Here is a 72089-nt window from a genome sequence, read left to right on the forward strand (position 1 = left end):
GTCTATCGAAGTTTCGTCAGTTTCCGTTTCATCGTCGATATTTTATGAATAACTGTTGATAAGAGAACCAGTTCTAATTTCACAAAAGAAAAAAAAATCAAATTAGATTTTTCATTGAGTTGATGTGATTTTGTTAGCCCTCCGTCGATTTTGTCATTTAATAGGAGGGCAAACACTACGCTTTTGTAGATAACAGAACAACGCATACATAAGTCTACAAAGTATCGTCATACTGCAACTGTCTACATTTTGTAAAACCACAGGGCGATAACTATGTTGTACCCTTAAAAGCGTCCATTCTTTCAGCAAGAATAATAAAAGAAAGAAAGCTTTGCTGAGCCTATTATCATTAACTACATTTTTGGTCTCTTTAATTGGACTTCGGCAGGAGACTTATCAGTTATAAAGTGTCCCCAAAAAATTTGTATGTATGAAATAAACAAAGTATTGAAAAAAAAATCTATTAGATGATTAACAACGACTGTGAATTGTTAAACTTGGCTTTTTATACCCTCCACGGTAGGATGGAGGTATACTAATTTCGTCATTCTGTTTGTAACTCCTCGAAATATTCGTCTAAGACCCCATAAAGTATATATTGGGTTGCCCAAAAAGTAATTGCGGATTTTTCATATAGTCGGCGTTGACAAATTTTTTCACAGCTTGTGACTCTGTAATTGCATTCTTTCTTCTGTCAGTTATCAGCTGTTACTTTTAGCTTGCTTTAGAAAAAAAGTGTAAAAAAAAGTATATTTGATTAAAGTTCATTCTAAGTTTTATTAAAAATGCATTTACTTTTTTTTTAAAAAATCCGCAATTACTTTTTGGGCAACCCAATATGTTGTACCCTTAAAAGCGTCCATTCTTTCAGCAAGAATAATAAAAGAAATAAAGCTTTGCTGAGCCTATTATCATTAATTACATTTTTGGTCTCTTTAATTGGACTTCGGCAGGAGACTTATCAGTTATAAAGTGCCCCCAAAAAATTTTTATGTATGAAATAAACAAAGTATTGAAAAAAAATCTATTAGATGATTAACAACGACTGTGAATTGTTAAACTTGGCTTTTTATACCCTCCGCCGTAGGATGGAGGTATACTAATTTCGTCATTCTGTTTATAACTCCTCGAAATATTCGTCTAAGACCCCATAAAGTATATATTGGGTTGCCCAAAAAGTAATTGCGGATTTTTCATATAGTCGGCGTTGACAATTTTTTTACAGCTTGTGACTCTGTAATTGCATTCTTTCTTCTGTCAGTTATCAGCTGTTACTTTTAGCTTGCTTTAGAAAAAAAGTGTAAAAAAAGTATATTTGATTAAAGTTTATTCTAAGTTTTATTAAAAATGCATTTACTTTCTTTTAAAAAATCCGCAATTACTTTTTGGGCAACCCAATATATTCTTGATGATTGATTTCATGACATTTTAAGTCGAACTAGCCATGTCCGTTCGTCTGTCCGTCCGCCCGTCTGTCTGTCAAAAGCACGCTAACTATCGAAGGAGTAAAGCTAGCCGCTTGAAAGTTTGCACCAATACTTCTTATTAGTGTAGGTCGCTTGGGATTGTAAATGGGCTATATCGGTCCACTGATATAGCTGTCATATAAACCGATCTGGGATCTTGACTTCTTGAGCCGCTAGAGGGCACAATTCTTATCTGATATGGCTGAAATTTTGCATGAAGTGTTTTATAATGACTTCCAACAACTGTGCTGAGTATCGATGAACTCAGTCTATGACCTGATATAGCTGTCATATAAACCTATCTGGGGTCTTGACTTCTTGAGCGTCTAGAGTGCACAATTCCTATCCGATTTGGCTGAAATTTTGCACGACGTGTTTTGTTATGTCTTCGTCTTCCAACAACTGTGTCCAATCGGTCCATAACCTGATATAGCTGACATATAAAACGATCTGGGGTCTTGACTTCTTGAGCTACTAGAGGACGCAATTATTATCCAATTTGGCTGAAATTTTGAATGAGGTGTTTTGTTATGACTTCCAAGAATGGTGTGTTAAGAATGGTTCAAATCGGTCCATAACCTGATATAGCTCCCATATAAAACGATCTGGGGTCTTGACTTCTTGAGCCACTAGAGGACGCAATTATTATCCGATTTGGCTGAAATTTTGCATAAGATGTTTTGTTATGAGATTCTACAGCTGTGCTAAGAATAGTGAAAATCGATCAATAACCTGATATAGCTGCCATATAAACCGATCTGGGGTCTTGACTTCATGAGCCTCTACAGGAAGTAATTCCTATCCGATTTGTCTGAAACTTAGCATTAAGTGTTTTATTATGACTTCCAACAACTGTGCTGAGTATCGTTGAAATCGGTCTATAACCTGATATAGCTGTCATTTAAACCTTTCTGGGGTCTTGACTTATTGAGCCACTAGAGGACGCAATTATTATCCGATTTAGCTGAAATTTTGCATGAGATGTTTTGTTATGACATTCTACAACTGTTCTAAGAATAGTTAACTTACTAGATTTGGCTGAAATTTTACAAAATGACTTCTACTATGGTCTCCAATATTCAATATTCTTTTATCCTTTGTTTGCCTAAAAAGGGATACCGTGGAAAGGGCTCGACAAATGCGATCCATGGTGGAGGGTATATAAGATTCGGCCCGGCCGAACTTAGCATGCTTTTACTTGTTAAAAAAAGTAAGGGGTGAGTTTTTAGGCATATTTATACCTTGCACCATAGAATAGAGGAGGGTATACTAACTCAGATCAACGTATAAATTTTAACAGATTTGACTGAAATTGCATCAAATGACTTCCAACGTTTCTGAACAACCCCATGGCAGCCGGTTGTACGTACCGGATCGACCCGATGAAGTCCTTCGTCGGCAAGGGCTACCGCCTCAGTATACAACATACTGCTACAACAACAACAACGTTTCTGAAAACTTTGTTGAAGCCTGAATTTTGTCAAAATATGATTTTTATCGAAAATATGGTTCAAATTTGCATATTTTTCTAACTTATTGTTAACGAAACTTCCATTTATTTTTTTTTTAATTTGTACATCTGTTGCATTTTAAAAGTGAAGTGTTTCCGCCTCCAAAGTGTACTTTGCTGGTTTCATGTTCTCGTATTAAGGAGTTTAATTTCGTTGGGATAAAAGTCCACCACTCTCTGCTGCACTCTTATGACTCATATAGCAGACATTGTGTTTTGAAATCAATTCTGACTCAATTTACGATTCAAATTAAGTCAAATTGAATAGGGTCAATAACATATTCCATCTTTCGACGATAAGATTGTTTAAACAAAATACGCAGGGTCTCAATCTATGGCAGTAACTAAATCAAAAACATAGAGAAAATATGGAATTTGGGATCTGCAAGTATGATTTTTTTTCACGCATGCTGAGAATCTTAAAATAACTGAAAATAGTTAGTGATAGCCGTTCAGTAGTTTTGAGTGAGAAAATGGAGTTCATGGTCAATCCATATGAGTATTAAGATGTGTTCCGCCACACGATAGTACCCAATTTAATTATCAATTTTGTGCTATACTCATAGGGGGTACATATCAGTTTGGGGCTGGACTTTCACCCAGGTTACTTGACCCCAAAAATTTGTTTCAGTTTGAGAATTTTGAGGTGCTATGTTATGTTAGATTAAAAAGTACCTACCAAGGTTGCTAGCCGAAGGAAGTATTTAGGCTCCAATGTGTTGGCGCTAAGAGAAGAAGACAAAGAATACCGATAGACTTGCACCAATGTACGGTGCACATCAATAGAAAGAAAGAAGAGGAAAGCATCATCAGTGGTATTGAGTTAAGAGTCTTACTGAGAGACCGGGCGGTACCGGCTAATACTGAGCCGATATGACAAGCTAATTTAGTAGCTTCTTAAAATAACCAATTAGAGCCACACAGGCTGGAACAACAACAACGTGGGAGCTTGACAAAGATCGCTATCTGCAGATGGAAATTACATAGTGCAAATAAAAAACTATGTGATGTAGTTATGTGGCTTCTACAGAAGAATGCTGAAAGTTTGGGGTAAAATAAGGGCGATATTCGTATAAAGGCATAACAACGTGTATTAACTAGCTTTCTCGGGGGCACTTCTCAGCTTTGCCGCGGTACCCTGTACCTTTTCTGTTATCGTCTTACCTCTTTTGTAGAAATGTATGCTTTCCCAAAGGCATAACAACGTGCATGACATTCAGTGGCTCTCTCGGGGGCACTTCTCAGCTTTGCCGTCTTATCGTCTTACCTCTTTTGGCAAGTTTATACTTCCCCATTGTTAGTTGTTGTTGTTGTTGTAGCAGTGTGTTGTACACTGAGGCAATCCGGTACGTACAACCGGCTGCCATGGGATTGACTGCCCATTGTTAGTCGTGCCCGCTAGCATGGCATTCCACGATTAGTCGTATCCTGCCATCGTTCTCGTATTCTAGCCTTTGCACTTCCTCCTACGTGTTCATGGTCTCCATTCTCACCATCGTCAGATCACTAAATTAAGTAACCACTCTAATACACCATTTAACAGCTATTAATTTGTTTGTTATCTACTACCAATGGGGAAGTTGGGCAACAGAGTTGTCGGACTTCAAAAATAAAATGGGATTTTCCAGTAAACATTTTAAGCAATAACAACAATTAGCTAAAATAATAACAAATATATCCTATATTCTACTATTGATTTCTTCCTAAAATGTTTTAGCTATTTTAGCCGGCTTTTTGACATTTTCATTATCTGCATTAAGTAAATGATTACCAATTGTCAGGTCAAATGGCCGCATTGTCATCCTCAAATCGATTGGTTTCGATTAAAATATGAATGAACTAAAGTTATTCAACTTATAACAAGTGATTTCGGCTGCACCCTCTTTGTAAAGCTTATTTCACCATTGCTTATTTACACCCCCTAACCATAGTACAATAGTTCTTTTCAACCTGTGTTTACACGACACACTTTGCAAAACCAAAAATGACGTAGTCGCTTAAGTTGGCAACCAACTTTGACAAACGTCATCGCACATAGGGCTGGCAACCCCGAACATGTGCAGGCAAACAGCTTTTATCTCATGTGTGTAACAACACACCAAGCGAAAAAAATAAATACAAAATGAAATGAATTAATAAAACTCATTGTGAACTGGTCGCAGCCGGAGTAGAAGAGAATTTTTAGATTATTGTGAAATCATTTAAGTTTGCCCTCTTCGTTAAGCTGGTTGGCTTGTTTGCCGTGTAGTGTGTGCCAGAGTTTAGTTCTGAAAACGCGTCGTGTTTTGTTTGTAGAGACAGACATCGTCGGTCTGTCCGCCGTCCGTGTGGTGTGGTGATACACGTTACTCCATCGTTCCTTGCTACTCTCAATGGAAAGAAAAAACAAAATAAACAATTTTCGTTTTCTTAGATTTGTTGTGCACCGCGCTAGAGAAGTGTTTGTTGTCATAAACAAAGAGGAGGTGCAGGAGGAGCGAAGTAAATAGCGCCTTGTGGTCAGAAGGGTAGAATTTCTTTTTTTCGTGGAAAAATGCACAACTCATATAATTCGTTAAAACAAATGTCCTCCTCCGATGGTGATGATGGTAGTGGTGTTAACAACAAAAATAAAGCGGCAGCGCCTCCTCCGGCCAAACGACAAATAAGTATGACGACGAATCCCTTTTGTTTAAGTATAGTTCACAAAATAAATGCTAAAGTACCTGCACGAGTTGTTCTGTATATGCTGTCATGGACGGGATTCCTGGTGTCGTTTATGATGCGCAACGATATGCACCTGGCCATAGTGGCCATGACAACTCCAACAAATACAACAACGATAAAAGTATCCCCCAATGGGGTTGGTGCTCACAATGACACATTGCAAAATATTCTCAATGGGGTGGTCAGCAGCACTTCCGTAAACAGCACGACATCAACAACAATGACACCACCGCTAGCTAATGCTGGTGGTGGTGGTAGCGAAATGCCAGTCAATGTCGCTGGACATGTAGTAGAACAGGAACTAGACTACTATGACTGGTCCTCCTCGGTGCAGTCGATTATTACAAGCTCATTCTTTTGGTGTTATGTGCTATCGCAAGTTTTCGGCGGCATAGCCACACAGCACTTTGGAACTAAGAAGGTATTTGGCTGGTCACAGTTTGCTACGGCCCTTTGCAGTCTGCTGATGCCGGTATGTGCTGATATACATTATGGCCTACTCATAGCCCTGCGATCGATACAGGGTTGTGCCTCGGGCCTCACCTGGCCGGCCATGTATGCCGTTGTGGGCTTTTGGATACCTTTGATTGAACGCTCACGTTTCATGTCCAGCTTTCAGGGTTTCAGCATTGGCACCGGCCTCACCTATGTTCTGGGTGGCTTTATTACCAAACGTTTTGGTTGGCAATATGTGTTCTATACAACCGGCTCGCTGGGTATGTTGTGGTGCGCGTTCTGGTTTCTGCTGGCTTACAATACGCCTCAGGAGCATCCTCGCATAACGCGCGAAGAATTGGAGTATATTGAAATCAACATCAGTAGCGAAACGAAAAAGTCTCTGGGAAAGAAAGTGCCTTGGAAAGATATAATTACCTCGAAACCCGCCTTGGCCATAGGCATAACAACATTTGGCCGCATTTGGATACACTATGTGTTCATTATAAATGGACCCAATTTTATGAAGAACATTCTTCACTTCGATATAGAAGCCAACGGAGTACTCTCCGGCATGCCGCACATCTCCTCCTATATATCGTCCGTGATCTTTTGCTATATTGCGGATTTGCTATTACATCGAAACATAATGACATTGACAAATATACGAAAACTCTTTACGGCTCTCTCTCAAATTGTACCTGGTGTTTTGATCCTATCCATTGGCTACTTAGATGATATTGTGCTGTTATTGGTCATATGGTTCATCACGGTGTCCTTTATTACAGCCTCCTATGCTGGAGCCATGGCGAACATAGTGGATATTGCGCCAAATTTTGCCGGACCGGTATTGGCTTTTTGCCAAACCATACATATGTCGGCCTCATTCCTTTCGCCCTTGGCTTCGGGCATGATCCTTCGGACAGACACCGATATCGATCAATGGCGTACGGTGTTCATTGTGGCCGCTATTGTTACCATAAGTACATACAGTTCCTATCAAATTTACGGCACTGCCGAAATACAAAAATGGGACAATGTTGATGATTCATCGGTCAATGGTGATGTGTCCTGTGAATCAGGAACGGCGGTGCCTGGCGTTACAACCATAATACCTAATGACGACGATGATGATGATGATGATGACGATGTCGGCGAGTTTGAGTCGCAGGACACGGAGCATAATAGAATGTTAAAAACTGGTAAAATCGATGGTAGTGTAGCCAATGCTTAGTATATAATTAACACTAACACAAATTTACTTAATTTATATTTGCCGTTATATACATATATATATTATTCTCAAAAAATGCAATATATTATTACCTACTTACTTAGATACATACCTATAGCGTACTTAGAAAGGGGCCATTGTTTAGCGATTCAATGTAATTGCAATTAATTGATGTTACTATATTCAAAAACGAAAAAACCAACGTTCTTGTTATTAGAAAAAACCCCACTCGCTGTAATTAGTGGACAGTTTAGTTTGTATAAAGAATTTTTTTCCAAACACTTCTGTCACCCGTTTTAAATGACCCCATCTCACCACACTTCAACCTTAGCACAGGTTATTAATAACCGCATAATTACAAATTGCACAATTATAAGTTGCATTATAAGTTGCTCGTAACAACCGACAAATTGCGTTGAGCCGTTTGGCCGCTATCACCCCATGTGTGGGTGGGGGTGTGTATAATGGATATATAAGGAAATAGTACTTACTGCCTCTATTTCAGATAGTGATATAAATCAATCAATCAATAGGAATTTCTAAAAAAAAGGATTAGTTTTTCAAATCCTTTTGTAAGTTGCCGTTTTTTTAGGTATCAAGAAAGCCGAAATGTTAAGTTTTGATATTGGTTTGTTTGTCCTTGTCAAATACAATGATTTGTTTAAATTATTTTTTAATTTTTTTTTAATTGTTATTTAAAATCTTGCTATGTTAACATTATGCTGTGTCACTTTTTCACTTATTGAGACTTTAGTTTGTAAGCTTAGAAAGGATTCGTCACCATATTGAAAAAAACCAAGAACGCCTGAGTTTTAAGCGCAGCGAGAAAATCAGCTATCCCCTTACTAACGCAGGGGAAATTTTGTGAGGTATTCAGTAATGTAAAACTCTAAAAAGTTGTGCCATGCCGTTCGGATTTGGTTTCAAAAAGGAGGTCCCTTATGATTGAGCTTAAACTTGAACCAGGCGGCATACCGTTCGGACACGGCTATAGAAAGGAGGTTGCTTATAATTAAACTAAAACACAAATCGGTGTCCTCTGTTAATTAATGAAATGTACGTAGTTATAATTTCAATTATAGGGGGTATTATTTAAAATACTTTTCTTCATACTTCTCTTGCTCCTTAAATTTGATATTTCATTGGTACCCAAGTACTAATTACACTCTTGCCATAACAAGTGTTAATTTTCATGTGTCTTATATGAAAAAAAAACTCTCTTTATCATTAAATATTTTATTCCGCCTATGAATTAATGGTTCAACAATTCCCCACAAATAACAAAGTTATTTGCTGTTAATGGGTCAGATATGCTTTTGCTCTATGATAAGGGCATTTGAAACGTGACACATGTAATCTACACTTACGTAAATATAAGTTTCATAATACCATATGGATGTCTGGGGACTTATCTCCTTGTTTTTATTTTGTTTTCACGGAGTTTTCACGTTTTAAAGATAAATCTTTTTCTACCTGAAACATTTCAGTCATTGGTTTTGAATAGTAATTTGAGTTTTCCGGGGTCAGGATTTTCAAAAAATTAAAAACTACTTTTTATGATGGAGAAAACAAACAAATGCTGACTTCCATTCCATTGCCTTAGATATTGTTGCATTGTCCAATATGAAATTGTTTAGATAAAAGGTGGGATAATATGGCGTGATCGTTATTAGTTCGAAAATAAAACAGAAATCTGGGCTGTAACATCTCTTTTTGTGGTTTATTATACACATTTCCGCCATGATATTTGCTATTGCAAAAAGCTATTAGAGTTAAACAGAAAGCTTTTATTGGGCAATAATAGCCGATAAAATCATAGTTTTATAAAAATATGTAATACAAATAGAATTGAGATATGTGTTTTATTGTTATTTTATATATTTCCATTGTGTGTGAATTTATTGGGTAGGAGCCCATCTCTGTCCATGGTTGAATGTGTCAAACTCTCAAAAAAAAAAGAACTGCCCACCATGCAGTTAGACTAATAACACCGCTCGTTCATGACTTAATCAAAATTGGATCCAAAATATGCTTTTTGTGCCGTAAAAATCAAATAACGTGGCGAAACTTTGAAGTTCGTTCTATGCACCATACCTATAGATTAGAAGGGGATTCTTATAACTCGCCTCACAAATTCAAACAAAATGGCATAACATTTAGCCTACCATTTAATGATAAGAGCCACAAAACTAGTACATAGTTTTTACAGTAAGGGCAGTGTGCTCTATCTCGCACAGCATCGTGTTCACATATACCAGATTTTTTTGCCATTTTGCCGATTCTTAGCTAGCAAATTTCCATCTTTCCGATTATTACTCTAAAAATGCCGAAAATTTTTAAAAATTTTGAAAATGCCCACAACCGAAAGTTGTTTTTTATTTCGTTTTCAATCCATCGTGTTCATCGTCAACACCAGAAACACAGCTGAGAGCTACCGGGCGCGTCCACAGGTTGTGGATAATGAAATGCTTTCTATGGAGTAGCTGCATCTCTAGTCGCATACAATTAGCGGTATCTAGAGGAGAGTATCGGCTCTTGCTTAAATACTGGGTGTCTATGATGCTCGATATAACAAGGCGAGTTATTGGCGCCCTTTTAACAACCTATAACAATCTGTTTCCGGGGCGATCGGTCCTATGGACCGGTGAGCAAGCTTCACCATAAGAACTTGACAATGATGGTGAACACAATAACAACAACACTCTATTTCCGATCCTTAAAGGTATAAAGTTCTTAATCGTTGCAAATTCCTAAGACAACCACCTTGATTTCTTCAGCTTTTAGGGGCACAATTCTTATCCGATTTGGCTGTTATTTTGCACATGATATTTCGATGTCATTTCCAACAGCTGTGCTAAGTATGATTCAAATTCAGTCATAACCTGGTATAACTGCTATATGAATCGATTCTAGAGCTTGACTTCTTGAGCCGCTGGAGGGCGCAATTCTCATCCTATTTGGCTGAAATATTGCATGAGGTGTTTTGTTATGACTTAATTTTGCTAAGTATGGTGCAAATCGGTACATGGTTTGATATAGCTGACATATAAACCGATCTGGGATCTTGACTTCTTGAGCCTCTAAAGAGCGCAATTCTAATCCGATTTGGCAGAAATTTTGTACAACGGCTTCTCCCATGACCTTCAACTTACGTGTACAATATGATCTGAATCAACCTGTAGCTTCATACAGCTCCCATATAAACCGATCTCCCGATTTTGCTTCTTGAGCCTCTACAAGACGCAATTCTTATCACAATGAACTGAAATATTACACAATGACTTCTTCAATGTTAATGATGATCCGAATCGGACTTTAACTTGATGTAGCTCCAATAGCATAACAGGTCTTATTCATTATTCTTTGTTTGACTAAAAAGAGATATCGCGCAAAGAACTCGACAAATGCGATCCATGGTGGAAGGTATATAAGATTCGGCCCGGCCGAACTTGGCACGCTCTTACTTGTTTTTATATTTTCGCCAGGATTCGAACCCAGGCGTTCAGCGTCATTTTAGTATGTCTTAGCCATCAAAAAACTAAACAATTTTTTGAAATGTATCAATTGAGCAATTTACTACAACCACCGAATTATAAAATCAGCCCCCAAGATTGCGAGTATAGTTTAATGGCCACTTAAGATCATTCGTTAATTTCCTTTTATATGCCATTTCAATTCAATAACAATGCCAATTTTGTTTAGTAACAAAAGTCTATAGGCCCATTAATATTTGCATTACAAAAGAGTTTCACCTCAATGATTTTAAATGCATAGGCAAACTCACACATGTAATTTTGCTAACTATTCTATTCTTTCCCATGAAAGCAAACAGGTGGCAATCATAAAACGTAATAGATTTACAGCTTAATGTTAACAATGTGGAATGAAAAAAAAGAGAGAAACAAACGGAAAAATAAACCTCATTTGTTGTTGGAAGTAGTAGTTATAAATTAATGCGAGTGAAATGACATGGAACTAAGACTTGTCATGGAACAGGTGCTATTGCAAAAAAAAAAGAAAACAAAAACAAAAACAAATGAGAAATAACAGTTCGTTCATCTATGTAAATATTATTGTTAAGTCTTGTTTGGAAAGTGAACAAGTATTGTAAATGTATATTTTTGTTTTTATTCATTTCGGCTTTCTCAATAAGTTACTTAATTTCTTTACATAGGTATATACATACATACATATAAGTTAATTTGTTATATTATTATTACAACTATATTATAAATGTGATCAAAAACATTCACTCGCTCTCTCTCCCTCTCTTACACTCTCTCTCTATCTTTCTATCTCTCTGGGTAGCAATCACTATGTTAGTGACACTGTATAGCCACTTTTGGTTTTTCGTTTCTTTTTTTACGTTCAAAACAAACAAATATAAAAAAATACGTGCTGTGTGATAAGAATAATTAAGTATAATTACAAATTAATTCTAACAGTATTTGTAATTTTATTTTTTTTTAATTACAAACTATAAACTCACTAAAACCAAAAACAAAAATCAAAGTACCATAAACTTTTTAAATCATTTTCCGTTAGTTTTCGAAAATCTAGAAAGTAAGTTTGCAAAAGAACATTGTAATGGTCTTAGTACAAGGGTTGGTCTCTAAAGTAATTTATTTTTTTTTATCATTTTAATTTTCTTTTCAAAATCATATACCTATTGCTTTTTTCCCTCAATTAATAAAGACATTTATTTTTAATTTTTTACAAACATAATAGAACATTTACATGCAACATACTTATATACATAATACTACTATACCTATACAGTTTTAATGCTAAGTTGAATGAAAAAAATCGAAAAAGGCAACAAAGGCGATAATGAAAGAAAAAAAGAATCAAATAAAAAACAACATTGAACTATATATTAACTAAAGCATTTGGGCACTCGTTGTTTTCATCCATCATAAAAATACAGTAAAAGAAATAAGTAAGTAATAGAATTTAATTTTAAACATATTTAAATCGCTTAGAACATAACGGTGCTGTACTTGAAAAGTGACATCTCATATAAACCGATCTCCCGATTTGACCTCTTCAGACCTTGGAAGCCACAATTTTTTACCGATTTGGCTAAAATTTTGCAGAGGGTGTTCTGTTATGACTTAAAACAACTGAACCAAGGACGGTCCTAATCGATCTATAACCTGATAGGTCGACCTATAACCATTTACGGTCCAAGTCGGTCTATAACCAGACATAGCTCCCATATAAGTCGATCTCCCGATTTGACTTCTTAAGCTTCTGAAAGCCGCAATGTTTATCCGATTAAGCAAAAATATTGCACAAAGTGTTTAGTTGACTTAAAACAACAAGGACGGTCCTATTCGATCTATAACCTGATATAGCTCCCATATAAACCGATCTTCCGATTTGACCTCTTGAGCTCCTTGAGCACACAATTTTTGTCCGATTTGGCTAAAATTTTGCACATAGTGTTCTGTTATGAGTTCCAACAACCCAGAACGGTTCAAATCGGTCTATACCCTAATATACCTGCTATATAAACCAATCTGCCGATTTGACTTTTTGAACTCTTACAAGCCGCATTTTTTGTACGATTTGGCTGAAATTTTGCATGTAGTGTTCTTTTATGACTTTCAACAACTGTACAAGTTAAAGTCAAAACCAGTTCATAACCTCATATTACTCCCATATAAACCGGGCTCTCGATTACCTTTGTTCGGTTCCTAGAAACTTTACTTTTTGTTGGTTTGACAGAAATTTGGTATATAGAATAAAATTGTGCCCTTCAAACAAATTTAGTTTGTATACATACGTTAGCAGAATCCATGGTGGCCGAACATAGCACGCTTTTACTTGTTTTACTTGTTTTACCCAACGATAAGGGACCTCCTTTTTATAGCCGAGTCCGAAGGGCGTGCCGTAGTGCAACACCTCTTTGGAGAGAAGTTTTAGTACCTCACAAATGTAGCCAGCATTAGGAGGGGAAAACCACCGTTGAACATTTTTCTGATGGTCTCGCCAGGATTCGAACCCAGGCGTTCAGCGTCATAGGCGGACATGCTAACCTCTGCGCTACGGTGGTCTCCTTAAATAGAGTAGTGCGTTACATTTTTTCTTGCAGATTATTCGATCATATTTCCCCGTTTGTTAGTAGCTTTCTTGGTTGTTCCTTCAATTATTTTGTTATATGTAGAAATCTGATTATGTTCTACAAAATCTATAAAGTCCGTAATCCACTATTCCTAGTGAAAATAATTTCATTTTCTCACTCCATTGGAGTTAATCAAAAACCCCGTTTACACTGCTGTTTAAATCCGGATTTAATGGCTCAATCATCTGTTTTCCATTTATAAAATTAGCTGACGAGAGCCTTAAATACGGATTTAATGAGCTGTGAAAATGGTGTTAAATACTCATACCAAGAGTTTTACCCCATATGGATGGGATGCACGTCAATTTAATTTACTTTATGGACCGATTTGAACCATACTCAACAGAGTTGTTGGAAATCATAACAAAACACCACGTGCAAAATTTCAGCCAAATCGATAAGAATTGCGCACTTTAGAAGCTCAAGAAGTCAAGGCCCAAGATCGGTTTATATGGCAGCTATATCAAAACATAGACGCATTTGGCCCATTTACAATCCAAACCGACCTACACTAATAAGAAGTATTTGTACAAAATTTAAAGCGCCTATTTTTACTCCTTCATCCTACGGTGGAGGGTATGAAAAAAACTACAAACAAGTTGTTTTCCCGGCATCTTAACAAAAAAAGGTTTCAAGAAAAGATTTGCTCTGCTATTAGAGCGATATCAAGTTATGGTTTATGGGAGCTGTATCAGGCTATACACCTATTCATACCATAATAAACACGTATGTTGATGGTCATGAGGGGATCCGTCGTACAAAATTTCAGCCATATCGGATAAGAATTGCGCGTTCTAATGGCTCAAAAAGTCGAGATTCCAGATCGGTTTATATGGCAGCTATATCATGTTATGGACCGATTAGAACCATACTTAGCGCAGTTATTGAAAGTCATAGCGAAACACGTCGTAAAAAATCTCAGCCAAATCGGATAGGAATTGCGCCCTCTAGAATCTCAAAAAGTCAAGACCCCAAATCGGTTTATATGGCAGCTATATCAAAATATGGACCGATGTAGCCCATTCACAATCCCAACCGACCTACACTAATAAGAAGTATTTGTGCAAATTTCAAGCGGCTAGCTTTACCCCTTCAAAAGTTAGCGTGCTTTCGACGGATAGAAGGACAGACATGGCTAGATCGACCTAAAATGTCATGACGATCAAGAATATATATACTTTATGGGGTCTCAGAGGAATGTTTCGAGTAGTAACAAACAGAATGACGAAAGTAGTATACCCCCATCTTATGGTGGAGGGTATAATAAAATACAGCTACTGCGTTGGTTGCATTATCACTGCACATATGCAGGTGGCCTTTGCAAAGGTCATATTACATTTCCTTGCTTTCGAGTGGTGTTAAATTAAACTGGGTGTTCTCTCCAAAAGTTTGTTTACAAAAAAAAAATGCAAAAAACAAACATAATAAATAATTTATTGTAATATTTACCATAGGTTCCGATTATCGAAAACTACAAAAATCTAAAATTACTAGCTATTTTCCTATATGATTTATATGGCCATGGTAATTAGTTGTGGGAAAATAAGTGCGGTAATTAAACTACCGATTAAAATATGTCAATGATTAGATAGATGTTTGCTAACCATAACCACCGTCATCAAAATGTTTGCCGTCAATTAAAATCTGATAACACATAACTTAAATGAAACGGGTTCTCTTTTTTGTTGTTGTTTTCCGAAAATATATGTCTACGACACAACAGGGAATAGAACACTTAATAAGAACGAGCTTTAATTAGTAACATGGGCATCCCCTTAAGTAAATGTCTATCCATAATTAATGAAATACTAGCAAATGAGACTCGTTTGTTAAACACCATCAGCGCCTCTGGATATCCATCTTGAATAACAACACAGGCAAAAAAAAAATCTGCAAATGTTCAAGTATCTCTGCCTCATAATCGACAAGTAGCAAACATATAATGCTTATGAGATGAATTAGCTAATATATTTTTGTTATTTATGGAACATGATATGCATATCTAACTGATTTCTTTATAAAAACAAGAATCATTGTATACTGAGAAAAAAATCTTTTGGGTTTATTAGTTTGTTCATTATTAACTCAAACCAAAAACGAATAGATTTTCTTGATAGATTTCAAGGATTTCTTGATAGGTTGCAAGGCGGATTTAAAAAGGTGGTCTCACGCGAACAGCTGTTAACCGCCGGCCAGGTTTAACGGTATTAAGATTTTTTATTGCATTAGGTCTGTTCGCGTACTTTTTCAGTAAAAATTTGCAGGATTTGCAAGCAAAAGTACGTTAACGGCTTACAGTGAAAATTGCAGACCAACAGATGATTTTTGTTTTGGTTGATTTTTTTATTTGCTTGCTTAGATAAACAATTGTTTTAAAATGAAAAATGCTGGCGATACTTGTGAGGTATTTACCTTAGATAAACGTCAATTTATTAACCCGAGAGTGACAAGGCTGTGATCTCCGTGCCGCTGGACAGTCATCAGAATTAACCGTGCACGAAGTTACGAATGTCATTCGCCAAGCCACGCAAGGCGCTGCTACCAGGCGGAATCTCTACACTGATACTGAAGAATCTGGATCTGCCTGGAGCTGAGAATCTTACTACTGTCCTCAGCCTGTCTGAACACTATTATAGTACCCGATGTTTTGAAGGTGGGCAGTGTGATTTTGCTACTGAAACCCGGCTTCTTTAACTCGCTGTCTTTTTCTTAAAATTTTGTGGCTGGGGAGCCAAAGGCTATAGTTAACTTTATATTTTTTTTTATATTAGATTTAACTAGAACTTTAGAATTACTCAGATTGTGTTATCAATGTTATATTTCTATAGAACTTATATGCTTCTTATTAAAAAGAATGGTTAATAAAAAAGAAATGAAAGGACACGAGCAAGGGGAAGTCGTACAGACAGATCTGTCTTCTTTCATCAGTAGCCAAGACGCATGAGGAACTACTCCTTCCGATCCTCCCATTGGACAATTTGTATTCGCCGAGCATCAGCATGCATTTCGAAGGCTGCATAGGATTACAACCACTTTACATGCCATCACCGTACACAAAAGTAGAAACAACGTTCTCAAGTCCCTTGTCGGCAGCACTTGGTGTGCTGACAAAGCAACCTTGGACTAAAACTTCTGAATATTGTGGCTAGACAAATTGCTACGACCAGGCTAAGGGAGTTTTCTATTTGGTCATGTGGCGGCTACGGACACTTTGTTATCATTGAAGATATCTGTATCCGTTCATAATTGGCAGACTAATTTGCACTATTTTTTTCTAATCTCACTGTGCGTCACTTGTTTAACTGCCCAGCTAGACCCACTCTATCCCATGGCAGCATCTTCCCTCCTTAAAAAATTCAAAATAACGGTGTTGGTTTCACCGTAGCTCTCCGATGAGGATGATTCCATCAAAACCGATAATTGCTCTTTTCTTGGTGTCTGGAAGGATACAATGTTTTCATTTATCAAGATTTTCCAAATAATTCCGCAAATTTTGGACTAACCTTCTAATGTAGAAAATTACAACTTCATTTGTCGAGTTCTTTGTACCTGAACACTAGCTGCTGCCATAAATCTTCATTAAAAGTAAATAAAAATGAAACAATTTTAATAATTACCAATAAACATTATTTATATTTTTTCTTACCTCTGCCTTTATGATCCATTTTAGCGTCAGCATTTGTATTTTCATGTAACGGTTGCTTTTTAGCTAACCTTTGCAACACATCTGTTCAAAGTTGCAAATATCTACTGGCAAAAAGTCCCAGTAGAAATTTGCAGGTTCTCTATTTTCTAACTGTTAAAATTTGCTCTCTCTCTCGCGCTCTCTTCTGCTGGCAAATAAAGTACGCGAACGACTTCCAATAAAAATATATGCAAGTTTGCACAAATTTTTGAGTTCGCGAACACAGCTAATATGTCAAGTTGTTTTGTCTATATAGTGATTCAAATCCAATATTTGGCAATGCATTTTTAGCTTGTTTAATGACGAACATTTTAAAGCTGCATCTGATTTCATAAATTTTAATATTTAGAGTAACGGTCGGTATAAGAGTGTGACAGTTACTTTGGAATGTAAATAACGTGGCCGTATGTTTTTTGTTTTGAATATAAATATTGATCATGTGAAGTTTACAGTTACTCAAAGCTGAAGTACTTAAGATGCCATCACACTACATGTTCTTGTCTTATGACATGTCAAATTTGGCTATTGTTAAAGTTGCACACATAGTGTGATACGAATAATAAAAATAACACATGAAAATCACTTTTCAAAATAGCACTTTTCAAAATAGACTGATGTCCTCAACAATAGGATGGGGCTATACTAATTTCGTCATTGTGTTTGTAACTCCTTGAAATATTCGTCTAAGGCACCATAAAGTATATATTATTGATCTACATGAAATTTTATGTCGATCTGGTCATGTCCGCCCGTCTGTCTGTTGAAAGCACGCCAACTTTCGAAGGAGTAAAGTTAGCCGCTTGACATTTTGCAAGAATATTTCTTATTAGTGTAGATCGGTCGGGATTGTAATGGGCCATATTGTATAAACCGATCTTGGATCTTGACTCTTTGTGCCATTAGAGGGCACAATTCTTATCCGATTTGGCTGAACTTTGGCACGACGTGTTTCGGTATGACTTCCAACAACTGTGGGAAGTATGGTGGAAATTGGTCCATAGCCTGATATAGCTGCCATATAAACCGATTTGGGGGTCTTGATTTCTTGAGCCTCTAGAGGGCGTAATTATTATCCAATTTGGCTTAAATTTTGAACAACGGCTTCTCCTATAACCTCCAACGTACGTGTCAAATGCGGTCATAATCGGTCTATAGCCTGATACAGCTCCCATATAAACCCATCTCCCTATTTTATTTTTTGAGCCTCCAGAGGGCCCAATTATTATCCAATTTGGCTAAAATTTTGTACTATGACGTTCAAGTATGGTGTGAATCGGTTCAAAATTAGATGTAGCTCCCATATAAAGCGATCTCCCAATTATAAAGGGTGATTTTTTTGAGGTTAGGATTTTCATGCATTAGTATTTGACAGATCACGTGGGATTTCAGACATGGTGTCAAAGAGAAAGATGCTCAGTATGCTTTGACATTTCATCATGAATAGACTTACTAACGAGCAACGCTTGCAAATCATTGAATTTTATTACCAAAATCAGTGTTCGGTTCGAAATGTGTTCATTCACCGTAACGTTGCGTCCAACAGCATCTTTGAAAAAATACGGTCCAATGATTCCACCAGCGTACAAACCACACCAAACAGTGCATTTTTCGGGATGCATGGGCAGTTCTTGAACGGCTTCTGGTTGCTCTTCACTCCAAATGCGGCAATTTTGCTTATTTACGTAGCCATTCAACCAGAAATGAGCCTCATCGCTGAACGGTGAATGAACACATTTCGAACCGAACACTGATTTTGGTAATAAAATTCAATGATTTGCAAGCGTTGCTCGTTAGTAAGTCTGTTCAGGATGAAATGTCAAAGCATACTGAGCATCTTTCTCTTTGACACCATGTCTGAAATCCCACGTGATCTGTCAAATACTAATGCATGAAAATCCTAACCTCAAAAAAATCACCCTTTACATATTAACACTCAAGTAATTCTTATCTGATTTGGCTCAAATTTTGCACAATGACGTCTGCTATGACTTCCAACATATCAATTAGTGCAGTCCGAGTTTGAACGTCGCGTCGCAATGCGGCACCTTTTGGGAAAGAAGTTTTTTCATGGCAATGTACCTCGCAAATGTCGCAGCATAAGGAGCGAAAAACCACAGGTAAAATTTTTTTCTGATGGTCTCGCCACAATTCCATCCTAGGCGTTTAGTGTTATAGGCGGACGTGCTAATCTTGGCGCAATAGTGGTCTCCACGAGAAAAATATTTCCTTAAGTTGTGATCAATTTTGACCTCGGATTTTGATTGTTTCGCGATTGATTTATTTTTCTAAGTGTAGTACTTCCCCACTCATTAGAAAGTTCTTCTGTTAATTTGTCTCCTGTTTTCAAAGACGAAATTTCAAGACGTTTATTTTTGTTTTGCGATTCTCACAGTTTTTGATTTTCGGAATGAGATTAAACTCAAATTACACATATATGTACGTAGTTATATATGTATATTATTATTATATATGTATATATATGTCGGAGGTTAAATCAATCGATCGCTTCATTTATATGTGTGGAAAAGATGTAAATGATCTTTGATCCGTATCAGAACATGGAAATGTTTTTTTTTTAACTTTTCTTTTTTAAAGTGTGAATAAACCACCATTCATAATTCTCTATTGTTGAGCTTATTACGCATTACCAAGATAGAAAGCCGATTTGATTAATCGTCCATTTCAAAATATTTAGATCAGATGTCAGTAGGCTTAAAATAACCCACAGTTTAAAATTTCAGCGAAATCGGGTAATAAATAAAGCTTTTATGGGCTTCATACCCTTTATCGGCAGATCGGTATATATGGCAGCTATATCTAAATATAGTCCGATCTGTCCATTGTCCATATTTGGGTCCTATGTTGGGAGGCGTAAAACTACACAATGTTTCAAATTTCAGCGAAATCGATTAAAAAATAAAGCTTGCGCATCAGACCGTTTATCAGCAGATCGGTCTACATGGCAGTTAAACCTAAATATAGTCCGATCTGACCCATATTTGGGTCCTATGTTGGAAGGCGTAAACTACTCACATTTTCAAATTTTGGCGAAATCGGTTAAAAAAATGTAAGGGCCTCAGACCCTTAATCGGTTGATCGGTCGATATGACCCCTGCGTGGGGATACCTTCTGCTACTTTGTGAGATCCCGTGGAGTATAGCTCAATGGCGGCAAGGCGCCGTGTCGAACACTCATGAAGGCGCTAGCGCATGGCGAAACAATTAAAGGTGGTCTCATTTGTACAACAACCACAAATCATATTGTGCAATCCGCCATCTTGTCATCAAGCTGATCGAAGTTTTGCCAACACACATAAAGAAATTTGTGTGCGTGTGTGTATACGTGTGCGTACATGAGCAGAGAATATGCGAAAAAGAAGATAATAGCTGTGTTCGGAAACTCAAAAATTTTTGCAAATTTGCACAAATTTTTACTGGCAGTCGTACTTTATTTGCCAGCAGAAGAGAGCGCGAGAGAGATTTTTGAAAAAAAATTTTGACAGCTCGAAAATAGAGAACCTGGAAATTTCTACTGGGACTTTTTTTGCTAGCAGAAATTTAAAACTTTGAACAGATGTTTTGTAAAGGTCAGCTGTTTTAAGAAAAGCAGCGGTTACATGAAAATACAAAGGTTGGCGCCAAAATGAAAAAGGCAGAATTAGTAAAAATATAAATATTGTTTATTGGCCATTATTAAATTTGTTTCATTTTTATTTACTTTTGATGATGATTTATGGTAGCAGCCAAGATATATTCATTTACAGGAAGTGGCAGTTGCCCAACAACAGCACATTGAGTGAACTATCTGTCAAAATCAGTGATGAGAGCAACTTTGATTTTGTGTAAGCTAGTGTTTAGATACAGAAAACTCGGTAAGGTAAGTGCAAAATTTGCGGAATTATTTGGAAAATCTTGAAAAATTAAAACATTGTATCCTTCCAGACACCAAGAAAAGAGCAATGATCGGTTTCTTAAGGTATTTTAGTGGAATCATACCCATCGGAGAGCTACGATGAAACCAGCACCTTTCGTTTGAATTTGTTAAGGAGGGAAGATGCTGCCATGGAATTGAGTGGGGAGCTTGGCAGTTAAACAAGTGAAGCACAGTGGGATTAGAATAAATTAGTACAAATTAGTCTGCCAATTGTGAACGGATACAGATATCTTCAATGATAACAAAGTGTCCGTAGCCGCCACATGACCAAATAGAAAGCTCCCTTAGCCTCACAACCATTGGTTGTAGCAATTTTGTCTAGCCACAATATCCAGAAGCATTAGATGGTTAGTCCAAGGTCCAACGAGAGGAGCGGAAGGAGTAGACCTCATGCGCCTTGGCTACTTATGAAAGAAGGGAGATCGGTCTGTACGACTCCCTCTTGCTCGTGTCCTTTCCAGGTTTCAGCAGCGGGATCACACTTCCAAACATCGGGTACTATAATAGAGTTCGGATAGGCTGAGGACAGTTGTAAGGTAATCGACTCCAAGCAGATCCAAATTCTTCAGCATCTGCATAGAGATTCTGTCTGGAACCAGCGCCTTGCGCGACTTGGTGCCACAGATGACATTCGTAGCTTCGTGCACGGTTTTTGTTGTTGTTGCGGCAGTGTGTTGTACACTGGTTGCCATGGGATTTCAGGGTGATTTGTGATAGTTGTTCAGCGGCATGGAGATCACGGATGTACGAATGGCTCCCCTTCTAGTCATTCTAGCCAAAGTACCTCACAAGTATAGCCAGCATTTTTTATTTCAAAAAAATATGTTTCATGCAAGCAAATAAAAGCCAAGCAAAACAAAAATCAGCTGTTTTCTGCAAATTTTCACTGGAAGTCGTACACGTACTTTTGCTTGCAAATTTTTCAAAAGAGTAAAATGGCTCTAACTCTCCTGCAAATTTTTACTGGAAAAGATCGCGAACAAACCTTATAACAAAGAGAATGCAAACTGAATGAGAGATGACCTTTTTAAATTCGCCTTGGCGGTTGCGCTTTCAGCAAGGCATGACATAATGACCAAGTAGTGCTAACAGCAGCTAACAGCTAAGTACACTTTTCTAGCGAAGTGCACTATAATTCGAGTTTTGGTTAAAGAGAAATGGAAAGACGTGAGTGTGAGCAAATCAAAATGAGGTCTGGACATTTTACCAAAGAATCAAATATCAACCCGATGGCTTTGGTACAGACACATTCTCCTGCAGAGACAAAGAAAATCTGGAAAGATCAAGTGGAGAAAGACATCTCGAAACTTTGTGTCACACCTCAAATTAGAATCTCGGCATATATGACGACTATATCAAAGTATCGTCCGATCTGCACCATATTCGAAAAGGATATGTAATGCACCATATTCGATAAGGATATGTAAGTTTTTTTTATGGGGGCCTTAATTTAACCCTATGATAAAAGACAGACGAACGGGCATGGCTAGATCATCTTAGGATTGGAAATTGATATTTCTATATATTGCAAACGGAATGACAAAATGCATATACCCCGACTTTTGATGAGGGTGTATTGTGAAGCCTTTTTCTCACCACTAATTTTATTTACATAGTCAGTCATTGGGATTTGCCTGGTGTTGCTTATCAATTGACGGATTTTCATAAAACACCTCGAGTATTTTAAATCATACTGTGATTTTGCGGTTTATAAATACAAAAGAAAAAAATAGCAATTAATCATATGTAAAACGCACGCAATTCGAATTTTTGTTTGCACCCTTATAGTAATCCAAAAACACGAATCTGACACAGCGTGGATAAGGGTCTGTGGGGCTTTCCAACCAGCCAAAAAGGCCACATATAGACCGATCGAAACAATTGCAAATATTCCCAAGAATATTCCATTAAGAAATAGAGGGATATTTCTCTAATATGAATACAAACAGTCCGATTCAATCTTTATCGCAATGGTAGTTAGTCTCTTTTTTATAGCCAAGTTCGAAAGTAGGCATAACTTGTAAAATTTGTTGTTTTTTTTACACATGACAATCTCAATTGGCATGTAAAGAATTTGAATGCTCATGCCAGTTAATAAAAACAACAATAATTATTTTGCGATTGTTTAGAACCAAGTTGTTTATTGGCATTTAAATGGAGTTCCTTAAATCTCTTTTTTTTTCTAAAGAGCTCGTTCGTTTGGTTATGGGTAAATATTGAAACAGTTTTGCCTACAAATTCCGTTGAATGGGAAGTACAATTTCCGTTAACTGACGACGCCTTTCTTACGCCATTAATTAGCAAGTATGTGTAAAATTGACAGCTTTTCGTATGAAAAAACACTTATTCATTTCATTCTGACGTTTTAATATACACATGTGCATGGATGACAACTGTTACAACAAAAAGTGTACATTAACTCGTACATACATTGAAAAGAATTGCTAAAGAGAGGCTTAACCTATAAAGCTTTATGAATTCGTTGAATAAGGGAATGTTATATAACAACTAGGGCACTGATTGGCCAATCTTGGCCCCTGGTCCTTCTCAACCGTGGACACTGACCTTCCTTTCACCGGGGATAGCTGACTTAAACATTTCTCAAAGCTAGTAAGCCACAAGTGCTGCAAATTACACCCAAGAACATGGTTAGAAGTAACATCCCATTGTTGAATGACCCTCATATATAGTCTGCACCTGTAATGTTCCAACTCTCTACAGCAGTGTTGGGCACATGTGATAGTGAACGTAATATTTCCAAGCCCATGGGCTTAACCAGCGGCAAAATGAGAAGGTGATTGCCGAATTCAGGCCTGTTTGAAGCCTTTAATGAGCTACATTTAAAAGGCCTCCGTTAGTTCTGATTTTTCATTCGTATTAAGCCTTAGGCTTTTAAGAAGGTGTAAGGCCTTTAAACAGACCTTCTGTTTTCATTTCTTTTTGTCACTTAACATAGCATGCCATAACACCATACCTTCTACTTCTTAAAGAAAGTTGTAATATGTGCGCACATTAACTTTCACTTCCTTAAATCAGGTGTTTATAATGGGATGATGCAGTATGAGTTCGTTATACGCCATCTGAGCAACAAGAATAAAAAAAGTAACAACAACATTTAAGGTAGTTAAAAAAGCAAAACTGAATATTTCGCCATTAAGCCTAATACTGACTTCATTCACAGCGAAAATGTCTATTATTGTGAAATCCGACACAGTCTTTTTTCTTTGTCAGAACACAAAAGAAAGTCAAACAACAACACACAACAGAGTTGAATCGGCCCATTTCGTGAACATTCAATAACATTTGCGATAAAAATTGTGCGAAATTCATCCTGATGCAGCGACATGTCGCTACTATTTTGCTCAGCCTGACATAATTACAAGGTAGTGTACCGTCATGACATAATTACCAGGTAGTGCATCGTAAGCAGCTGAGTAAAATTTTTTCTCGCGATGTACACTATCTTTCAACGAGTTTTGGTAGTGTATGTGTATTATAGCTAACAACATATATAAATTCAAAGAAGAATGAATCACTGATTTTGACAGATAGTGCACTCAATATATTGTTGTTGGGCAATTGCCACTACCTGTAAATGAATATATCTTGGTGTACCGTAAGTAGCTGAGTACAATTTTTTCTCGCATAGTGCACTATCTGTCAACGAGCTTTGGTTGTGTGTGTGTGTGTATTATAGTTAAGAACTATAACACAAACAAATACCCAAAAATAGCGAGAACTGGTTATATACACAAAATCAGGGTTCAACTAATCACTGATTTTGGCAGATAGTGCATTCAATATTTTGTTGTTGGGCAACTGCCACTACCTGTAAATGAATATATCTTGGTTCCATGGAACTCACTGTAACACCGAATATGGGTAGTAAAGTGAATTTTTGGGCTCAAACATTTAAATCGGAAATTGGGACAAAACTACAACTTTCCGAACTCAAGATTTCTTATCGGGAGATCGGTATAAAGGGTGCTATATCAAGATATACGACATTTTTCAACGACATGTATAGATCCCATATGAATAGCGACGATCTAGTTCTTTGTAGCGTGGAAAAAACGGCTAACTCTTCGGTGGTGGGTATGAAAACATATATGCCATTTATGGCCTGTAGAACATTTGACAGGTTTTGGTTGGGTTTGGTAGGAATTTTCTTAAATGTTGGTAGGAAATAATTTTCTCGAGTGGCAACATTGGTCGTGAGCATGATTTAACTCACTCACGAAGAATTTTAGTTCAATCACGGTCACGCCCAATCACGTGATTGGATTTGGATCTCACTCACGAATCACGTGACTCACGCGTGACGAAACTCACGACTCACGTGCACACAAGATGTGTTCATTTACAGTTAGTGGCAGTTGCCCAACAACAAAACATTGAGTGCACTATCTGTCATAATCAGTGATGAGAGCAACTCTGATTTTGTGTATGTTCCTAGTTCGCGTCATTTTTCGTTGTTTGTGTGTGTCATGGTTCTTAACCATAATAAACACACACAACCAAAACTCGTTGACAGATAGTGTACTTCGCGAGAAAAATTGGTATTCAGCTGTTAACAGTACACTACCTGGTAATTATGTCATGCGTGCACACTTCTTCTTGACATGTTATCCATGGTGGAGGGTATATAAGATTCGGCCCGCTCGAACTTGTAAAATTTTGTACCATTTAAGTTTCAGATAACGATAGTTAACACAAGGTACTATAACTTGGTATGTACATATGTATGTGTGTATGTGCATATATCAATTTACTGATCTAACTTGTTACCTTGATGTGTCTACAATGTCGATGATGGCGCCTGTAGAAATATTTCTCCAGGCCATTAAACCAGTTTTTTGAAAATTCAATTTTTATAAAATAATGAAAAAAAAAACAAATAAATATTCATTCGTTCTTAAACAAAGTTGAACTTTTTACTACGTATTGGTGATGCAACATGTGTCCCAATAGTTGGCTGACAGATTAAATGACTGACGTACAATAGAGTAGCAGTACATCTTGTGATGGATAACAATTATTGTTTCAATTGCTCTTGCAGCGATAACAGCTAATTAAAGTTGAATTCATTACTATGTGTTGTTATGAAAGGAAAGGAAATTTGTATTAATTAAAGCTAAGATTGAGCGAAGATAGATTGAATGCGGGTAACACATCAAAACACATCATTTTTAATTGTTGCAACCACACGATGATTTGTTGATGGATAAGTGCCTCCTTGATATAAGCAATTAAAATGACAATACGACAAAGTAAGGGCAATTGTTTTTTATAGAAATTTTCCTTCAATCTGGTTTCGAATAAAAAAATGTATTATCTGGTTTTTATGTTTTTTTTTCGGTTTAATTTATTTATTATTTTATAATCAGAAAGCGCAAATAAATTAATCATAAACGGTTAATATTATATATCTCATGTATTATATATATATGTAAATATTAAATATGTGATTTTCTTTTATCATCTTTTTTTTTGATGTTGTATATTCGTAGTTAATGTAGTAGTAGTTGTTGTTGTTGTTATTATTATTGTAAGTATATGTATATAATAAATATCGAAAAATATTTAATATTATTCAATAAATCGTGGTGGATGTATAGACATTTTAAATATAATACCGTTTTATATATATAAAGAAAATAAAAAAAATACATCATGATTATAACTTGTGTAGGAGAAGGAAAAACTTGTAAAAATAATTAATATCGCATCCGACAACATTCAAACATGCAGAAAATATTTTTAAAAAACTTTTCTTCATTGCATCGACTATTGCTTGGGGGTTTGTATTGTTCCTTTTTTTTTGTTACTTGTATACAATATAGTAAATTAATCATAATTAATAATAATAAATAAACACTTAAAAATATTCTAAAATTAATGCTTTACCTAACATATATATATTATTATTGTTTTTGTTTTTCTATTATATTATATATTTTATACAAACATCATAACAAATCCATAAACTACAAGAAAAAAAAAATACATACATACTTATTAACAAAACTGTTTTTGTTTTTTGTTCTGACAGCGGTATGCACAAAACTTCATGCAGATTTGAAATAGGTTTATTTGAGTTTTTCTTTATAGAACAGTTGAAAAACCCTATTTTAAGGCTTAATTAAGTCTTGTGAATACGGCTGTTAGTGTTTAAATAAAATAAGAAAAAAATGTTCAAACAATATGCAACTATTTGGAAAAAATGAAACACGTTCGACTGGACACATAACTACTTCATTTAATGCTCAGAATAATCCATGGTCTTAATGAATTTCACCACTGAATCGAATAGTGTCCAATGGAAATGCTCCTCACCATCTAGTTTGCTGCCAATAAAACAACTGATATATTCGACAGTCGATAACAAATAAGGAGGATTAGCCTGTAAAAGAAAATATGGGAAAAGTAGGTTAAAATTTAACTAAAACATTTGCTTAAAACTATGAAACTTACCATAATTACAACGTAAATGAGCACAGGCAAAAGGTCATCGGTTGCTGGTACTCTAGCGCTTGACATATGCAGCAAATTTATGATACTCGATATACATCTGTAAAACAAAAATAGTAACTGATTAAATTTTCCATGTTATACTACAGCTATAAAGGTTAGGTTAGGTGAGTTTTAAAAGAGGGTGCGGATATTAATACGCCCCATGCTACTATGGATATACACCTAACCAGCAATCTGCTTGTTGTGCGCTATAAAAATTAAAAGTAAACTCGAACAAGTAAAAAGGCGTTAAGTTCGGCCGGGCCGAACTTTGGATACCCACCAAAATACAAATTTTGCCCATGAACATTTCACTAAAGAACAGGGGCATACTTCTCACATATCAATGAGTGCAGTCCGATTCAAGTTTAAGCTCAATGATAAGGGGCCTACTTTTTATAGCCGAGTCCGAACGGCGTGCTGTAGTGCAACACCTCTTTGGAGAGAAGTTTTACATGGCACAGTATCTCACAAATGTCGCCAGCATTAGGAGGGGAAAACCACCGTTGAAAACTGGCAACAAATGTTGCCAGCATTAGGAGGGGAAAACCACCGTTGAAAATCTTTTCTGATGGTCTTGCCAGAATTCGAACCCAGGCGTTCAGCGTCATAGGCGGACATGCTAACCTCTGCGCTACGGTAACCTCCTCCAAACCCACCACCTCGGCTATATATGTAAACCACCTTGCATCATAATCTGGTTAAAAATGCATAATTTATGCCCCCATAGCAACTATATCGAAATATGGTCCGATTTGGACCAAATTCGACACGGATATTAAGTGGTCTAATAATAAACAAGTCATTGTTTAATTTTGTAGAACAAATATTGATCTTTTTGGTAGCCATATTAAAATAGGGACCGATCTGAACCATAAACGATACGGATGTCGATCGTATATGGTGTCAAATTCCACTGATCGTTGTGTCAAATTTCAGCGAAATCGGATTATAAATGTGCCTTTTATGGGTCCAAAACCTTAAATCGAGAGATCGGTCTATATGGCAGCTATATCCAAATCTGAACCGATCTGAGCCAAATTTAAGAACCGATCTGTCACAAATTTCGGTGACATCGGACAATAAAGCGCCTTTTATGGACTCAAAACCTTAAATCGGGAAACCTTAAATGCAGAAAGATATCGACGGGCTAAACTAAACTCACAATCCCAAATTTCGGCGACATCGGACAATAAATGCGCCTTTTATGGGCCCAAAACCTTAAATCGAGAGATCAGTCTATATGGCATCTATATCCAAATTTGAACCGATCTGCACAAAATTGAAGAAGGATGTCGAAGGGCCTAGCACAACTTACTGTCCCAAATTTTGGCAAAATCGGTAAAACCTTAAATCGTGAGATTGGTCTATATGGCAACTATATCCAAATCTAGACTGATATGGGCCAAATTGAAGAAGGATGTCGAATGGCCTAACACAACTTAATGTACCAAATTTCGAAATCGGATAATAAATGTGGCTTTTAGGGGCCTTAGACCCTTAACCATAGCTTGATCATAATACGATCCTACAGCCGAAGACCCGGGTGATCCCGGAAGGCATGGGGTGGTATGGAGTTAACGCGGGTTATGGTGTCAATCTGCATCAAAGAACCGCAACAAGCCACCTTAAAAATAAGTGCACATGGTAGACGTGCAGCGAATGAAAAGATTACACCTTATAATCGTTCAATCCGCCTCAGTGTACAACACACTGCTACAACAACAATAACAACAAATCAAACAAACGACCAAAACAGAAAATACTCCTTTGAATTCGTTGTGTTTTTGCTAATGAGCATAAAATGATTGTTGGCCAAATTTTACATTTTGAGCAATACTCACGAGGGCTCACATTGACCATAACAGAATAAAAGACACACACGCACAGCTTCCGTTCAAAGATATGAAAGCTGAAAGGAAGTCTGTCACTTTTGAACAGACGGAGACAGGCAGCACGTACGTCACTGAAAAAAAGCAATTCTGAGCAAAAAAGTTGGTGCTAAAAAACAAGGGAGTCGTTTTTGTTCTTTTGCCGACCAACAAAACGTGATGTCTCATTACTCTGCTTGCTTTGGCTTCATATGGCACTCATCTGAGTGGTGCTCATTTGCAAATAACACACGTTGTCCGTCAACCAAATTGACAATCACATCCACTGAACGATTACTAAAACGTTCGCGCAACTCGTACTCTATTGTATGTGTGCGTGTGTTTCTAGATAACTTTGTTTTTATATGGCATGCGATACAGACATTTGCTTTGGCCAAAGTGGCTATTGAGCGCCAAATTTTTGATGTCATGCAGTTCTCTGACTTGCACCTTCCCAAAATATATAAAATTCATTTGTTAAAAACCAAAGCTCCGATTAGTTAGGGGGCCTCAAAAAAAAATTCTTATTTCAAGTGTTTTTTTCAAAGATTAGTAAAATATTTAATACTTTTAATTTTTGCATTTTAGTCCACCGGGGCAATACTATGCGACGTGACGAAATAAATATAAGAGTCACAAGCAACTTTCGTGATTTCAAGCCGTTAGGCCATGTCAAAAAAGCTTAACCTACCTTTCAACACATTGCAGTTTTTCTCGGGGAGTTTTATAAGCCGATATAAATTTCAACTGTTGTTGGGCAAAACTCCAAGGGGCTTCAGATAAATACATTTGTGGTATGCGTAGAGCCGGATGCGATGGTGTTATAACATTTTGTAGCTTGCGTATATGCTCAGATAGAACACTGTAAACAAAATATAAAAACAATGAATAAGTTTTTTATTTTGAAACGCTCTTAACTTACCTATCTCTCGACAGATCTGCATCTTCATTGGGAAACATAACTTGTTGATACATATTTTGCAGTAGTATGCGCTCCAGCGATAAACGTGACTCTATGACTTGCCACTCGGGCATACCATATAGTATACCCCCTGGGGCCACCAGCTCTTCAATAAGGCTATCGAGGAATTCCTCAATTAAATCCACCTTATCATCGGACACTGTAAGACGGGCAAAATCTTCCTGAAACGTGCTTAATCGATCCTGTCTTTTATCAAAGAATATTCGCATGCAAACTGCCATTAAGTAGCGGTTGCAGGTTAAACTCTCACTATGCAGTCTCGATTCGAATTGTTCGATATTTTCCATAACCATCAATAGATTTTGTCGATAACGCATTAAATACTGCAAATAGTTTTGCCTTTTCTGCATATCATTTTGTAGCTCGGCCATGATTTGAGTGTGCTGTGCCACATCGAGTGTCGAAATACAACGTATGGCCTCAGAAACATAAGAAATTTGTTGGAAATTTTGAAGATTAATTGCCTGGGCCAATTGTATCTGTAGATATGTAAGGAGTGGAGAAATGTTGGCATGCTGTAAACAAAGAATGAGATATTTGTTATGGGGTTTTTGTTTCGATGGGATGTATTTTCGTTGACTTACAGTGGTGTGTCTAAAATCGCCTGAATGCAAATCAGTCTTAGAGAGTACAGTTCGTATCTTTTTCTTTATAATATTGAATGTCAAAGTTTTGTCATGCATGGAGGGATGTTGATTATTACTGCAAAGAAAGGAATGAAAAGACAATTAAAAACGAACCAAATCTTTAGATTATTGTGAATCGTGACTTCGATTATTTTTAATTGTGACGTAGATTATTGTGAATTGTGACTTTAGATTTCTTTTAGTAAATTAAAACAAAATATTAAAAAAAAATTTATAAATTTAATTAATTTATACAAATTAGTTTTTCTTAGAAAATGTTAATTTTTTTTTGTAATTTAATTTTTTTTATAACAAATTTGGTAAAATTCGATTTTCATAAGGTTTTTGTAAAAATATTTTCATTAAATTATTTTAAAACATTTCTTTTCATATTTTTTTTTTTAAATTTTGTTATTTTTATGGAAAATTGATACAAAACTTTGTTCTCACATTTTTTATTTTATTTTCTAAAATATTTTTTTTTTAATTTAATTTTTTTTATTTATAGCTAAACCCGGCCCGCTCCGCTGCGCCTTCTTTTACACCATATGAAATACAACTTTCTTATCAATGACACTTCTTTGCATTCACTATGTTACCTTTTTATTTTCCGGTCATCTTTTTATGGAACGACGACCGTAAGTAATTCCCCCAGATCCTGTTGTGTATAGATTTTTTTTTAATTCTTCATTTTATAGAAAACGAAACGGGCCCGATCCGCAGCGCCCTCTTTAAAGCTCTTATACCATTTATTTTAGCCCTATATTGCAATGGCCGATATCAAAGTCCTGTTATGGTAGAGTTTTAAGATGGGGACATTTCGCACCGAATGTGGATAACGAATTCGTGTCATTGCAGTATGGGCTCAAATCGTAAAACAGCGACAAAAAGTAATTTTTTTTAAAATGAAATTGCTTTAAACACCCTGGAGAGTAAGAATCACAAGTAATTAAAAAATTTGGCAACCCTGATTATTAGCAAACAGCTGATAATGTTTACAAAATTTAAACAAATGGTAAGCAGCAAACACAGCTGCAATTTCAAGTATTTCGTTGGTAATATATTCTTTTAAGGAGTTTAAATTTCAATAACTTTTTATATGGATTCTAATGGTAGAGGTGAGTAATTTAAAGATGTGGTATACATTCTCAATATATTTTTGTTTTGATAGTTGTGTTTGGTTACCGGCTGAATGTAATCCTTTGAGAACGACCGCCTCCCATTGCACCTGAAGAAATTGACTTCCCCCGGTAAACCAGAGTAGTTCTAGCTCAATTACGTTCCGGCAGATGCAGCCGTCTCAACCCCTAAAGAACAAGGATTGGTGCCGACGTGCAAGATGTATGTCCCGATTGTAACCAGGGACCGCACGAAACACGTCAGCTGTTTAACTGCCCAGCCAGACCCACTCGACCCAGATCCCCATCTTAGTCGCAGAGTTCCTGGGCCTTGACACTCAACAGAATCAAGCAGACGAAAGATAGAACACAATAAACTGCTACAACAACAACTCGTCAATACCTTTCATTTGAAATCCAAATTTTGGGGTTGGCGGTTTGGGTTTACTTGGAACCAATTTTTAATACCATATTCACATACTACTCTTCAATACCTTTCATTTGAGTCCCATATTGTCGCGATAGGTACACTTTTATTTTTAGGTAGTACTTTTGAGTCCTATATTTCATTTGAGTCCCATATTGTCATGATCGTCCAATAAACCTATTTTGGGGGTTTTTGAGGTTGGCGGTTTGGGTTTACTTGGAACCAATTTTTAATATGAAATTCGTACTCTACTCCTGAATACCTTTCATTTGAGTCCCATATTTTCCCCCTTCCGATAACAACAAATTATATACAAATAAACACAAATTGATTTTAATATATATGATTTTTTCAAAATTGAATTTTTATACAAAATTTTGTCAAAAATTTAATTTTCATAAAAAGATTTGTCAAAATTTTATTTATATTGAAAAATTTAGGCAAAATTTTATTTTATTGACAAATTTAATTTTTATAGAAAATTTTTTCAAAGCTTTATTTTTATGGAAGATTAAATTTTTTTTCAAAATTTTGCCAAAAATTTAATTTTCGTATAAAATTTTGTCAACATTTTATTTTTATGAAAATTTTGTTAAAATTTTATTTTTACAGAAAATTTTTTCAAAACTTTATTTTTATAAAAATTTTTACTTTTATATTTTATTTTTATGGAAATTTTTACTTTTATAGAATATTTTATCAAAAATTTTATTTTTATAGAAAATTTTGTCAAAATTTTATTTTTATAGAAAATTTTTTTTTTAAAAAATTTAATGGAAAATGTCATAAAAATTTTGCTATATATATACTTTTATAAAAAAGTTGTCAAAAATTAATTTAGGGTTTTGTTTCTGTTTGTAATAGAAACAGAGGACCCTACGGCCTGCATCTAGAGCTTTTTTCTTTTCGATAGTTTTAATAATAATTATCGATAGTATCGATACTTTAGTTAATTTCGCATCACCTATATTTCAAACTTAAATAAGAACTAAAAATCAGGAGATCGATCGATCAGTTGGAAGTCACGAGCGAAATCTTTGTACGAAATGTTAGCGATGAAAATTGCGCCCTCTATAGGGCAATATACGCAATGTACCATAAATGATACATTCAGTGTCGTATTGCTTATTTTTGTTTAGTTTTGCAAAAAAATTAACTTTTCCATCGGAAATATATCAATCGATATTCAGTCAAACAATTAAATATCGATAGTGCCATCGATATTTTGCAAGCTCTATTTTTTTATTTTCATTTACATAGCACATTCATTGACCTAAAGTTTTTTACATAGAAAGATTTTTTAAAATCTTATTTTTAAAAAAATTTTTGTAAAATTGAGTTTTCATAGAAAATTTTTTGAAATCTTTCTTACTTTCTTGATTTTCTTTCTTCGATATTTTATTCTCATAGAAAATTTTGGCAAAATTTTAATTTCATTTAGCGAAAATTTGGCTTTTATAAATAGAAAACTTTTTTTTCATTAACCTACCTCATATCTTCTTTGCCCAGGACATCATTGGCTATGCCACCGCCCATGGCTCCTGCTATACCATTGCCGATTGATGAATTAGTTGCCTCACTGGATGTACTGACTTTCCTTCGGTATTTGGCTAAAATATCCTCTGAAATATCATAGTAGCCCACACCACTACCTTGTGCCGCCGAACTACTGGTTCCTGGTAAATTGGCACCCAAGAGATCCAATGAAACCTCTGATGTGTTATTGGAGAATGAGACACTACGTGAACACTGGGATATATCTTCGCTGTTCGATGTGAGATGACGTGACTTGTGACCACGTCGATGCTTAAAAATGCCTTGCTTGAGTTTATTGAAAATGCTTGAATTTGAGTTTATATTAGGAGTACCAATGGTTCGTAGGGAGGTGGCATCTGGCAGGCGTCCTATCGCCGATCTTTGTTGTCTTGCAGACGTTGAGGCGGACGAAGTCGAAGGACCATGTGTCTTATCAGCCGAAGCATCGAAACTTATGCTTTTGGGTATGGCGCCCGTCGACTTGTTCGGTTTGCTGGAACTGGTTGATGGCATCATTATGCTGCTAGAAGACACCACAATATTTGTGGGAGTATTACGGGCGGCCTCATTTACATTATCCGTTAAGTCGTTGTCTTGTAGATTCATTTCTGAAGTTTTGCCGCAGAGCAATAGCAACTCATACGCATGGCGTTGTTCTTGTTGCTGTGACGACGGCTTTTCATCGGATGGTGGTGATAGATTTGGCATGGCTGAAACACGACTGGGTACGGTGTTCAAAACAATCTCATGATTTTCATAATTTAACGATTGATGTCGTCGAAGGTAGGGAGTTGAATTGGAGCCGCGCTCACTGGATTCGCGGCCACCCTTCAAAGCCATAATGCCATTGCGTCTGCCATCGTCTCCGGCATTTCTTTGCAAGGTGCTGGTGTTGCGTCTTTCCACTAAGCCATCATCCGGTAGTCCCTCTAGAAGGGGAGGATCTGGCGGTGCCATCGAAGGCGGTGTTAAATCCTTATCATCGACGAAATCGGAAAAGTCTATTAAATCCTTTGACTCATTGCTGATATTGCTTTGGTGGCGTTTTTTACGCGAGGACGATGATGACATTGCTGGGGCTTGTGGCAACTTTGCTGCCCCCGTTGCCTGCTCCTCCAAACTTAGACTTTGATTCGAAATGCTACTCTCAGCAGATGTTTGTCTTCTCATGCGATTGCGATGCATATGAGCTGCGGCTGCGGAGGAAGTGCTTGGCGACAGAAAGGTGTCTTTGTCTCCCTCATTAGCTATGCTCTTGTAATTCTGTTGAAAACTGTCTTCCGCTGCTCCCATATGGTTTGTGGTTCTCACCGAACTTCTAGCCAGCGAAGAGCCATCCCTATAATGATGAAGATTAGGGTTGTTGGCCATTTGATTGGAATTGTCATCATAAGAATTGATGGCATCGTAAAATGCTGAATCTTCTTGGGAACGATCACTTGCATTACCCCCACTGCTGCCGCCGCTAACATTGACATCGTCCACACTGCCTGTAGAGGGTGGTTTAGCAGGCCCTATTCCATGGCTGGCAGCCAAAGGCCTAAACGCTCGCACATTGCGTCTAACGGTAGGAGGAAATTGCGATGGTATAGAAGAGCGACCATGACGATTCATGGGACCCGACGATATGGCAGCTGCCAATTGATCTCGCTCTCTTTCCGAGCGCACACTAACCTGCGTATCTGATCTTGCAGTAATGCTTATATTGTCATCGGTATCCACTTCGTTAAGCTTCTCAGAATCCGAAGCCAAGACATCAGTGCTCCAGTTGGACTCTGAACGTTGATCCGAAGCATCCAAATAGCCTGCCCGTACATCAAAATTATTGTCTCCCGGCAGTATGACAGCCGCGGGTATCAGCGGTGTAGAAAAGTTTCGCTCCCTTTCTCGTTCAACAGCATCAACCGTTTCGGAGTCACTGGCCAGCACATCCGTTGACCAGGTGTCTGATATAATCGAAACAGTTTCGTCTCCCTCGAATTTCTTAATCTCAAATTTACAAAACTTATCCTCTATGTCGGAGCGGGCTTTCGATATTAACTTTTGCATTTGGGGTGTGGGCAACGCATTATTGAGCGATTCTCCATCGGTGACTTGGGACGAGGGTGTATCACGCCCACTTATATTGGGAGTGCCTCGACCCGACACATTGGCCGACACCATATCAGATAGATTATCATTCTCCACATTCTCTTCGAGTTCCAAAGAACTTGTTACCGAATGGTTGGAGGGTACCTCACTTACTGCCTCCAGATTATCAGAGTTCACTATGGAGGCATCATCGTGCGAAAGCGAAAACCTGGCAGTTTTATTGTGTAAGGGACGTAGAACATCTGACATGCCATCGATGCCATCAAAACCATTGACCACCGATGATTTATCGACTGTAGACTCCTGTTGATAGTTTTCGGTGTCCACCAAGTCGCTGTTGTTTATGTCCTGTCCTATGCTGTTCATCTTCAGCACTTCCTCCTCGGAAAGGGGTTGTAATTTTTGATCACTCCTATTGTAGAGGGTAAATATCAAAATGGGTTCGTTGTCAACAATCTCTGGGGCCACAGATCTAGTGGGTGAGGAGTGATTAGAATTATGATTGGATCTATTTGCTTCCAATCCATTGCTTTTTGGCACATGGTTCCCATTCAACAAGCCATTCACCGCTTCAGCATTATGACTACTACCACCATTGTGAGCAAAACTCATGGTTTTGGCCAATTTGGTTTTGGTGGCCTTGCTTATAAGGGATGGCTTGGATTTTTCTTTAAATGGAGATTCTGTAGCTGCACCAGCTTGCTGTGCTTCTCCATTCTGATGACGATGCCCTTGACTCTCAGGCAAATTTTTCATAATTTTCTTCAATTTCTCTTTGTCCTCCTCGGGTATGGCATACTCCTCGGCAGCGGTTAAAATGCGAAAGAATTCAGCGAAATAGCTCAATTCTCTTTGGGTGGCCATCAGCTGTGCTCGATCAAAATCACTTTGTTGGGCCAAAATCGCTACCACATCTTCCCCTGTTTGCGTGACCAACAACAAATCGATCAAACGCGTTACCGTGTTCGATTCAAACTTGCGATAGACCTCAGCATAGCGGGGATCGATGTCATCATGTTTGATCAACGCGAGCATTTGAACAATTTGGCCAATTTGCATGAGATTGAAACGCACTTGCTCCGAAATGGGGGCATCTATGATGCCCAGCGCGTCGGGACTCACTATGGCGGGACATATGAAATGTGTGAATACCATATCGGTGATGATTTCATTCATGATTCTCTCGGAAAAATTATGAGATTGTTTGAGTTGATGGCACATCGTTTGCACTAGCCAACGCAGTGTGGACGGGAATAGTGACCAATTGCACAGTAAACTATCGATGAAGGTTTTCGCCAAGCTGTGTAATTTCCCAATGGTCTCGGCATGAAATTTATCCACATTGTCGGCATATGCAGCTGAGTCTTCGGGACCAAATCTGAAAAGGAGATATAGATTTTTCTTTAAATTTATCTTTCAATTTTATTTTCATAAAAATGTTAACACCGTTATTCACAGAACTTAAAGTAGATTCTAAATAGGCTTAAGGCCTGATTATGCTCTCGTAAATGTACCGTAAAGTAGAATAAACGTAAAGAGGCAAGTATGCTTATTACAAATCGTATCATTTGACATTTCAAACAAAGTATAAAATTATCAATATTATGAACAGTATAGGCGATGGCACCCTTCTCTGATATTGAGGGAGCATTTTACAACGTAGAGATAGGGTCGATAGTCACCACTTTGGACCGCTGGGTGTTAAACCGAGTTTCTCTGCTACGTGGTAGGATTAATAACACGGACTTCGGAAATAGTGTGGTCAGAAAGCTAATGACAGAGGAGCTCCTCAGGGAGAGGTATTCTCACCAATTCTCTGCAACCTAGTGATAAACCAAATTTTGTTGGATCTCAAGAGACTCCAGTCTGGAGTCTGAACTCAAGGTTGACCAATCGGCACAATTTGGGTATCAAATGAAAGATATCGGAGAGAAGAATACGAATATGGTATTAAAAGTTGAATCCAAGGGGCCACTCCAACCGCAAAAGTTCCCCAAACAAACATATTGGACGTATATATTAGTATGGGACTCAAATGTCGGGATAAGATTACGAATATGACATAAAAAATAATGTCTAAGTGTTTGGGGGTCACCCCAATCTCAAAAGGCCCCCCAAATGGGAATTTTACTCGATCATAGCTATATAAGACTCAAATGAAAGGTGTTTGGGAGTTAATAACAAATATGACATTGAATTTTGTGTCCAAGAATCTAGGTGGCGCTATACCTCCAAAAATCGCCTCCAATAGATTGTTTGACCAATTAAAACAAAGGGGGATCAAACGATAGACATTTTTGAGTAGAGTGCGTCATTCACATATGTGCTCTAGTGGTAGATGGAGTGTGGCGCACAACCCTCATATAGACGCCCTCTACCAAACGGCTGTATACACCAATCATGATAATATGGGTTTAAATTAAAGGTATAAGGTTGTGGACTGCGGATTTTATATCTTCTTTCTGCTCATATATCTAGCGGACCACCTCAGCCCAAAACAGTCGATCAATCATAATGACCTAACATAACAGTGTGATTTAATTAATGTGTGGGGACACAAATAAATGTAGGCCGCCATACCCCAAAAATTATAACATTCAGCGTGATAGAAGTTGCAAACCATAACATTAAGATTGCTACCATTTTTAGCTCATCGAAAAGGGGCCTTCTTTTCCTAGACAAGGCCAAACAACGTGCTGCTGGGCACTACATTTTTGTTTTCAAAACTTTTACATTATTTAATTACTAAGAACTGTCGCCAGCGCACCAAATATATAGAGCGGCAAATTAGTTCTTTGCCGCAGAAAATCGTTTAATATGACAATTTGATTTGTTTAAAAAAAGAAGAGTCTAAATGATGACTATTTAATAGGTAGTCATAAGTCAGTTATAGGCAAATACCACATGACGCTCAATTTTATAGGCGCTAAGCCACTCCAAGCGAGTAGCATCATACACAAAGGAAATCTATATTTTCTTAAAAATATGTTTAAAAAAAGCTCTAACAGACGGGAGAAATGTCAAATTTTCTGTCTTTTATATGTGATTGCGCAAGGATCCGGGGCGACAGAGAACTTTTAAGTTATTTTATTAACACTTTGAGTTTTAAAGTCTATACCTTTCCTTTGTTGATGGCAGCACTAACATTTAAATTAGCGTCATCTATTGGCTGTTTTTAATTAGTTCAACTGAATGGAGATGCCAACACGAACAGAGAGAGGGCAGAGTTATCAAAATTTATCATACAACATTTATCTTTGTTATGACAACCTATCGGTAATTTAAATAAAGAAAAAGAATGTATAGGAATTTAGTTGCGGTTGTTTGCGGTATTATTTTTGAACTCCTCAGCCCTAAGACGGGCCTTAACAATTGGTGTTCTAGGTATTTTAAGTGCCAATCTTTGCCGTAGATAAAAATAGTTACAAATACAAACAATTTGTATAAAAAAAAAGAATTTTGGAGAAAAATGATTAATTAAAATGTTGTCAAAATTTTAGAGTAAGAATAAGAAACATATCTTCCGCGTGGGCTCAGCTAGTCTTATATATAAATATATATATTGTATAAATAAAAATATATTGTCAGTTTGTTTGTTTGTTCCGTATAGACTCAAAAACGGCTGAATCGATTACTTTGAAATTTTCATAGATTGTGTAGGTTGGTCTGGAAGGAAGCATAGGCTATATAATTTTTTGATATCGAAAGGTTGACGGACCCTCCCTCTTACCACAAAAGTACTACCCAAAAATAAAAGTGTACCGATCGGGACAATATGGGACTCAAATGAAAGATATTCAAGAGTAGAGTACGAATTCCATATTAAAAATGAATTTCAAGTAACTGGGGGCCGCCTCAACCCCAAAACACCCTAAAATAGGTTTATTGGACGATCATGAAAATATGGGACTCAAATGAAAGGTATTCGGAAGTACATATGGGCAGGAGTGAGGAACGGGCTTTATAATTTGTTGATATCGGAAGAGGGCGGACACTCGCCCGTTAACCCAAAAACACCATCCAAAATCAGAAGTGGACCGATAATGACAATATGGGTATCAAATAAAAGGTATTGAAGAGTAGAATGCGAATATGGTATTAAAAATTGGGTCCAAGTGCCCAGGAAGTCGTTCAAACCCCAAAACTCCTTCTAGCAGACAAATTTAACATTCATATCAATATGGAGCTCAAATAAAAGGCATTCGGGAGTAGATTACGAATCTGATATGCAAAATCAGATTGAAGTATAGGGGGTCACACCAATCCCCTTAAAACGCCCCAGATGGGCACATTAACCAATCATGACTTTATGGGTTTGTTTGTTCCGTAGAGACTCAAAAACGGCTGAAGCAATTTTGCTTGTGTAGGTTGGTCTGTAAGGTAACATACGCTATACAATTACAATACAATTTTTCGATATCGGAAGGGGGCGCACCCTCTCTAGTACCCCAAAAACACCACCAAAAATCAAAAGTGGACCGATCGTAACAATATGGGTATCAAATGAAAGGTCTTGGAGAGTAGAACAGCGGTCTGTCCCAGGCCCGAAACTCCTCCCAAACAGACATATTGGACGTTCATGTCAATAAGGGGCTACAATGAAAGACATTCGGGAGTAGATTATTAAATATGGGGAAAAAAATGAAGTCCATGTAATAGGTGGTGGAATACCGTATTGGGGTCAAGTGTTTGTGAATAAATTCTAAAACACCCCAACTCGACTTATTTTCCGAACGTATCAATATGGGGCTCGAATGAAAGGAGGGAGTGCCAGCCCCAAAACCATACATATTTATCGCCCTCCAACCCATACATATTTATCGACCATGGCAATTTTGGGCTTAACTGAAAGGTATTTGGGAGAGAGAACGAATTTGACAAATGAGAAATGTTTGAGGTACCATCCCTACCCCAAAAAGAACCCCCCGCAAATGGATATATAGACCGATCACAACAATATAGGTCTCAAATGTAACAGAACTTTTTACTGACTGTGGTAATATGGGGCTCATATAACAAGCACGAAGCTTATATTTACTTTAAGGGCCAAATGTCTGGGTGAACACCTTACTCCCAAACCAAAGAAAAGTATAAGGGAGTAGAACAGACCTCTGTGCTTCAATGACACGAATTTGATATCCACATGCGGTGCTAAATGTCCCCATCCTCAAACTCTACCAAAACATGACTTTTATATCGACCATTGCAATATAGGGCACAAATAAAAGGTATTATAGCGTTAAAGAGGGCGTTGTGAATAAGGCCGCTAATTTTTTTTCAGAAAATATTGTCTAATTTAGTTTTCTTAGAAAATTGTATTTTTTTATATGTTTAAAAGAAAAGTTCAAAAATTCATTTCCTACCTTCTTATTCTCTCCTTAGTACTAAAACGTTGTATTACTTTTTGTGGATCCACATCTAGTATGGTATCCGTTTCCGTCAACACACTCATTATGGGCTGAAATAATGCCGCCGTCAAAAAAATTTTCGCTGAAAACATCGACTCATTTAAGCGATGATAAATACGAGAAAAAGATGAAGCATTGGCTCGAAGCAATCTTCGTGGATTATCACTGGTAACAATTTGTATTTCAATGAGTTCTCTCAACAGTTTCAAAATCATCTCCACATCCTTGCTGTTGATGGCATTGCCAAATAATCCAGTACTAATAGTCTGTATGACAGAGTTCATATGGGCGGGTGAGATTTCTGAAATGCTATCGCCGGTAGCAAGTGATACGGCCAAAATGTATGGAGATTTGTAGAGATAATTGAAGAGTTCCTCATAAGCAATGGCATGCTGAAAGAAAATAAAAATAAAATTTAATGGCTATCGATAAAGTTTTCAACTCTAAATCCTAGTATTGACTTCGATTGTGCGGAAAATGTTGCTAAACATCAATTAAATTTTGTGATATTTTCCAATGTTTCCAACAGTGTTGTTGATTTGTTTAATTGTAATTAAACTTTTTTTTTGGCGTGTAAAGCGTTGTTTTGGTTGAAAACAATTGTATGTTGACATCATTGTTATCATATGGCTGTAAATTAACCTAAGAACTAATTTTTCTACAAATTGGTAGTTTCAAGTACAAAACCATCCATTTTTATAGTGAGTTTTGACAGCTATTCGGGCGAAAACTCGAAGTCAGTACTGGGCTTAAGGTTAAAAGTTTCTACAAATTCTTCGGTATCTAAGCTTTTTTTCTAATTTCTAACACCAACTTTTAAGATGTTCCTTTAAAATTTTTGGTCAAGTATGTTCGTAGAACTTGCCAATAGCAATTCATGTTGGTGGGTATATAAGATTTTATATATGCTTTCCACTAACCTCGTAATTTAACACCTTCTTGGAATCGACAAAATTCGAATTTCCATAATTTTTGGCTCGACGGCAACACAATGAGGGACCCAATTCGGGACGTGACACAATCAGATCATTAAGATTTCGCCTTTGTTGGGCACAAATATAAGCCAACTGCAAAAGAGACAGATGAAATGCATATCAGAGTTCAATGGGACCAAACAAATACCGATGATAATGGTTAAAAATATGCGGCACACCTACTTTTTATTGGTGCATCCGTGTTTCTTTTGCCATTATCATCAGCACGTAATCATCATAAACATTTGCGTACATATAGCATACACTATGTATGTATGTACGTACCCACATACGTACCTTTGTTATCGATGCGGAATTTTCTGACAACGTTTCGGTGAGTTGTACAAATGTTGCCTGCTCTTGTTGTATGAATAATTGCTCTTGGCGTAGTGTACGTGCTAAATCCATAATCTCTAGGAGATTTCCTTCCGTATTCGATTCCATAGTTACGCTAGGCAGCGGTTGAATTAATCCTTAGTCAAGATGTATCAAAATAACGAAATGAATATTCCGCAATGGATTGCCAGTTGATCCTTGTTAAACATTAAATATTGCAAGACTAGAAAAGATGTATTAGAAAACACAAACCCATTATCATTTACTATCCAAAAATTTGATGTAAACAAAACAAATAAAAATTAATATATAAACTAAAAATAAACTTGAACTTGAATGAGGGCGGTTGTGCTATTATCAGTCATGACCGATATTAGGAAAATTGCCGCAACAATCTACTACTACAGCAACAATAACAACAACGACAACATCAACATAGCGATGTGAAACCATTGTACAAGGCGCTAACAAGTACTTAGCGGGTGACGTAGATGGCGTTGTTTAATTTCCAACAGGCATGGGCAAAATAAGTTTTATGGCACTATTTTTGTTCATTATAGGTTGTTCAAAAGTACCCCAAGCAATTGTTTTTAAATTTATTTAAAAATTTGGAAATTAATCAATATTTTTATACCCTACACCACCACTGCGGTACGGGGTATTATCACTTTGTGCATTTGTTGGCAACGCTAAAAAGGAGAAGAGCTAGACCCATTGATAAGTATACCGATCGGCTTAGAATTACTTCCTGATTCGATTTAGCTATGTCCGCCTGTCTGTCCATGTATTCTTGTGATCTAGGTACAGGTCGCATTTGTTGCCCGATTTTCATGAAATTTTGCACAAGTCCTTTTTTTGGTCCATGGACGAACGCTATTGGTTTTGGAAAAAATCGGATGAGATTTAGATATAACTCTCACATATATCTTTCAACCGATATGACCTTTTAAGCCTGTGGAAGCCACAGTTTTGGTGCGATCTCTACAAAATTTGACATGTGGTGTTTTGTTCGACGTTCTCATATGTGTACAATTTTGTCAAAATTGGACCAAATTTAGATATAGCTCCCATATATTTCATTCATCCGATATGGTATTTTAATGCTGTAGAAGCCACAATTTGGTCCGATTTCGCGTGAGGTGTTATATTCGACGTCCTCGTCAAAATCGGTTCAGATTAAGATATAGCTCCCATATATATCTTTCATCCGATATGGCCTGTAAAGGCTGAAGAAGCTACAATTTTGGTCCGATCTGCACAAAATTAAGCAAGAGGTATTTTATTTGACTTCTTCGTACGTGTGCTTAATTTCGTCAAAATCGGGCCAGATATAGATATAGCTCCCATATATATCTTTCGTCCGATATGGCCTTTTAGGCTTGCAGAAGCCACAGTTTTGCTCCGATCTGTACAAAATTTAGCGTGAGGTGTTCTATTCGACGTCCTTATGTGTTTTCAAAATTTCGTCAATAGCTGTTCAGATTTAAATATAGCTCCCATATATATCTTTCATCCGATATGACCTGTAAAGGCTGAAGAAGCTACAATTTTGGTCCGATCTGTACAAAATTAAGCAAGAGGTATTTTACTTGACTTCGTTGTACGTGTGCATAATTTCGTCAAAATCGGGCCAGATAGCTCCCATATATATCTTTCATCCGATATGGACTTTTGAGCTTATAGAAGCCACAGTTTTGGTCCGATCTGTACAAGATTTTGCATGAGGTGTTTTATTCGTCCTTATGTATGTGCAAAATTTTGTCAAAATCGGTTCAGATTTAGATATAGCTCCCATATATATCTTTCATCCGATATGACCATTTAAAGCTGTAGAAGCCACAGTTTTTTCCGATCTTTCCAAAATTTAGCACTATACATTTTATTTAACGTGCCAATACGTGTGCAAAATTTCATCAAAGTCGGTCCAGGCTTAGATGTAGCTTCGGCATATATCTTTCATCCGATATGGCCTTTAAAGGCTTGCCATGATTGGAACCCAGGCGTTCAGCGTCATAGGCGGACATGCTAACCTCTGCGATACGGTTGCCCCCAAACACCCTGTAAAATGCATATTTTGCCCATGAACATTCCACTTAGGTACAGGGGCAAATTTTTCGCATGTCAGCGAGTGCTGTCCGATTCAAGTTTTAAGCTCGATGATGGGGGCCTGCTTTTTATAGCCGAGGGCGTGCCGCAGAGCGACACCTTTTTGGAGAGAAGTTTTTACATGACGTAGTACCTCACAAATGTCGCCAGCATTAGGTGGGGATAACCACGGCTGAAAATTTTTTTCTTCGTCTCTTTAGGATTCGAACGCAGGCGTTCATCGTCATAGACCGGCATGCTAACCTCTGTGCTATGGTTGCCTGCAAACACCCTGTATTAATCTATATTCCTCGTACAGTAAATTTTTCACAAGTGATTGAAGTAAATACAATGTTATCATAATTGACACTTGAACTGATACCCCCTTTTTGTTTACCCACTGCTTTAATCTTAAATCCCAAGCATATTTGTAGTATTGGGTTGCCCAAAAAGTAATTGCGGATTTTTCATATAGTCGGCGTTGACAAATTTTTTCACAGCTTGTGACTCTGTAATTGCATTCTTTCTTCTGTCAGTTATCAGCTGTTACTTTTAGCTTAGCATGTTTTAGAAAAAAGTGCAAAAAAGTATATTTGATTAAACTTCATTCTAAGTTCTATTAAAAATGCATTTACTTTCTTTTAAAAAATCCGCAATTACTTTTTGGGCAACCCAATAGTGTAGCCACGCGTCAAGCAAATAACAAATGTGAAGAACACCACTATGTATTATAAATATATCACGACAGCCTTGGATTTATCATAATTATGATCTTTAAAAATGCTCTCAATCTTCTGATTGTTATTTACAATCATAATCTCTCTCGCTCACTCCCTCTTATTTATTATTTTGAAACACAATGAATGGATTGTGTCTGAGCTAAGTGAAAAACAACAACAATTTCTCATTCAAAATCAATAAAAAGTATGCCGTTAGTACCAAAGACATGACATAAAAAACTAAAAAAAAAAAGGATGGATGTTTTGTTAGACTTTTATGGGATTTAAAACCATATTCCATAGATCGGATTCTAAGCTATATTATCTATCTAAACCAAAATATAAAAAAGTCACTAAAAATTAATCTTCTTTTTAATTCAAAAAGTAAATATTTTTTGTACTATTCACAAGATTTTTAAACTGTTCCATCACTGATTTCTAACCCATGGACGAAGGTGGTATGAGCATAAATTGCTTGGATGACAACATTTTAATAAATATTATTGTATATTATTCATGTCTAAGATAGTTCCAACTTTTAATAACAAGTACAAACACATTCATTAGAGAAAATGTCTTTTGAAATAATAACTTGATAAGTTTTTGGGGGGTGACATACTACAAACTTTCATCACTGTATCTTTATTTGTTTTTTGTTTACTTTGTTAATTTACGTATACTCGTGTAGTACACTTCACATAGGTGAATATATACATAATTCATAACTAAGTATCCTTTGACACGAATTTATTCAATGAGACGTAGTAAAGCGATCAAATAGAAAATAATTATCTTGTTATATTTACAAAAACCTTGAAGGATGAATATTGAGTAAAGGAGAGAGGGAGAGAGAGAGCGTGGACGAAAATAATGTTAACTTTAAAATTCAGTTAAATAAATCAAAAATTTAAAAATGAAGTTAGGTAACGTTTAATACAAAGTAACGGTTGGCGAAGTTAATGCCAATCTTTGTTTCTTTTCCATATCAATGTGAGACATCAAATGGCAACCAGCTGTAATCACATAATAGGTCTGTTTGCGTACTTTTCCAGTAAAAATTTGCAGGAGATTAAGCACAGCCTTTAGGTTAGGTTAGGTTGAAAAGAAGGTGCAGATATTAATCCGCCCCATGCCACTATGGACATACACCTAAGTCAGTAATCGGCTTGTTGTGCGCTCTAAAAACTATAAAGTTACCTTTAAAAAGAAAATTACAAGTTAGGAATTCAGTGCTGCTTACAAAATCCTTAATTGTTTTCAATACCACTCCACCTAAGTGCCGTTATATGTTAGACGCGTAAGCCGGGCAATGACAAAGGAAATGCTACAACGTCTCATCATCTTACCCGCATGCCCTATACATGTTACCACTTGCTGCACCGATTTTACATAAGTGAACTCGTAGTCCTATGTGTGTGTATGATACCAAATAGCTATACTGACCTCCTTCTTGCTTCCTTTCAGTAATAGCCTGGTCTTCTCATGATATGGATCACTCCATAGGATTTTCGCCGTCCTACCGACCGTTCCGCTGTTCCACAATGTTGCATGCGCATTCGTGGCTCATTCCCTTAACTCGGACTGGGTCGACCCGAACGGCTTCGGGTTAACCAAGTTTATTGACGGCAGTCCTCTGGCCTTCATCGCCAAATCGTCTACCCTTTCATTTCCCCTTACTCCGTTATGGCCCGCCACCCAAACAATGCGGATTTTGCCATCCTCAGAGAAGGCGTTAATCTCCTTCTTACACTGCAAGTCTGTTCGTGACCTTACCGTCCTGGTTATTATTGGCCTTATGGCAATTTTACTGTCGGTAAAGATGGTCACACTCGGCGTTTTCGCGTTATCACCAAACCACTTCAAGCATTCCCTGATCGCCCGGATCTCCGCCTGCAGGACCGTATTATGGTCAGGCAGTCTAAAACAGATCTTGAGTCCCTTGGTTCTCTATCCCCCAGGCCCACTCTGTCCCCTAACTTTCATCCATCCGAGTAACATGATCTTCCAGATAGCAATACTAGGGTTCCGTCAATCCAAGACTGTGCCGATGGCAGCAATGCCTCGCACTCGACTTTAAGGCTCATCTCAGGTATCCGATCGGAAACCTCTTCCCTTTCTTCTAGGTTTCCTATCGTCGCCACGATTATACCGTGATGGTATGAACTGCTCCCATCCTCAAACCATTCTCCCATCGCCTTAAGTCTCAGAAATAATACAGGGTGGCTGATGAATATTGCTACATTTTTTTTTCGGTGTATGGAATACATTTTTCTTTTATTCATGTTAAATTAAATTATTAAATTAATTATTAAATTATTATTAATTAAATTAATTAATTAATTAATTAAATTAATTATTAAATTATTATTATTAAATAGAAAAAAAGTTATTACATTTTTTTTTGGTAGCGGCTTTCATCAGCCACCCTGTATGTAGGTCTAACATAATGCAACTTTGATGGGCCCAAGAACTTAAATCGGAAGATCGGTATATGCATGTGGCAGCTACATCCAAACATAGCCCGATCTTGACCATGCTCGATACGAATATCAAAACGCCTAACTCAACTCGCTATAACAAATTTCTGAGAAATCCGACAATAAATGCGCCTTTTATGTGGCCAATACCTTAAATCGGGAGATCAGTATATATGGCAGCTATATCCAAATTTGGACCGATCGGGCCAAATTAAACAAGGATGTCGAGGGGGCCCAACATAACTCAGTGTCCCAGTGCCCAACATAGCTCAGTGTCCCAGCGAAATCGGACAATAAATGCGCCATATATGGGCCCAAAACCTTAAATCCAGATATCGCTCTATATGGCGCCTATATCTAAGTCTGGACCGATTTGGCCCGTATTGAACAAGGATGTCGAGAGGCCTAGCATAACTCAGTGTCCTAAATTTCAACAAAGTCGGATGATAATTGTGGCTTTAATGGACCTAAGACCTTAAGCCGGCAGATCGGTCTATATAGAGGGCTATGTGAAGATATAGTCCGGTATAACCCATCTCCGAACTTAACCTGTCTTCTCCATTAATATATTTTCACATGGATAAAAAATGGATTCTCCATTTTCTCCATGCCCGACATTTTCGTCTCTCTGCGCGTAATGCGTAATGAGTGCAGGATTTTTCAGGCAGAGGTCTATACAATGGGAAGTGCAGTCTCGATCATTTTCGCTATGGGTGACGGCCGATGAAATATTTATATATTCAGCGGTAGGGCAGGTGACAATGAAGGTTATCACTGTACTGTGGTCTCGCTTATATAGAAAGGTGCGACAAAAAAATTTGGTTTCTAGTGGGTAAAAAACACTATAACAAAAATAATTATAAACATTTGCCAATTTCTGGATTTCAAAAAATATGCGAATCAAAAATGAACAAGGTTCATGTTTTGACATAGCCCCCATATAGCGGTACCGCCCGATTTTACCTATTTTGAAGGGTTTGACGATATTTTTCAACAAATGTCGATGCAATTTGGCATTTTGGATTTTCAGAGAATAAAAGATGTGCAAAGTACAAATTATCAAAATGGGTCCATGTTTTTCCATGTAAAAAATAAAATGAGAGGTCAAAGTTTTTCGACACCTGAAGAAGTGGTTGGTGCGTTCAGAATGAATGGTCCGATTCGGACCATAATTGAATTAAATGTTGGAGACCATAGTAGAAGTCATTGTGTATTTAATAATTTCAGCCAATTCGAACAAGAAATGCTCACTTTAGAAGCTCAAGAAATATAATCAGGAGATCGTTTTATCTGTATCAGGCAATAGACTGATTCAGACCCTATTTGATACGTATGTGCAAGATTTCAGCCAAATTGGATCATAATAAAGAAATCAAAATCACAGACCGTTTTATATGGAAGCTGTATCAGGTTATGTACCGATTTCAACCATATTTGGCACAGTAGTTGAAAATTATAGCAAAACATGTCATGCTTCATTTTATCCAAATCGGATAAGTATTGCGCTCTGTAGTGGCTCAGGAGTCAAGATTCAAGATCCTATTTGAACTTAAGTCTGTAGAGAGATTTCAATAAACAGACAGACGGACATGTCCACATCGTTTATGAATATAACGACGATCTAGTATCCATACTTTGTAGGGTTGATAATTTGATGTCTTGCTAATGGAACGGCATAATGGCCAACTCTACAGTGATGGGTATAAAAACATATATCCCAATTTTTTCGCTTGTAGAACATTTGGTAGGTTTTGGTCAGGTTTGGTAGGATTTCTTCTTAAATTTTGGTAGGAAACGATTTTCTCAAGTGGCAGCACTGGTTGCCATACTCTAATGCTAAAAATGGTGACTTCGTATACACCCCATGTGGAGGAGAAATTTCGACTTGCTTCATATATTAGATTTATTTATTATTTAACCTTACTCCCAATTTTTTTTAACTTGCGTGTAGTACGCTGCTAATTTATTTACAACAACGAATCGAATACGTATGTGCATGGTATATGATGTTTTGTTTGCTTTACTAATTCGACAACAAGCACGAAAATATCGAATTCAACAGTTCCCTTAAATGGAATTTTAGTCACAACTGACACATGATACAGTTTTCAATTTAGCTTATTCAAATACTGGATACTCAAACAGTCATTAAAACTGTTATAATAATTGGCGCAAACTGTTGAACCCTATATCCCTACTTTTTTTTATAGACAAATAGGAAGATAGAATTTGGAATTTGTGAGAGTATACAATAAAGTAATAAAATTGTTGCCTTTGCTTGTAAAACAAAAAATTAAATATGGCCTCCGTATATTGTATGATAGTGAATGAGAAGCATCAGATTGTGACAATGACAAAAACAAAACAAATAAGGCACGTTTGAGTTTTCCCAAACAAAAAGACATTTAAAGTGTTTTGCTGCGACAGGTTGACACGGGACTATTAGAATGAGGTGTATGCTAAATTAATTACTCCGTTTGTAACAGCTCAATATATTGATTCAGCACTCCCGGCACGGGATAGCTGTGGCTACAACAACATTCAGCACTTCTAAGGGCGTTAAGATAGAGTCACTTAATTAGTCATTTTAACATGTTTAACAAGCCTTCTGCAAAGTGTTATACTGTTATACAGCAATATGGTTGCGTGTTTCCTTAATAAAAAGAAATAGAAAAAAACGAATTTATGGTGAGAAAGACATCGCGTAACTGATTTCCATACAAATTGTTCATACATATCGGAAATGGACACAGAAAAGTGTTATACTGCTATGTGGTAATATTGTTGTATATTTTCTTGCTGTAAAAACAAGTAAAAGCATGCTATTTTCAGCCCGGCCGAATCTTATATACCCTCCACTTCATTGAATTACTTTTTCAAATATATATAAGCTATATGAAGTTATTGGTCTCACGCGGACAACTGTTAACAGCCGGCCAGTTTTGACGGTATTAAGATGATAGATTTTTGCTTGCATTCTCTTTGTTGTTATCTTCTTTCTCCCATAATCCCTGCTCATTTACGCACACGTATAAGCACACGCACACAAAGTTCTTTGTTTGTGTTGGCAAAATGCCGATCATCTTGATGGCAAGATGGCGAATTGCACCGTATGATTTGTGAGACCACCTTTAATTGTTTCGCCATGGCTATTTGGCAACACCTACATAACGGTAATCCTATTTTTAGTTGTTTGGCTTTGTTAATAATTTCAACTCAATGAATGCCGCTCAAACCTCACTTAAACATCAACATTTCCTTCCTTTGCATTTCATTCTTAAAATGATAAACATTTTTCGCTTTAAATTCCGCAAAAGCTAGCCACAACACATTATCAAGCATCGGTAAAACCCCATGCTAAACACCCCCAATTTTTTAATGTTTTTTGTTTTCAGAACTTAAACATATGAACACACAAAACAGACTAACAAAATAAATAAAAAATTCGAAAATATGTCATCACCCAAAAGAAAAATTGAAGAAGAGGAAAAACAATAAATTGGCAAGCGAATAATGAAACTGTGGAATGCAAAAATTTTAATTCAACACATTGTTTATATATTTTACAAAAATAAATTACTTACTATATGAAAATAAAGTATGAAATTGTTATAAATAGTCATACATACAAGGAAATAAGAAAAACTGGGCATAGTCGGCATTTGGATACACTTCACAATAAAGCATGCACCACAAAGAGGGTACTTTTTAAGTTTGAATATAAGGTCGTCCGAGGCGCAACCTTCTGTAGAAATATGGTGTTTGGTTTTTAACAATACATGGTTGGAGTACAAATATACATCGCTTATAGCAGAATATGCACTACCCCAAAAGGTTTATGTCCACTTTAAAAGCTTTTTATACCCCACCATATGATGGGGGTATACTAATCTAGTCACCTCGAAATATTTGCCTAAGACCCCAAAAAGTATATATATTCTTGATCGTCTTGTACTTAAGAATCGATCTAGCCATGTCCGTCCGTCTGTCGAAATCACGATAGGGGTCGAACGCGTAAAGCTAGCCGCTTGAAATTTTGCACAGATACTTAATTGCGATGTAGTTCGTTGGGCCAAATCGGTTCAGAATTAGATATAGCTCCCATATAAACCGATCTTCGGATTTGAATTCTTGAGCACCTGGTAGCCTCCATTTTTGTTCGATCTGGCTGAAATTTTGCATTTAGTGTTCCGTTACGATTTCCAAAAACTGTGTTTACTACGGTCCAAATCGATTTATGACCTGATATAGCATTTATACAAACCGATCTCCCGATTTGAATTCTTGAGCAAATGGAAACAGCAATTTTTGTCTGATCTGGCTGGATTTTGCATGTAGGGTTTTGTTATGGCTTCCAACAACTGTGCTTAGTACGGTTTAAATCGGTCTATAACCTGATATAGCTCACATATAAACCGATCTCCCGATTTGACTTCTTGAGCCCCTGGAAGCCGCAATTTTGTCCGAATTGGCTGAAATTTTGCATTTGGTGTTCTATTACGACTTCGAACGACTCGGTTTATAGTTTGGTAAAGCTCCAATTTTTTATTTTTAGCAGAATCCATTGCGTTGGGTTTCCAAGATTCGGTCCAGCCGAACTTAGTACGATTTTACTTGTTTTACTTTAATTGGCTTTGAGAGAACAATTGTTCCACTAGCCGAACTCAGAATTGATTTGCAAGCACTTCCATCTTCTGCGCTTCGTCTCCAATTTCTGACACCTAGTATCGAGATGCCTTTCTTTTTCTCCCATCGGTGTTTTTGTTTTTCGCCTTTTGCCTGTATCACAGTCCGAACAGCGTGCCGCAGTGCAACACCTCTTTGGAGAGAAGTTTTACATGGCATAGTACCTCACAAATGTTGCAAATGCAGCATTAGGAGGGGAAACCCGTTTTGCAGGGATAACAAGCTCAAACATGGCTTAGAAGGCTTTTGAATGTGTAGGTCTGCCAAATGGAGCTTTGTAGTCAACGAAGAGATGATAAGTATTGACTTGTCCTTCTCTGGTCTTTTCCAAGATTTGGTCTATTGTGGGTTTACCAGGTCTAAAGTCGCATTGATAGGTTCCAATTATCTCATGAAGGGGTTAGCCACCGCCTAAAAATTGTTTTGATGTTCTTGCCAGGATTCGAACCCAGGCGTTCAGCGTCATGGTCAGATTTGCTAACCTCTGCTCTACGGTTTGTAGTTGACACTTACTGTATTGTCGTCTTTCCTGTGTACGGTGCATGCTATGTTGCGGATCCAATCATCGGTAATGCTTCTTTCTGGTGGCTGAAGTATGCCCTGCCCGTTTTTTTGCAGCTTTCTGTCGCCTAGCTTTCATGCAGTATCAGTTCGTGCTTTTCTCGCCATGCTTAGACAGGTACCAACGTTTGCTGCAACAAGGTAATTATCCGAGTTTTTTTTGACACGGCGAATAGTAGAACCACACACCATTAGCGGAAGTCATCTCGTCAGGCTAAATTTTCCGGCCGTCGGACTAAAGATATTTTTTCCCTTCCTATCTTTACATTAAAAAGTCCCCTAGCACGAGTTGTAGTGATTTTTCCTAACCCATCACACTTCCTGTGAGGCGGTTATATACTTTTGCAATAATCCGTCAGTGCTTATATTGCATCTTCTCTGTAAAGAGTTCGGACATTCCAGGTGCCTATCCACAGATAATGGTCCTTAATTCGTTTGTGGGGGTTGTCACGTTAGTGGAGTCCGTTTGCATCTTTCTCCTTTTTCTCGGAGTAATTGAATGTTTTAACGAGGACGGGTTATTGGCAGAGCGGCCCAACCCGATGTGTGTTTTGGGGGATTAGATATGTATCCCTTGAGGTTGGAAGCCAATTGCTCCAAGATCCGACGCTCGCCTCCAGCCACTCCCAACATAGGAACAGATGCTGATGATGTTAATTGGTTATTAAAAGATGAGTGTCATAGCCAATCAGTATTTAATAAGAGACTCTCCTATCGAAAGTATTTAATGAGAGGCTCTCCTCTGGAATGCTCCAATAGCCCGAGACTGTATTAGCAGCTACTCCGTCTATCTACAAAGTTTTCCGCACTCAGCAACCTGGTATCGCGCCCGTTAGCTTTCAGCTGAGCTAAAAGCATGCTAAAGATGAACACCAAACGAATCGGAGCTCAAAGTTTCAACCTGTGCTGTGCTCACATTTCTCGCGTGGGATGGCCGTTACAGACTTATTTAGATATTTCTACATGGCGCTCGTGTAATTAATGATTTCGCCGGTTGCAGAGAGATAACAAGTATTTAAACCGTCTGTATCACCAGCTTCTATACATTTTGTGGTTCTTCACCCCCGACGAAGTATCCTAAAAATTGGGAGGGGTGCGTCCAGAGTAAACTGATTGTAACAGACAAATCGACACTGGCGGTGTTATAGGTAGTCAAAAAGGTTTCGTTGTCAGCTCGCCAATTGTTGCCGGCAGGTGGCTTAAGTTATCGTTTCTCCCTCTGGTTTGTCGAAAATAGCAGTAGCACATACGGAGAACTAGTAGAGGCTGTCAAATGTGAATCAAACATTTTTGAAGATTTGTTACTCGGGATAGTTACGCTATGGACTCTTACATTCAGCTGCCGTATGCTGTCCACACAGTAAACAATGTGGCTGAAAATATGGGGGCATTTATTAGCCCATATTGAGGAACCCGCAGTTTCACCCTATGGGGATTCGACTACTTATGTATAAATACCGCATACGACTGGCCACTAAACAAATTATTCACAATTACACTTTTCAGGCTCTGACGGAGGGAAGGAAATATTCAAGTCCCTGAAGTCATTTAAGAAGAACTTTATAAACAGCTTTTTAGCCACTGGTGATGCAAAAAAACTGACATTCTCAAACGATTCTAAACCATTGGTTTCATTTCCTCATAGGCCGCACAAACTTTTAGACAATGTTTTATAACACATCAATCGTGTAGGGTGCAACAACAAGAAACCAGAAATGCAATTGAAAAGTAACAAAATAAATCACAACACAATCAATTAACACAAAGCTGTGTAAACGAATTAAACTAAAGTGGACAGGGTTGGTTGGACAGAGGGGAGGTTGGATGGATGGATGGATGAATGCTCGGCCTGTGTACGAGTATGGATGCACTTCCCGTCAATCACATTAAAATAAGTGTGATGTATATTATTCATGGCTTTGCTCTCCCACAAAAATACTCATACCCCCACACACACACATACGCAAATAAATGGCCTACCAACCGACCAGACAGGAAAAGAAAAACATAAGTAATGGAGAACAATCCAAATTAAATGATGTTTGTCTTTCTCTGTGTGCTGCAAATTATTTTCATTTTGCTTCTATTTTGTAGTACATAGCATGTATGCCTGTATAGGTGTAGTTAAACATACATATGTATTAACTTATTTAGTTAATAAATCACCAAAAAAAAAACAACAATCAAAAACAACTTGTCTGTGTGTTTGTTATGATGTCGATGAAGTATGTGATTGTTTGTTAATGACTTTTCCCGTTTTGTAAGTCGTAGCCGTCGGCAGAGGGGGTGGTTGGAGTTGATTTTTGCACTGTTTCATTGTTTCCTTAAACTTTAAGCAATTTTCACGAATATTTTTTTGTTTTCTCTTATTATTAAAGATTCCTAATTTGATAAAAAGCACCGTTGATGATTAACGAAATACACAATACTATTGCTTAACCATTTTTTGCGTTTTTTTCATAACCATCAACTATTGGCTGTGGCTCTATTTTTTTTTCTTTAGATGGAATGCTGTTGTTGTTTTCAAATGCGTAGATAATTTTCACATTTTACTCATTCAAATTCATGTTATTTTTTCATATTTTATGTCACTTTAATACTTTGATATACATTAAATTTGGATTACACACTTTTTTTCTGTTGTCTTATCACTAATAAACATTAATCTTCAACTTTCCGATTTACTATTTACATTTATTGCTGCGACCAGTGAACAAAGCCGAAGCCTTCTGGTTGGCGGCGGTAGCTCCACCAAACAGTGAACGAAGCCGAGCCGATGTCGACAGCCAACGCACCGCCGCCTAATATTTTTACTTCTTTCTCGCCGCCGTCATTTTCATCGGCGTGTGCCAAGATATATTATTGTAATTTACAGGTAGAGGCAGTTGTCCAACAACTACACTATCTGTCAACGGGTTTGGGTAGTGTGTGTGCAATATAGTTAAGTACCATAACACAAACAACTAAAAATTGCGCGTACTAGTAATATACTCAAAATCAGAATTGCAGTAAATCTAAATGTCAAAGGCAGGATAACACAGCTGTGATTTTTTCTAAAATCTTAAAAATATCATCTATCTGATCCGATATTCAACACATTAGCAACAAAACAGTGTTATAATGATGCAAGTATAAATAAAAAACACATTTGTAAAAGATAAGTTGTAAAACAAAGTTTATTTCTAAAACCACTTTGACATTTCAATTTGCAGCATTTGCCACTCAAGGTATTGTAGTTTCGTTGGGGTATTTTTTTTTTTTTTGTTGTGCTAATTGTACCATGAAACACCCCTTTCATAAAACCATATGGTTGTTGTTGTTGTAACCACATTTGAATGTGGAGGTGGTGATTCTCGTCATCCTCCTGTAGATGAGCAAGCTCGTTCCGGTCCAAAGGAACGATTACCGCGGCAACAGAGTGGCCATTGGTTATTTAAAGGCGCCAATAACTCGCCTTGTCATATCTTGCATCATAGGCACTCAGTATTTGTGGAAGAGCCGGTTCCTCCCGCGCTTCTCACTGAGATTCTCCACTCGATACCGCTGATTGTCCGCGACTGCCGTTGCAACTACTTCGGATGTACCATTCTACTATCCGCAACCTGTGGACGCGCACGGTAGCTCGAAGCCATGCTGAAACAATTAAATGTGGTCTCATTTCTACAACAACTACAAATCATATGGTGCAAAGCACCATCCTGCCATTCAAGCTGATCGACGTTTTACTAACCACTCAAAGAAATTTGTGTGCGTGTGTGTATACGTGTGCGTACATGAGCAGAGAATATGCGAGAAAAAAGATGAAAACAAAGAGAATGCAAAAAAAAATCTGACATCTTAATACCGTCAAACCAGGCTGTTAACAGCTGTCCCTTGAGACCACCTTTATAAATCCGCTTTGGCTCGCAGCTAAGCTTCTCGTGATAGCAAAGAAATTTGTAATCACACTCGTGAATTAGCGTGTGATGTGCCATGTAAAGTCCCCATAAAAGTTCACTTCGACTATTCGATTAGTCGATTAATCCCTAGTAAGGCATTGTTGAAATAGAAGAAGCATAGTTAGGCCAATAAAGTGAGTTAGGAAAAAACAATTTAGCATTTCTTAAAAGCAGAGCTCTAGCGAATTAAATAAACTTTTTTAGCAGCATGCCCAAAGTCAGAAGATCACGTAAGCCACCGCCGGATGGCTGGGAATTGATAGAGCCAACATTGGAGGAATTGGAACAAAAAATGCGTGAAGGTAAGAACCATTGCACGATGTCCATAACAAATTCACTTGGTTGTTAGTTGGAGGCCGGCATGTAAACCTCAAGTAAGCGATATGCAGTTGGAGGAAAATGTTAACGTTGGCACACTTTGTGATATAAGATCAAGAGTCTGCAAAAAGCTGCCAATGTCCATGATATAAACCATGGGGTTCTATATCTATGTATTAGCTTGACCACCCAATGAAGCTATGTTACCATCAAATTGCTTAACAAGATTGTGGAAAGTTATACAAATAATCTTTTTCCTGAATATACCTTTAGCCTTAGAAGTCAATTTTGCCTATTTACTATTAAACTTGGCAATTTGCCACTGCTAATGGGATGAAAGGTCTTTATATATTGATGTAACAGTAAACGTTTCATTGGTAATAACCCTAAAAGCTCCGCGGACTACCGTGGTTCATAGAATAGCATGTCCGTTGCAGATTAAACAAAGAGAATAATCAACAATAAGTCATCGATGTTTGCCATCTTACGTCGGCTACATTTGTAATTGCTTCAGCTTTACAAAACTTCTGTATAGAAGAGTAGATATGACTTTTTGATTCAATCTTCAACAAATACAATGAGCTAATCTCTTTAATAGAAAGCACTGTTCAATAAAACGAAACGCTATGTAACTTTAAGAGATGTTTGTGGCCCAAAAACTGAGTGCCTATGATGCTAGATATGACAAGGCAGGTTATTGGCCATCCTGTCTCCACGGCGATCGGTCCTTTGGACCGAAACGAGCTTGCTCACCTACGTGAACTTCACGAGGATCGTCACATCCATCATCGTCATCTGAACTCTACTCTAACTACGACTTAATTTTTTGTCTATAATATTAACTTATTCTCTACGATTTTCGTTACAGCTGAAACGGAGCCACACGAAGGTAAGCGTATCACAGAATCCCTATGGCCAATTTTTAAAATCCACCATCAGAAGTCACGTTACATATATGATCTGTTCTATCGCCGCAAGGCCATAAGTCGTGAACTCTACGACTATTGTCTTAAGGAGAAAATTGCCGATGCTAACTTAATTGCCAAATGGAAAAAGTCTGGTTATGAAAATCTTTGCTGTCTTCGATGCATACAAACGCGTGATACCAATTTCGGTACGAATTGTATTTGCCGTGTGCCCAAATCAAAGCTAGAAGAAGGACGTGTGGTGGAATGTGTTCACTGTGGATGTAGAGGTTGTTCGGGCTAAAAACAACGGTTTAAACATCATGCTGTAATCGTGATGACAGTCGTAGTTGATTAGCATCTAGTAGTAAAAGTTAATTTTTCACAATTCCTTGACATTTTTACTTTTGTTTTTGATATAATTAAGATTTTTCTAATAATAAAAAAGCAAGAAATGATAAAGTATTGGAGTCTCTTGCCCACGAGCTATTGCATTCTCTCATAGGTAACGACAGCAAGGCATATCAAAGGGTTTTGCACGGTTGAATGAAAAAACTCACCAGAATTATGGGTAATTGCGGCAGGAGGAGACGAACGTAGCGCAGAAGTAAGCATATCCGCCTATGACGCTGAAAGCTTGGGTTGGAATCTTGGCGAGAAAATCGGAAAATTTGTCAGCAGTGGTTATCCCCTCCTAATGCTGGCGACATTTGTGGTTGTTGTTGTTGTTGCTGTGTTATACACTGAGGCGGCAGCCCTTGTCGATGAAGAACTCCATCGGGTCAATCCGGTACGTACAACCGACTGCCATGGGATTGTGAGGTACTAGGCGGCTCTTTCTTAAATACCGATTTTCTATGATGCTCGATATGACAAAGCGAAATTTTGTTGCCTTTAAATAAACAATGGCCATCAACTTTCTGCGGCGATTGGTCCTACGAACCGGAACGAGCTTTGATGAGGATCGCTATCTGCAGATACAAGTCTTTCACGACCGCCTCCCATTGCACCTGAAGAAATGTACAAAACAGAGTGGTTCTGGCTCGATTACGATCAGGCAGATGCAGCCGCCAACTCCTACCGAGCAAGGATTGATGCCAAGGTATAGGATGTGTGTCCCGATTTTGATATGGGACCACCTGTTTAACTGCCCAGCCAAACGAAATATAGAACACAACACACTGCTGCAACAACAACAATCACACATATTAGCCAAGGTCTGAACCATACAAGGAACTGTGAACAAACCTTCCCCGCACGGCATAACTATTAACACAACATAGGCTGGAACTTTGAGCTCCGATCTGTGTGGTGGCCATATGTAGGGCTAAACTGTATTTTACGGGGTAGTTAGCTATAAAATCTAATTTTTTGCATACACCACTAAAATGACCAAGGAACACGAATATGAAGTCCGTTGTTGTGGCTCAGGCCCGTGGACCCGACGGCCAAAACCCCCTCGGGGATTGTGTTATAACCTAGGCATTGTGTTATAACCTAAAAAATAAAAAAAAATCCATATTTACAAAAAAATTAAAATAAAAAAAAAGTACAACATTTTTAATTAATTAATAATTTTTTAAAAAATCACTCGTTAACCTTCAAAGGCCCAGAGACTGGAGCCCCTAAAAATTGTATAGAGGGATCTTGGGCTCACGCTAAAAAATCGATCCCTGCTGGAGGAAGGCATACGGCATTTATGGCTGATTATTTGGCAAATTCGAATTTATGAAGGGGTGCAAAGCCCAGAAATTGGATCCGACTAGCCGGGACATTTTTTGTTTTTCAGACCCGTAAAATACAGTTTTTTTTTCATATGTAGTTATCACGAGAAGCTCAGATGAGGGACAATTGAAAACTGAGTAAAACAGATAACAAGACGAGATGATGCCAAAAAAGAGCTCTTCAGCAAAAAGAAAGATTTCAGGGATTGCACGTTGTACAAAGCATGAATTCGGGTACATTTTGCTTCAGATAAAGTGTTTTTCTTGTCTACTGCATTCGTAGTACAAATGGTAAGTGCCCATGATGCTCGATATGACAAAGCGAGTTATTGTAAATGGCACCAATGTTCCTGCGGCAATCGGTCCTATGGACCGCGACGAGCTTGCTCACCTATGGAACTAGACGGGAATTGCCTCCTTCATATATAAATGTGGTTACAACAACAACAACTAACATTAATAAGAAGTAAAAATGTAAAAATTCAAGCGGCTATCAGAATTCTTTCCAACGCTATTGTGATTTCGGTTCGACGGCAAAGTAGAATGACTAGATTAGTATACCCTATCTTTGAGTTTCGGGTATAAAAAAAGTCTAATCATACATACATTTAAAATTATCAGTTTCCACTATTTAAATGCGATAACGTTAATACATTTTTTTTAAGTTTTCAAATGTCGCGTATAATGATAAATTTAGTTTCTAATGTTTGAATAAGCATACTTTCAGGCTCTACATGAGGGTTAAAGTAGATTTTTAGAACATTGGTGCGTGTGAGTGTTATTATTTTCATATTAACAAGACGTTCATAGACCAATCACCAATCTATCATAACTGGGTAGGATGGTACATTTAGGGTGGTACATTTAGCACTTGCACATTCCATCCATCTTATAAAAACCGTCATAAGATTTTCAATTAGTGAGAATACGTCCGGAGACCAATAAAACGTACATGGTGGTTGCGCGATTTTTTCGTGGTCCACAAAAAACTTTCTCAAATTTAACTGATTGCGAAACAGCTTCTTTCTCCTTGTGAAAACTCAAAGACGGGCAGATGGACAGACAAATATAGCGTAATTAATTTTTAATGGCATGACGATAAAGAATCAATTTATGTATGTTCATGGTAGCTGAAACGAAGTTTTACCAGTTTAAAAGATCATTTTTCTGCCGGTATTTCTTCACAATTCCGTACAATACCTTTCTTCAGCGCATCCATACTAACATAGTTTTAAGTCCTTAACATGCTCTCTAAAATGGTCCAAATTGAAAAGTCCATCGGATTGGCATATGGCGAATTGTACAGCCTCTGAGTGAACGAAATGGAGTGCACAACATGATTTGTTTAGCCATTCTGGGTAAAAAAGTGATTTATGTGACGGAGAGATTTTGCACCTATGCATCTGTTTGATGTAGGTTGCACAGTAGGTTAGAACCGTAAAAAAAGTAATAAAAAACATGACGTGTGAGAACGGGTAGATTTATCTTTTTGAAATTTGGAATTATTAGAGCTGAGGTGGCGATAGTGTGTGTTGTTGTCCGGGCGCCTTTGGGCAGCCCTCTTAAGTTGGTTACCTTGGTATTTCGAAAATGTGCGGAATCTTCGTTTGTGGTCCGATTTCCAAATCCCTACAAAAAAGTCAGCTTGAGGTTAACAATATCTTGTCTTGTTTCGTGGATATTCGAATTTAAATTTTTTTGTTTTACAATTTTGATCGCGACCTGCTTAGCATTTTTGCAATTTTGCAAAAAATCAGGAGATCGGTTTATATGGGAGCTATAATAGATTATAAACCGATTTAGATCGTATTTAGATCGATCGGCACAGTTGTTGGAAGTTACAACAGAACACTATGTGCAAAATTTCAGCCAAATCTGATGAAAGTTGAGGTTCTTGACCTATTTGGACCGTATTTGGCACAGTTGCTGGAAGTGATACCAAAACACCACGAGAAAATTTTCAGCCAAATATGATAAGAATTGCGCCCACTAGATGCTCAAGAAGTCAAGTTCCAAGATCGGATTATATGGCAACTACATCAAAAGAAGGACTGATTTTGGCCATTTACAATTCCAACCGACCTACATTAGTAAGATATATTTGTGCAAAATTTCAAGCGGATAGCTTTACTCCTTTCGTGCTTTCGACAGACGGACGGACATAGCTAGATCGACTTAAATTGTCATGACATGTTACACACGGAATGACGAAATTAGTATACACCCCATCCTACGGTGGAGGGAATAAAAATATCTTCTTGCTACTTGTTAAAAAATACAAAATTTCACCAAACATTGATCCCATATTGTAGATTTTTTTAAATTTTTTACTTTTTATTGCTAAATCGGGACGGGTAGTCGCTTAGCGTTTTTCCCATGGATGAATGACGCATCAGTGGAACTTGACGAAATTTGCTACCCTCATATATAAAGGGTGATTTTTTTGAGGTTAGGATTTTCATGCATTAGTATTTGACAGATCACGTGGGATTTCAGACATGGTGTCAAAGAGAAAGATGCTCGGTATGCTTTGACATTTCATCATGAATAGACTTACTAACGAGCAACGCTTGCAAATCATTGAATTTTATTACCAAAATCAGTGTTCGGTTCGAAATGTGTTCAAATTTTGACAAATTTTGTTCAGCGATGAGGCTCATTTCTGGTTGAATGGCTACGTAAATAAGCAAAATTGCCGCATTTGGAGTGAAGAGCAACCAGAAGCCGTTCAAGAACTGCCCATGCATCCCGAAAAATGCACTGTTTGGTGTGGTTTGTACGCTGGTGGAATCATTGGACCGTATTTTTTCAAAGATGCTGTTGGACGCAACGTTACGGTGAATGAACACATTTCGAACCGAACACTGATTTTGGTAATAAAATTCAATGATTTGCAAGCGTTGCTCGTTAGTAAGTCTATTCATGATGAAATGTCAAAGCATACTGAGCATCTTTCTCTTTGACACCATGTCTGAAATCCCACGTGATCTGTCAAATACTAATGCATGAAAATCCTAACCTCAAAAAAATCACCCTTTAGATGTGGCTACAACAACTAACAAAATGTTTTTAAGTTTTCAAATGTTGCGTACAATGATAAATTAAGTTTTTATGTTAAAATTAAGCATACTTTTAGGCTCTACATGAGGGTTAAAATAGATTGAAAGTACATTGGTGCGTGTGAGAGTTATTAATTTCGTATTACAAAGCCGTTCATAGGCCAATCACATTTAACCAATTAAAGGATGATGTTTTGAGAGTTATGGGAAAGTTTTGCAAAAAAAAAAAACACACACACAAAAATGCATGAAATCTTTATTTGAATCGATAGTACGGTCCATATATTTTAATGTTTGAAGATTATTTTATGCAAATGTTGACCGTGACTGCGCCTCAAATAGTCCATCCGCTTAGTCCAATTTTGGGCATACTGTTTCCAACATTTGCTTCAATGTTGTCTTCGGGGTTGTCCATATAGACATGAGGACTTGTCTGTATAGATATGAGCTTTAACAAAGCTCCACGAAAAATAGTCTAAAGGCTTTAAATCGCCCTATCTAGGCGGCCCATTGACCGGTGAAATAAAATGTTCACCGAACATGCCTCTTAATAAGCCCATTGTTACGCGTGCTGTGTGGCATGTGACACCGCCTGGTTGAAACCACATGTCATGCAAGTCAAACTTTTGCATTTTGGGCAAAAAAAAAGTTGGATATCATCTCACGATAGCGCTCACCATTTACAGTTACGTTACGATTCGCATCATCTTTGAAGAAGTACGGTTCAATGATGCCACCTGCCCATAAACCTTACCAAACTGTGACCTTTTCTGGATGTATTGGTAGCTCTTGCAATGCTGGTGATCTTCACTCCAAAATCTAAAGTTCTGCTTATTTGCGTACCCATTGAGCCAAAAATGAGCTTCGTCGCTGAACACATGAGAGAACAAATGAGCGAGTCATGAACTTTCTTAACAGAGCACGCATTATGATAATAAAATTCAATATGCTAATATGGTCAATCCACTTGTAACACCTTGAAATATTAATCTTGGCTTTACAATTCGATTAAGCCATATACGTCCGACCGTGCCTCTGTCTGTCGAAATCACGTTAGCGTTTGAAAGGATAAGTATATGCGCTTGAGATTTTACACATATACATCTGTTTGATGTAGGTCGCACAGTGGGATAGAATCGAAAAAAAACTACAATAAAAAAACATGCCATGTGTGAACGGGTAGAGTTATCTCTTTGAAATTTGGAATTGTTGGAGCTGATGTGGCGATATTTTGTATAAAATTTCAATGTCCTAGGTTGTCCGCGCGCCTTTGGGCAGACCTCTAATGTTGGTCACCTCGGTATTTCGCCGAATCTTGTTTGTGGTCCGATTTCCAAATCCCTACAAAAAAGTCCGCTTGAGGAACATCTTGATTTGTTTCGTGGATATTCGACTTTATTTTTTTTTTGTTTTACCGACCGATTTGGACCAGTTGTTGGAAGTCATAACAGAACACTATGTGCAAAATTTCTGACAAAAGTTGCGGGTTCACTCGGGCTCAAGAAGTCAAATCGGGAGATCGGTTTATATGAGAGCTTTATCAGGTTATAGACCGATTTGAACCGTACTTAACACAGCTATTGCAAGTCATAGCATAGCATCATGTGCAAGATTTCAGTTCAATCGGAGGAAAATTGTGGCTTCCAGGGGCTCATGAAGTCAAATCGGGAGATCGGTTTATATGGGAGCTATATCAGGTTAAAGACCAATTTGGACGGTACTTGGCACAGTTATTGTAAGTCATAACAGAACACTATGTGAAAAATGTCATCCAAATCGGACAAAAATTGCGGAAAAACCAAATTAACTAAAAAATGCCGATTTCGAAATGATCTTTGCCCGGAAATGGTATTTTGGGAATTTTTGTAAAAAATTTCGGGCAGAATTTATTTTTGGTTTTTTAAGGAAACAAAAACTATTAGGATATCTTTATTTTTTTTTTCTTAGAATTTTCCGAAGGAACGATCTCGCTAGCACCTCAGATCTAAGCATTCTAAATTTCAAATAGATTTCTCTACCACAAGTTTCACAAGTTTTTTCGATTTTCTCCCACTGTGAGTCTTGGGACTAAATATGGACCATATCGGTTCAAATTAGCCCCATATAAGCTAATGCCAAGAATTGACAACTTAATCACCTAGAAGCCTAAATCCTCGTATGATGTGGACAGATGTTTTTTTTTTGTAAATTCCAACATCCGTGGTAAGTATTGTCCAAATTGGTTTATAATCTGGTATAGCTGCCATATAAACCATTCATTAACATTCATCGTAATTACTTAAGAAAAATTGCCTTAAATTCTACGCATCTCTTGTTTTTAATGATTCTCGAAAATGTCAACAATCATGTGCCGATTTCATTACGCTTGAGGGTCAAGAACATGAAACTGATTTGCTATCATACCCGCTTTCGTTGTTTTTCGTTGCGAGATAATTTCAAAATATCTACATTTTTTCCTTTGAATTTGCATGGCGGGCGGTATGTACGAAATCTTCTTCATGAGCAAAATTTCAATCTTTTCGTAGCGTTTTTAATCTCATTTAAGCGGGATTGTAAATCTCTTTCACATATCATAAGACAAAATTTGTTGACATTGTTAATGTCGAGCGTGGCTGTGGTATTTGTTTTTGTTTTGCTCTCTCTCTCTGTATTTGCTTAGGGTTTGTTGTTTTTTTTATGATTTATTTAAAAATTGTTGTGATATTTATCTTGTCAAGTATTTACCCTCTAAAGATTTTATTTTGGCATGTGCCTTAAGAATTATTATCAAATGTTTTGCGGTAAACAATGATTCCCCGTATTGGGGTTGAGAGGTCTAAAGTTCAGTGAGGTGGCAACGGTATTTTTGTTAATGACAAGCGTATAAATGGTCATATGATATGTCATTGTACATATGACAGGTCTCTCTCCATACTTTGGCTCTCTTCGCTTTCACAATTGACATCGATTAATGATGTTTGGGAAGCTTCGATTATATTATAATCGATTATATTATAATCGTAATAATGTCACCATTGACATTCTCATCTCAGTTGTTATCTCACGCTCTCCCTTTCAGAAGCTTCGATTTCACTGTGGATCATAAAAAGAGATTTCACACAAGTAAATAAATTTAAGCGGATTATGAGAGAGGAGATAATGTAAAACAAGTAAAAGGGCATTGGACTGTGTTGACAAGGTATTTTGGATGATTTGTATTAAAAAGCAGAAACGAAAGAACTTATCAACATCAAATAGGAATCGACTAAACATCTACGGCCTAATTCACAAAACTAAAACCCCGTGGAGGGTAACGCTGAGGTTAGCATGTCCGCCTCTGGCGCTAAACGCCTGGGTTCAAATCCTGGGGAGACCATCAAAAAAAAATTTCAACGATGATTTTCCCCTCCTAATGCTGGCAACATTTGTGAGGTACTAAGCCATGTAAAACTTCTCTCCAAAGAAGTGTCGCACTGCGGCACGCCATTCCGACTCGCCTATAAAAAGGAGGCCTCTTATCTTTGAGCTTAAACCTTGAATCGGACTGCACTCATTGATATGTGGGAAGTTTGCCTCTGTTCTTTAGGGGAATGTTCATGGGCAAAATTTGCATTTTGCATTTGCATTTGCGAAACCCCGTTTACACTGCTCATTAAATCCGGATTTAAAGCTCTCGTCAGCTGATTTTATAAAGGGAAAACGGATGACCGAGCCATTAAATCCGGATTTAAAGAGCAGTGTAAACGGGGGTTTAATGTAGACTTGAAATAGGTTTATTTGACAGATTTCCTTTATAGAGGGTGTTGTGTGGGTGTGATGTGCGTGGGCCTACTTGGCATGTAGGTCAGCTAATTCCTTAGGGCTCAGTTTGACATGCGAGGCACCTGCAAAAAATTTTATAACAACAAATCACATGCAGTAGATGGGTATTATAAAGGCGAGTTTGAGGTACTTATTACAGCTAAAGGTCGAATGGATTTTAATGAAATGGGCGTCAATCGAACGATATTTTTCCAGAGATGTGCAGAATATATATTAAAATAAATTTTCCGAAAAGAAAATCCATGAAAATGAGAAATTAATTTTCTATAAAATAAGAAGAAGAAGCGGAAACACAACAAGTTGTTATTGCTTTTTACTTAAGCACATCCGTTGTTTATGTGAATGCAAAGCCATAGGTGAGAGTTTTAGTGGTGAAAGTGTGAGAGGTGACTTGTATGTGCGAGAGAAAGAGTTTGCTAAAAGAGGTCATTATTGGGGTGAGGGTGTGAGGTGGTGTAATGCGTGTGAACCTACTTGGTATTCTTTGGCGTGAAGGTCAGTCAGTAGCTTAAGCTGAGGCTATGAAGAATAACGTTTGCGGTTTAAATGTTGGCAATGGTTAAATAAAATTTTGGTAACGCACTATTTTAACATTGAAGTAAACATTAAAAGGAGTCAAAGTAACTACTTGTGTGGCCACACTATGTACCTAATGAATCAAATAGTTGACAGAGTGTTATATCGAGTAAAGGAAAGAGGATGCAGTATTTTTATACCCACCACCGTAGGATAGGGGGTATGTTCATTTAGTCATTCCGTTTACAGCACATCGAAATATCATTTTCCGACCCTACAAAGTATATATATTTTGGATAGTCGTAAAATTCGAAGACGATTTAAAGATGTCCGTTTGTCTGTCCGTCCGTATGTTGTAATCACTACAGCCTTCAAAAATTGAGATATTGAGCTGAAATTTGGCACAGATACGTCTTTTTGATGCACGATGGCTAAGTTCTTGAACGGCCAAATCGGATCATATTTGGATATAGCTGCTTTACAGACCGATTTTCCGATAAAGGGTCTAATGCCCATAAATGCTTTATTTTTATCCGATTTCGCTGAAATTTGAAACAGAAGACCATTTTAAGCCTCCTGACATCTGTCTTAAATATGGTTCAGATTGGACTGTACTTAGATATAGCTGCCATATAGACCGATCTCCCGATTAAGGGTCTGAAGCCCATAAAAAATTTATTTTTTACTCGATTTCGCTGAAAATTAGAACAGAGGGCTATTTTAAGCCTCTTGATATCTGACTTAAATATGGTTCAGATTGAACGATATTTAGATATAGCTGCCATATAGATCGATCTCCTGATAAAGGGTCTGAAGGCCATTAAAGCTTTATTTTTCATCCGATTTCGCTGAAATTTGGAACAGTGAGAAGGTTATGGCCTTTCAACATCCGACCTAAATATGGTTCTGATCGGACTATGTTTAGATATAGCTGCCATACAGACCGATCTGCCGATAAGGGGACTGAAGCCCATAAAAGCTTTATTTATTACCCGATTTTGAAACAGTGATCTTTTCTGAGCCTCCCGATATCCGACCTTAATATGGTTCAGATCGGTTTATAATTCTATATACCTGCCAAAAAGACCAATATTTTGTTCTACAAAATTTAATAGTGTCATATATATTAGACCACCTAATGTCCGTGCCGAATTTGGGTGCTTAAGTTATCCAATTTTCATTGAATTCTGACGAAATTTTCATTGAATTTTACATATATAGTCGAGGTGGTGGGTATCCAATGTTCGGCCCGGCCGAACTTATTGCCTTTAAAAGTTTTAATTGGTTTAAAACCTGATATAGCTGCCATATCGATCCGAGATCGGTTTGATCTCGGATCTTGAGGTCTTGAGCCAATAGAGCGCGCAATTCTCATCCGATTTGGCAAAAATTTTGTACAACTGCTTCTCTTATGACCTTCAACATACGTGTTCAATATGGTCGGAATCGATCAATAGCTTGATACAGCTCCCGTATAAACCGATCTCCCGATTTTGCTTTTTGAGCCCCTACAAGGCGCAGTTCTATCCGAATGAACTGAAATATTACACAATGACTTCTACAATGTTCACCATTCATTTATGGTCCGAATCGGACTATAACTTGATATAGCTCCAATAGTATAACAGTTCTTATTCAATATTCTTTGTTTGCCCAAAAAGAGATACCGCGCATACAACTCGACAAATGCGATCCACGGTGGAAGGAATATGAGATTCGGCCAGGCCAAACTTAGCACGCTTTTACTTGTTCCTTCGTCTGTCTGTCTGTCGAAAGCACGTTGACTTTCGAAGGAGTAAAGCTAGCCGCTTGAAATTTTTGCACAAATACATTTTATTCGTGTAGGTCGTTGGGATTGTAAATCGGCCATATCGGTCCATGTTTTGGATCTTGGATCTTGACTTCTTGAGTCACTAAAGGGCGCAATTCTCATCCTATTTGGCTGAAATTTTGCACGAAGTGTTTTATTCTGATTTCCAACTGTGTTAAGTGTGGTTTAAATCGGTTCATAATCTGATATAGTTGTCATATAAACCGATCTTGGGTCTTGACTTCTTCCGCCTCCATAGGGCGCAATTCTTATCCGATTTGGCTGAAATTTTGCATGAGGTGTTTTGTTATGACTTTCAACAACTGTACTAAGTATGGTTCAAATCGGTTCATAACCTGATATAGCTGCCATATAAACCGATCTGGGATCTTGACTTCTTGAGCCACTAGAGGTTGCAATTCTTACCCGATTTTGCTGAAATTTTGCAAGAAGTGTTTTGTTGTGACTTCCAACAACTGTGCCAAATATGGGTTTAATTGGTTCATAACCTAATAAAGCTGCCATATAAACCGATTTGGGATCTTGACTTCTTCAGCCTCTAGAGGTTGCAATTATTACCCGATTTGGCTGAAATTTTGTACAACAACTTCTCTCATGAACTTCAACATACGTGTCAATTATGGTCTGAATCGATCTATAGCCTGATACAGCTTCCATATAAACCGATCTCCCTATTTTACTTCTTGAGCCCCTTAAGGGCGTAATTTTTCTTCGAATTGGCCGAAATTTTACACAACGACTTCTACTATGGTCTTCAACATTCAGATTATGGTCCGAATCGGACGATTACTTGATATTATAGCTCCAATATCATAGCAATTCTTTCTTTTTATCACGTGTTTGCCTAAAAAGAGATACCGGGAAAATAACTCTACAAATGCGACCCATGGCGGAGGGTATATAAGATTCGGCCTGAGACTCCAATGGTTTCGCTTTATGTCTTCTTTTAATTTCACCCACTTTTCTTTCTTGTTTCTTTTTATTATGGCAGCGCGAAAATATTTTGTCTCCTAGTGTTCTCTCTAAGGCGCACCTCAGCGGCCCGCTGTCGTGTCTCTCCGACTTACTTTGCTGAAATTGCTTCTCTGCTCAGCTACTGTGGCTTTCCAGTGTACTGTCATTCTATTTCCCTTTGGCCGTTTAAGTCTTGGCATGGATTTTTTGTATCCTTTCTCTATGCTACCCATCACTTTACCAACAGTCGACAGAAAAACTGGCACATTCTCTGACCGCTGGGCCTGCCTTTGTTATTTTGCCTATGAATTCTACGGACTCAAGGGTTATATTCCGGGCAATACAGTTCTTGCGACGATGACGTACAACTCGTATTCCTCTTGAGTTAGTTGTTACCATGCCCCATTCTGACTCTCGAGAGTTCAGCTTCTATGTAATGCCCATCCAATTTTTACATTTTATCTTCAATCTCATGGAGTTTCTTCTCGAAGGCGTCAATACTATCACTGGGAGTAAGATAGCAGATAAGCAACAATGTGAAGTGATCCAGCTGTACCCAAAGGTATCCTTCGTTCTATGAATGTAGTATTTCAAAAAAAAAGTACAGCACTTAAAATATAGGACATATGGTTCATAAAGTTATGCAAACACTCAGTCCTACTTAAAACTTCCTCTGAACTAAATATTTGTTGGTATGATAAATTCGCCAAAAAAAAAGTTTTTATTTTTTGTTATCTGCAGCAGCTACTTGCTCTTAGCCTATTTAAATGTGGCATGAGTTTTTTTTTGGAATTAAGACACTTTAGTGGGAATAATTTTAATAAACAAATAAAATAAATCTTAAGTTAAGTCTTTAAGTATACAGCTGCATTATTTCATTTATATGATGCGTAACGATAAACTCAAATTTTCAGTAGTCATAAATTCTAGCAAGATTAAGGCAGGATTTTTTGCCAGAAAAATGAAAGCAATAGCAATTAACAATTTCTAGAATTGAGTTGAAGAATGATGACAATTACGTTTTAAATATCTTGTGGCGATGTGTGGCGATGACAAATGATCTTGGCATATTTTATATTTCCAAAAAAGACAGAATTTAAACATTCTGGCTAAACCTTTAAATTGGTTACAGAAACATTTACCTTCTAAAAAGCTTTGTTTCATCATTCATTATCAGTCCATTACTTATAAATAAACATTTAACTATTCATATGTATGGGTACTTACCACATCTTTATGCCATCATCGTCCTCTACACACAGTGTAATGATGGACCTCCACGTCCGCTTGGTTTTGGAGAGTGGGGCAAAATCCTAGCTACTTGACGCCGTATTTTGATGTTCAATTCGCATTAATAGAATTTGAAGTCCCCCATTATCATGATCGCGCTATATGTCCACTTGCAGGATTTTGCTGGGGCGAGCCCCCCAGACGGCGCCTTAAAATACGCACCATTTTTCATCCAGTAACCAAACTATACAGACACTGTAAGTATAAATAACATCTGTGATTGTGTTAGTGAACAAATAGTCAAATC

General features: G+C 37.4%; 3 protein-coding genes across 13 annotated transcripts; 2 read left to right on the top strand and 1 right to left on the bottom strand.

The window, feature by feature from the left end:
- Window positions 1-5039: 5039 nt before the first annotated feature.
- LOC106085106 (sialin) lies at window positions 5040-32600 on the top strand. 8 transcript variants are annotated; one of them, XR_009397909.1, is made up of 5 exons: window positions 5040-7331; window positions 31597-31726; window positions 31787-32103; window positions 32162-32206; window positions 32260-32600. XR_009397909.1 is itself a non-coding variant. In XM_059366243.1 (2 exons), exons 1-2 carry the CDS (start codon window positions 5510-5512, stop codon window positions 27181-27183), a joined length of 1857 nt encoding a protein of 618 aa, XP_059222226.1. In that variant the 5' UTR covers window positions 5040-5509; the 3' UTR covers window positions 27184-27223. The 8 variants fall into 8 exon arrangements, 1 of the variants encoding a protein (XP_059222226.1); XR_009397907.1 differs by having other exon boundaries at window positions 31787-32206; XR_009397908.1 differs by having other exon boundaries at window positions 32162-32600.
- On the bottom strand, window positions 27127-56245 carry LOC106085105 (receptor-mediated endocytosis protein 6 homolog). 3 transcript variants are annotated; one of them, XM_013249144.2, is made up of 10 exons: window positions 56137-56245; window positions 42940-43201; window positions 42589-42735; window positions 41624-42060; window positions 34123-37638; window positions 31047-31164; window positions 30403-30977; window positions 30172-30342; window positions 27571-27667; window positions 27127-27499 (listed from the first exon to the last, which is right to left on the bottom strand). In XM_013249144.2, exons 2-10 carry the CDS (start codon window positions 43084-43086, stop codon window positions 27356-27358), a joined length of 5352 nt encoding a protein of 1783 aa, XP_013104598.1. In that variant the 5' UTR covers window positions 43087-43201; window positions 56137-56245; the 3' UTR covers window positions 27127-27355. The 3 variants fall into 3 exon arrangements, with proteins under 3 accessions (XP_013104598.1, XP_013104601.1, XP_013104600.1); XM_013249147.2 differs by having other exon boundaries at window positions 56199-56217; XM_013249146.2 differs by lacking the exon at window positions 56137-56245 and adding an exon at window positions 47226-47244.
- A 1257-nt stretch (window positions 56246-57502) lies between these two features.
- On the top strand, window positions 57503-59132 carry LOC106085103 (protein BUD31 homolog). 2 transcript variants are annotated; one of them, XM_013249141.2, is made up of 3 exons: window positions 57503-57578; window positions 57649-57746; window positions 58631-59132. In XM_013249141.2, exons 2-3 carry the CDS (start codon window positions 57653-57655, stop codon window positions 58969-58971), a joined length of 435 nt encoding a protein of 144 aa, XP_013104595.1. In that variant the 5' UTR covers window positions 57503-57578; window positions 57649-57652; the 3' UTR covers window positions 58972-59132. The 2 variants fall into 2 exon arrangements, with proteins under 2 accessions (XP_013104595.1, XP_013104596.1); XM_013249142.2 differs by having other exon boundaries at window positions 57545-57578; window positions 57652-57746.
- Window positions 59133-72089: the final 12957 nt, after the last annotated feature.

The sequence above is a fragment of the Stomoxys calcitrans genome, chromosome 4, assembly GCF_963082655.1.
Source record: "Stomoxys calcitrans chromosome 4, idStoCalc2.1, whole genome shotgun sequence".
In the NCBI taxonomy this organism is placed as follows: domain Eukaryota; kingdom Metazoa; phylum Arthropoda; class Insecta; order Diptera; family Muscidae; genus Stomoxys; species Stomoxys calcitrans.

Coding starts and splice junctions, on each gene's coding strand:
- LOC106085105 (XM_013249144.2), bottom strand. CDS start 43,086: ATGGAATCGAATACGGAAGGAAATCTCCTAGAGATTATGGATTTAGCA. Junction 42,736..42,939: donor ATTCCGCATCGATAACAAAG/GTACGTATGTGG, acceptor TCTCTTTTGCAG/TTGGCTTATATTTGTGCCCA. Junction 37,639..41,623: donor ACTAAGGAGAGAATAAGAAG/GTAGGAAATGAA, acceptor TCTCCTTTTCAG/ATTTGGTCCCGAAGACTCAG.
- LOC106085103 (XM_013249141.2), top strand. CDS start 57,653: ATGCCCAAAGTCAGAAGATCACGTAAGCCACCGCCGGATGGCTGGGAA. Junction 57,747..58,630: donor GGAACAAAAAATGCGTGAAG/GTAAGAACCATT, acceptor TTTTCGTTACAG/CTGAAACGGAGCCACACGAA.
- LOC106085106 (XM_059366243.1), top strand. CDS start 5,510: ATGCACAACTCATATAATTCGTTAAAACAAATGTCCTCCTCCGATGGT. Junction 7,332..27,148: donor AAAAACTGGTAAAATCGATG/GTAGTGTAGCCA, acceptor TTGTTCTGACAG/CGGTATGCACAAAACTTCAT.